The sequence below is a fragment of the Ruditapes philippinarum genome, unplaced genomic scaffold (genome assembly GCF_026571515.1).
Source record: "Ruditapes philippinarum isolate M1 unplaced genomic scaffold, ASM2657151v2 ctg1037_1_1_1_1, whole genome shotgun sequence".
Classification (NCBI taxonomy): domain Eukaryota; kingdom Metazoa; phylum Mollusca; class Bivalvia; order Venerida; family Veneridae; genus Ruditapes; species Ruditapes philippinarum.
In genome coordinates, this window is record NW_026867166.1 from 195,086 (window position 1) to 267,174 (window position 72,089).

The window sequence follows — 72,089 nt, forward strand, 5'->3', positions numbered from 1 at the left end:
CTTAACAAAATATTATATTTTTGAATAATATTATTACCGGGAATCATCCATATGCAGATAATAATATGTATATTTTCAAATAAGGTGTCCTATTCTCCATTGGAAATTTTATTGTAGTTTAAGAAAATAATTTTATGCACATTTAGAACAAACAAATATATAAAATTCCTGACGTCGTGTTATAAATCAAGAATTTCATGACATTACCATTTTCACATTCTCTCCATATTTTGCATTTCAATTTTCGTATAGCGTGTAATAGATCTTTGTTATGGATGTTCCCTGTGTAAGAATAGAACGAAAATGGTCCTTTTTCGTGTACAAACATCCCGCAGCAGAGGCAGTGAAGTGAGGTCATCTTAAAAGGTTCAAAAATTTTTGAAGAATAAAAAAGTGTGATGTTTTTCCTCGCAATAAGGTTCATAAGTGCTATTCTTGTATTGGAGTGGACGTTTTACGCGGTAATGCTGTGTTTTTTTATTTGGTTGTTTTTTGTTGTTGTTTTTTTTTCGTAAAAAGAATACGGTATGTAATACCTATAACGTGCAAGTACGATGTTATTGACGGTTATGTTCTTATTTATTAATTAAATTGCAGTCAGATTTTTTGTTGGCGCACTAAATCACACATAAAAATAAAACCTTTTAACAAATTGCACATGATTGCGTGATTGTTTCTATTACTGCACGTTTTTTCTCCTTTAATTATCACCTGCGGGCGTAGTTGTTATGCAGAAATGATAAATATTTCATGTTGCACAACGTTTTGTAAATCTTTAACTGAATTAATAAATAATTTCTGTTAAGCAGACCAGACATTTGAACGATCATGTCTCTGATACAATTGTTGTTTTGTTTAACTTATTTGCATCAGAGTCAAACATTTAGCCTATCGTTATTTCTAAAATGCTATATAAAACTTTTGAAATGATAATTATTAATCAAAAGCAGCATTTTACACGAGTATATCACATTGGTTTTTCAATATAATTTTGTAGTTTCTTAATTAAAGATTTTACAACTAAGAGAGTTTAGTTTAAACATATTTATTTCAATATTTTACATAATTATATTACATTTTATATGTATATAATTGTAACATAGAATTGAAAGGGATTTTTCCATTAAAATCCGTTGAAAATTTTTATTACCTAGAGTTTCCATTTTAGTCACATTCTATTACAAAGTAATTGCACAATATAATTACCTATTACAGCGTAATATGTAAAAAATAATGTCAGGTGCTTCTCGTGTTATAATGTTGCTTTTGTAGAAATGATGGTACAATTTACACAGAGATATAATGAAACGTAAAATTGCAATGAAAAAAACAACAAGTTTTCTAAACATTATCTCAATAACATAAAGAAATAGGAGAACTCAGAAACTTTTGAAACGGTTCAGTTTGATTGAGCTTACTCTTGAACGGAAGTGGTAATGGTAAGCTGCTGTACAAATAACCAGGTAACGAATTATTTCTGTTTTAGAAAATACAGAAATTTTGAAAAGTAGAAAATATTTTTAAAAAGTAAAACATAAATTTATGTTTACTTTGCAATGATACCACACCCCATAAAATGAAAACTATAGAATTAAACATTTTAATACTTTTTTTATGATATGCTATTTATTGAGAAGGATAAAGGCATTTTCCATGAATTGACTTAAGGTGTTTGCATTTAACTTGACATTTTTAGCTATAAATTTCAATTACATCGACTAATTATCTTGTGACATTGTTGTTCTCTCTTCTACGGTAAGTCTCTTCCCTTTTGCCACCCCCGTTCCCCGAATCTCCTGTTACAGGTGTTTGTTTTCATTGTCAGGAGATGTAGCTCAGTGGTAGAGCGCTCGCTTTGCATGTGAGAGGCCCCGGGTTCTATCCCCGGCATCTCCAAATTTTAAATAATTATTTTCTTTATAATGATAATTACATATTATGACTGATTGACTATATTTAAAGTCGTATGCTTTTTATTAAAACGTTGACGTTATATTTGAGATAGTCACAATAAAAATCTTCTAATGCTTCATCAATCAACAAATTTCAATACTTTTCGAAACGTGAAGTATGAAATAGGAATAACAATAATACTTGTCACAAATAAATGTGTATAAAGTTACACAATGGCCTCTGTTGAATTTAGTATAAGTTGACTTAATTCAGTTTTTCACTTACGTTGTCTTTATTTGCAAATTGCCAGAGAATTTAGACTTTGTTTCCTTATGCTTTATTACTCGTGTCGCAATTGTTTCAAAAGTATATTTATGTGCCTTTTTATCATTTTGTCAAGCTTTATTAAGACGCGAAACAAAATATAATTTATTTGTTATTAATTTAATTACCGGGAACTATTCCAATGCTTATAATTATATATTTAAATTCGTATGAGGTGTCCTCTTCAGAAAATAATACTTATTACATGTAAAACAAACAAATATATAAAATATCTGACATCGAGTTCTAAATCAAGAATTTCATGACAATTTCAATTTAACATTCCCTACATATTTTGCATATCAATTTCGGTTTGCGATTTGGGACATAGATCCTTTTTTTCAAGACATGTATTGGATATTCCAAGTGTAAGAATAAAATGAAAATTTTTTTTTCGTTTGTAACCATCACGCTGCAAAAGCACTTCATCGTTTTATAACGCCAAAATAAACAAGAGCTGTCACAGGAGACAGCGAAGCTCGACTGATAAAATACTGGACGCAGTACAAATGCAGAAAGGAAGACAAAACTATGAAAGAAAAATCAATCATGGATAATAATGTTTTAAGTTAAAGTAAAAAAAATAACATTGTTAACATGAATTCTAAGATCAAGGGGAATAATTCTAGAAATAGTCACGATAGTGTTATGAACCTTTTCACACAACATGTGTATAATGGTAAGAAATATATATTTGAAGTTTGAAGTAGACACCTTAAAAAGTAAAGAAGTTATATTTTTTCTTAATGAAAATCCTAAGTTCAAAGAGAGATAAATCTGTAAATATTACTTCAAGAGTTATGAACATTGTCACATAAAATGTAACTGATGATAAGGAATAAGTATTTGAAGTTTGAGGTAGATACCTTTAAAACTAAAACAGTAATTGTAAAAAATAACATTTTTCGGGTGAGAAAAAAATCTAAGATGTGGATGATGATAAGGTACATATATTTGAAGTATGAAGCTGATTCCTTAAGAAATAAAAAAGTAACAGTAAAAAATCGTGTTTTTTTTTGGAAAATTCTAAGTTCAAGGGGAGATAAATCTGAAAATATTAGTGTTCCAGTTATGAACCTTGTCACATAAGATGTGGTTGATGATATAAAGTTTGAAGTTGATACCTTAAGAAATGACAAAGTTATAGTGAAACATATTTTACTGCACCAAAACTTTAATCTGAAATCTGGACGCGGACGCCGACGCCGGGGCGAGTAGGGCAGCTCACCATATACTTTGTATAAAATTAATCGAGCTAAAAAAGATTTTTTTTTCTTTTTTTTTTCTTTACATTCGAGGAATATTGTAGATGTTATTTCTCGCAATAAGGTTCATCAGTGCTATTCTTGCATTAAAGTGTTGACGTCTTTTTTCGTAAAGTCGCATTTTGTTATTTGTTTTCCGTAAAAAGAAACTGGTATGTAATGCCTTCAACGTGCAAGTACGATGTTCTTCTACCGTTTTGTTCTAAATTGATAATGAAATTTCCCGGCCCGTCATTGCCGAATCAGATTTTTTCATGGCAACCTGAGTCACGCACAAAAATATAAAAAAGTGTAACAATTGTGGAGCCTTGCGTGGTTGAATCTCTTAACTCATGTTTTCTTCTCCTATAATGATGACCTGTGAGCGTAGTTGTTATGCATGAATGATGCATATTTCATGTTGCACGGCGTTTATTAAACCATGAAATGAATTAATCAAGCAGACCAGCCTTTGAACGATGTTTCTGATACAAATGTTGTTGTTCTCTTTCTTACTTTTTAAATTTGCATCAGATTCAAACATTAAGCTTTTTCTTTATGATTTATACTTTTGAAAAAGCTATAGATAAACGGTTTCAAATGAAAATTATTAATCAAAAGCAGCATTTTACACTGGTGTTTCTAGAATTAAAAAAAAATAATAATGAAGTTCGTAGTTGTTAAGTTAAAGATGTTACAACTAAGAGAGATTCAGAATTCAGCAACAAGTGATTAGCCAGCCTGGCGATGTGATTTACACATTTTGGGTAATGATAATTTTTCTGCTGTTTTTACTAAAGTCATTAAAGGTTATATTAAAAGAGGTTATGACCCTACTATTTTTAGACATACTACATGTTTAGTGTTTCACAGTTGGACATTACGATACTATCTGACGCACCAAGTTGTAGACTCTATAGGCTTTTGGGACTGAATTGTCCGAATGTTCGTCTTCTGCCATGCTTTCTCCGGCAATTGTAGGTGATTTTCTTTTGCTCTGTCTTCCTTACGGACATCGAGTACTTTTGTTATGGTCAATGGATTTTTTTTATGGTTATACATGATCATTGTGTTGTAATTATTTCATCTTTTGTAACCATAACAACTGTTAGAATTTCACTTGGAGAGGCTTCATATTATTTACATTGTCTCGTTTATAAGAACATAATGGGTTTGGTGCACCATTAACCGGTTTAAACTCCCCTGTAGTACTGATGCTGCTGTCCGTTCCAAGGCAGACCCCTCTGTGTTCCTCAGATGTATTTCTTGTTGTTTCATACTGTTTTGGTGACACTTTTGTTTTTGTCCCTTGTTGTTTTCGCTTCTACGATAAGTATCCTCTAATTTGCCCCCCTAACTTTATTTCTTTAATTTTGCCCCGCCCTCTCCGCTTCTTCCTCGAATCTCGTATCCCCTTACTATGTGCCCTTTACCTATTGGACCTATTAAACAATCATTTATTTGTTTTCTTTGATTTTCTTAACGGTGACTATTATTTCATATGTATCATTTTAGCGATTAGTATGTCCGTGCTCTGCCTTTTGCCCTGTCCTGTTTTTATTTGGAGTCCTTCTGGGTTCCTTGCCACTGTTCCTTCTTGCTGGGGCGTGGAGGTTGCGTGCATTGAATGTCGACCTTTCCTTACTGAATTTGTTTATCATATTTTATATAAACAGTATATAAATAGTATTTACAAGTTGGAAGTATATAAGCCTTGCTGTCTACAACATCAAAGAAATCTGCTACGATTATAAAACAATGCAAATTCATTGTAAAATGTAACCTTTTTTACGACAAATTCGAATACACTTAAGAACTTGATCATATATAAAATATTTTCAATTTAAATTCTGACACTAATGACTATATTTTATTTCAATAATCAATATAATAATGGTACAAACTTTGTTTTTGATAAATGTAAATTGAGTTTATGATACATTCCTTTTCCCCATTAGTATCAATTTAAATTTTGTTTTACGTTCAATTGCCTGAATTTCCATTTTAGTAACATTCTATTAAAAGGTAATTGCACACTGTAATAACGTCGTTTTTAAGCATGGTTTACATATGCCAAATACAATAAAGTTTGGTGCCTCTGAAATTTGAACGTACTTAACTATATACACTGAGAGACAATGAAACGTAAAATAATGCAAAGAATCAAATAAGATTTCTAAGCATTGTAAAATAGAAGAAAAGGGGTTCATTAAGGAACGTCTCAAACGGCAAAATTGAAACTGCTACACGTTCAGTTTGATTCAGTTTACTCTTGGACGGAAGTGGTAATGGCAAGCTACTGTTTTCAAATAACTAGGTAACTAGATTTTTATTTAGAAATAAGAAAATTCGGAAAATATTTTTAAAAGTACACAAAAATGTTTACTTTGATAAATTCCTTGATCATAATTATATGAAGATGAAAACTATGAAATTAAACATTAAGCATTATGTTTAATTTCATAGTTTTCATTCAGATGAAGATTTATTTTATGTTTTATGGTATCATTTCATGGTTTTTCTACCGTTGTAATTACAATAATATTATTTAGTCATGAAAGATTAAACACGATATCAAATAATTATTACAATTTCTTAAGCATCAAGTGATAACGATAATTTAGATCCATGCTTGTTCAACGCTTACCACTGGTCAAAGGAAATCTTCAAAATTGATGCTTATGCAATGCTTATTTAACGATGGAAGTAATTTTTAATTTTGACTGCCTTACATCTTATGGTTCTAAAATATCACAAACCGACACGTTTGTAGTATAACGACAAAACGTAATTTGTCTTTCATTTTCACATGATATACGTTTCTCAATAGCAGTCACAAGAAAAATATTTGCTTCACCGAGATTTAAGAATAAAAAACGTATTCAATAGTTAAAAGTCTGCCAATATTAAATTCGTGTTCTCATTTTTTTTATGTTACAGTACATCATTGCTTAAAAGTTTCTCATAAGATTTCCTAATTTCCAGACAGACATTATGTGTTTGTCATGAACGTACACGGAATAACCCATTTTTATCAAATCATTGATTGGCAAATAAGATATATAGGTATATGTGTTGTCTAAATTATGCAAATATATCAACTACTCTTTGATCAAAGTAACAGATATTATGCAATACATGATATAACTGAATATTTCCATAGATGCAATCGAATATATAATTATGTAATATGAAAAAAATGAGTTTGTTGGAGATCAAGTTTGAAACTTCCTTAAGCCTCAGATCACCAGAAAAATGATGTGTTATATGCCTTCTTTGAAAAGTATAATAACATGTTTACGTCTTAATATAATTATGATCAAGGAATTTATCAAAGTCAACAATTTTCGATTTTTCTATATTTCTAAATAAAAATCTAGTTACCTAGTTATTAGAAAATAATAGCTTCCCATTAACACTTCCGTCAAAGAGTAAGCTTTATCAAACTGAACCTGTAACAGTTTAAATTTTGCCGTTTGAGACGCTCCTTAAGGAACTCCTTTTCTTCCTTTTTAGTGAGACAATGCTTAGGTCTCTGCATTTTTACGTTTCATTGTCTCTTAGTGTAATACTATATAGTACGATCAAATTTCAGAGGCACCAAACTTTATTGTATTTGGCATTTGTAAACCATGCTTAAAAACCACGTTATTAAAGTCTGCAATTACGTTTTAATAGAATGTTACTAAAATGGAAATTCAGGCAAATGAACGTAAAACAAAATTTAAATTGATAGTAATGGGGAAAAAGGAATGTATCATATACCCAATTTACATTTATCAAAAACATAGTTTGTGCCGTAATTATATTGATTATTGAAATAAAATATAGTCATTAGTGTCAGAATTTAAATTGAAAATATTTTATATATGATCCTAGATATTATTTGTAAATTAATGTATTAATGTTCAAATGAAAAACCTTTGAAGTGATTGAAAATAGTTTTTATTTTATTAAGACAAAAGTAAAACAAAACTTTAAAATATAAGAGAAAAGACAGAAACAAATAATGTTTATATTTCTAGTTATGAAAGCTAGAGTCAATAATTCCTTAACCAAAAGTTATATAATCTACTTTATTTGAATTAATAATGATACATAATTATAGTAATTTATAAATAATATAAATCACTTTCTGTTATGAATCTAGTAACATAAGAAACTCTGGGCATTGTTCTCTCAAATACTATGTTTATTTAGCTTACCCAGACAACCTTAATTACTGCAGTAAGAGATATTTGCTTTAACAAAAATAAAGAAAATAAAAATCCGTAAAGAAAGCCCAACATGGCAAAATTGAAAATGTTGCAGACTCGGTTTGATTGAGCCTGTTCATGTAAATCTTATTTAAAGTAAACAGCTGGTTGTATATTCTTCTAACCGACAATGAAATGGAGTTACGTAACCGTCGTGTATCTCTTCAAATTGCAGTTGCGTGTAACACTTAATCAATTTACAATTCCTTTCTATTGTTCTTATAATTATACAGGTATATACAGTGATATATATATTTTTTCTCAACAAACGTTCAGTTCTTTAGTGTATTCAAATTTGTCGTATAACTGTATAGAAGGTTACATTAAACATTGAATTTGCATTGTTTTATAATCGTAGATGATTTCTCTGTTGTAGTAAACAGCAAGGCTTATATATTTCCAACTTGAAAATACTATTTATGCATGTATACTGTTTTAAATTAGATAAAATATGATAAACAAGATCAACAAGGAAAGGTGACGTTCACTGAACGCAACTATCACACGACGCAGCAAGAAGAACCAGTGGCAAGGAGCCCTGAATGACTCTAAACAAAAGTAGGACCGAGTGCAAGACAGAGCACGGGCAGGCTTATCGCTAAAATGATACATATGAAATAATAATAACCGTCAAGAAAATCAAAGAATACAAATAAATGATTGTTTAATAGGCCCACTAAGTAAAGGGCAAATAGTAAGGGGATACAAGATTCGGGGAAGAACGGGAGTGGGGAGGGCAAAATTATAGAGAAATAAAGCTAGGGGCAAAATGGTAGATACTTATCTTAAACACGAAAACAACAAAAGACACAAACAAAAGTGTCACCAAAACAGTATGAAACAACAAGAAATACATCTGAAGAACACAGAAGAGGCCGCATTAGAACGGACAGCAGCATACGTACTACTGGCGAGTTTAAACCGGTAAATGGTGCACCAAACCCATTATGCTCCAATAAACGAGACAATGTAAATAAAATGAAATTTTAACAGTTGTTATGATTACAAAAGGTGAAATAATTACAACACCAATATGATCATGTTGAAACATATAAAAGAATCCAATGACCATAACAAAAGTACTCGATGTCCGTAAGGAAGACATAGCAAATGAAAATTACCTACAATGGCCGGAGAAAGCAAGGCAGAAGACGGACATTCGGGTAATTCAGTCCCAAAGGACTTTAAGAACTTTCCATCATAGAGTATCCAACTTGGTACGTCAGATATAACGTAGTGTCCAACTGTTAAAGGGTTGAACAATTAAACATGCAGTATGTCTTAAAATAGTAGGGTGATAACCTCTTTTAATAAAACTTTTAATGACTTTAGTAAAAACAGCAGAAAAAATTACCATTACCCAAAATATAACGAAGTTTGTATATCACATCGCCAAAAAAAAACAGGCTGGCTAATTACTTGTCGCTTACATGTAGTTGTAACATCTTTAACTTAACGAAATTCTTTTCTTTTTAAATTCTATGGAAACACTATAATTGTGAAATGCTGCTTTTGATCAATAATATTCATTTTAAACCTTTCAAAATAATAAATCATAAAGAAAAAGCTTAATGTTTGATTCAGAGGCAAATTAAAAAAGTAAGAAAGAGAACAACAACATTTGTATCAGAAACATCGTTCAAAAGGCTGGTCTGCTTAATTAATTCATTTTAGAATTACAAAACGCCGTGCAACGTGAAATATGCATCATTCCTGCATAACAACTACGCTCACAGGTGATCATTATAGAAAAAGAAAACATGAGTTAAGAGATTCAACCACGCAAGCATCCACAATTGTTACACGTTTTTATTTGTGTGCGTGACTCATGTCGTCATGAAAAAATCTGATTTGGCAATGACGGGCCCGGCATTTTCATTATCAATTTAGAACATAACGGTAGAAAAGCATCGTACTTGCACGTTGAAGGCATTACATACCAGTTTCTTTTTACGGAAAAAAAACCTTGTATCTACAATATTCCTCGGATTTTTAAATGAAAAAAAAATAACAAAACAAAAAAAACTCATTTTTTTATTTTGTCTTTAAAAAACACTCAAGTTTCTCTGCAGCGTGATGGTTACAAACGAAACAAGAAACAACAATTTTCATTCTATTCCTTAAACTATCCATTACATGTCTTGAAAACAAAGATCTATTTCCCAAAACGCAAGCCGAAATGGATATGCAAAATATGTAGGGAATGTGAAATAGAAATTGTCATGAAATTCTTGATTTATAACACGATGTCAGACATTTTACATATTTGTTTGTTTAACATGTAATAAGAATTATTTTCTGAAGAGAACACCTCATATGAATTTAAAAATGATATTTGTTACGCGTCGTAATAAAGCTTTACAAAATGATAAAAAAGGCACATAGATATTATACTTTTGAAACAATTGCGACACGAGTAATAAAGCATTAGGAAACAAAACTAAACTTTGAAGTCTAACTTCTTAGGCAAATTGCAAATAAAGACAACATTAGTAAAGAACTAAATTTAGTCAACTTATACTAAATTCAACAGGCGTAATTGTGTAACTCTATACAACTTTATTTGTGCAGAATTATTGTAATCCTATTTCATACTTCACGTTTCGAAAAATATTGAAATTTGTTGAATGATAGCATTAAAACGTTTTTATTGTGACTATCTCAACGTTTTAATAAAAAATCATATGACGTTAAATGTAGTCAACCAGATACAATATGCAAATAACATATAATGAAAAGAATTATTTAAAATGTTGGAAATGCCGGGGATTGAACCCGGGGCCTCTCACATGCAAAGCGAGCGCTCTACCGATGAGCTACATCCCCTGACAATGAAAACATACAATTGTAACAGGAAATTCGGGGAACGGGTGTGTATGGGGGGGGGGGGGGCAAAGTTAAAGAGATAAACAAGAGACGAAAGGGAAGATACTTACCGTAGACGAGAAAACAAATGTCTCACAAGATAAGTAGTCGATGTAAATGAAATTTATAGCTAAAATGTCAAGTAAAATTTAAACATCTTTAATCATTTAATGAAAAATGCCTTTATCCTACTCAATAAATAGCATATAAAATAAAATCTAATATGTTTAATTGTTAAGTTTTTATTGAGATGATGATTCATATCATGATGTGTGGCATCATTTTAAAGTAGTAGACATTTATATTTTACTTTAAACTTTAGAAATATGTTCTACTTTTCAAAATTTCTATACTTTCTTAAACAATAACAAGTCGTTACCTGGTTATTTAAAAACAGCAGCTTACCATTTCCACTTCCGTCCAAGAGTAAGCTAAAACAAACTGACCCTTTTCAAAAGTTCCTGATTTCTCCTATTTGTTTATGTTATTGAGATAATGTTTAGAAAGCTTGTTGTTTTATTCATTGCAATTTTACGTTCCATAATATCTCTGTTTAAATTGTACGATCAAATTTTCTACAAAAGCAAAATTTTAACACGAGAAGCACCTGATATTATTTTTTTACATCTTTAAATCACGCTGAAATAGGTAATTATATTGTGCAATTACATTGTAATAGAAAGTTACTAAAATGGAAACACTGGAAATAGAACTTTTACATTTTTTAACGGATTTTAATTGAAAAAATAAAGATAACAAATATAACATTTCTTTAAAAAGTAGTTTGTACCACTATTACATTAATTATTAAAATAAAATATATACATTAGTGTCAGAATTTAAATTGAAAATATTTTATACATGATCAACTTGATATTATTTGTAATTTGTCTGAAATTGTAAACCATTTGAAGTGATTGTTTAAAACAGTTATTTTACGAGTATGTAAGATAAGAAAATTTAAAGACACAAAAAATAAGAGAACAGACAGAAATAGAAATGTTTACATTTTTGTTATGAAAACTAGCTTAAGTTATCCTGTTACCAAAAGTATACTTATTATAAGTAATTATAGATAATGACGTTGAAAAGTGTTATTAAAAGTGAACAGCTGTTGTATATTCTTCTAACCAGCAATGAAATGGAGTTACGTTACTGTCGTGTATCACTTCAAATTGCATTTGCGTTAATTCTTCATCAATTTACTATTCCTTTCTATTGTTCTTAATATATATAGGTACATAAAATAATACATTATATTTTCTCAACACACGTTCATAACTTCAGTATTCCAATTTCTTGTGGTACCTAAGGTTACATTTTACGATGATATTGTTCTGTTGAATCGTAGCAGATTTCGTTCTTGTAATAGACAGCAAGGTTATTGTATTTCCAGCTTGAAAATACTGTTTAGATAAAACCATTCTGAAACTTTCTAATATAAGTTTTCTTTCATTCTAATCCCTTTCAATTATATGTTACAATTATATACATATAAAATGTAATATAATTATGTAAAATATTGAAATAAATATGTTTAAACTAAACTCTCTTAGTTGTAAAATCTTTAATTAAGAAACTACAAAATTATATTGAAAAACAAATGTGTTATACTAGTGTAAAATGCTGCTTTTGATTAATAATTATCATTTCAAAAGTTTTATATAGCATTTTAGAAATAACGATAGACTAAATGTTTGACTCTGATGCAAATAAGTTAAACAAAACAACAATTGCATCAGAGACATGATAGTTCAAATGTCTGGTCTGCTTAACAGAAATTATTTATTAATTCAGTTAAAGATTTACAAAACGTTGCGCAACATGAAACATTCATCATTTCTGCATAACAACTACGCCCGCAGGTGATAATTAAAGGAGAAAAAAATGTGCATTAATAGAAACAATCACGCAATCATGTGCAATTTGTTACAAGGTTTTATTTTTATGCATGATTTAGGGCGCCAACAAAAAATCTGACTGCAATGATGAGCCCGGCAATTTAATTAATAAATAAGAACATAACGGTCAATAATATCGTACTTGCACGTTATAGGCATTACATACCTGTTTCTTTTTTACGAAAAAAAAAACAACAGCAAAAAACAAAACAACAACAACAACAACAACAACAAAAAACAACCAAATAACAAAACGCAGCATTACCGCGTAAGACGTCCACTCCAATACAAGAATAGCACTTATGAACCTTATTGCGAGAAAAAACATCACACTTTTTTTTATTCTGCAAATTTTTTCGAAACTTTTAAGATGACCTCGCTTCACTGCCTCTGCCGCGGGATGTTTGTACACGAAAAAAGGACCATTTTCGTTCTATTCTTACACATAAAATCATAACAATCATACATCCATAACAAAGATCTATTACACGCTAGACGAAAATTGAAATGCAAAATATGGAGAGAATGTGAAAATGGTAATGTCAAGAAATTCTTGATTTATAACACGATGTCTATGGAGGGCGTTCGTTGCCAAAATTCCAGACATGTAAAGTGTTCCTTTTTAAAATGACTTTTGAAAATTCGAACTTATATTCCTACCATTTTTTATTGTACCCTTGCATAGCACATAATATGTCTCTTAATTCAATCTTTTAATTGAAGGTTCCCGCCTTTATATAACAAGTTTACATATAGATCGTAACAACTGACCTAACATGGAAAACGACAACAAATTTACAAGTTCTTATCTTCCATTGCATGCAATACATATGCATGTTTGCACACTTATAGATCTGAAATATACAAATGAAATGCAAATCTTAAATACAGACAAAAAGAGTTTAAGAAAACGTGTTACCAGTTGTAAAACTACAACAGTACGTTAACACAGTAACATGTTTAAAATGACAAAAGTAGATTCACAAAGTTTAAACGATTTTAAGTCAAGCATAACGCCCCGCCCTTCTCTGAGTATTTACGAACTTCTATTGCGGACATGTATAAAACGGCGCCTCTCCCGTATTTCTAAATAAAACTTAAGGACAACATACGGCATTTTTCATAACAAACATGTATATTTGTAACATTTGTTACAAAAGTTTTGTCAATAGCAACATCACTTGAAAATTGCTGATTTTACCATTTATGATGAAGATAACTTATGCATTAACTTATTATTTAACATTGTGTTTTCCTGAGAAACATCGGCGATATGGACATTTTAGGGGAAACAATGACCAACTTCAAGTAATTTTATTGATAATCTAAAAACCATCCAATATTTTTATTGGTATCATTGAAAATTATATTGGCACAAATTTCATTTTCAACAGAAACTATGCAAGTATTTGCAAAAATAGGATTTTAAAGCGGCCATCGAGATTTCCTTTTCGAAATCCAGAAAATACTTATCCGTAGCACAAATGTACAATCTTTGATAAGTATGAATAAAAACTTTTTGCACTTGTTCATTATCCCTCATGTACAGACTCAATCAAACCGAGTCTGCAATTCTTATGTAGTTTTGTTTTGATTTATGCTTCCGAGGGATCACTTTGTTTCCAGATTTTTTATAATTCATAACAGCAGGTGTCAAGTGCCGTGTGGCAGCTGTAAAAAGTTGCCCCGTACCTCACTTCAGTGTTGTTATATTTTTCTGGTCCTTCGGGATCATTGATGCCAGCGCTATTAAGTGTTGAGTATTGAGTACCGCTCAAGCCGGTGCTAGGGGGCGTGAGGAATGTTGCACTTGTTCATTATCTCTCATGTACAGACTCAATCAAACCGAGTCTGAAATTCTTATGTAATTTTGTTGTGATCAATGCTTCCGAGGGATCACTTTATTTCCAGATTTTTAATGTACTTGTTCACTTTCTTTTTTTGAATAAAGTATTTTAAGGAAGCGACGTGATTTTCATGCCGAATATATGAGTGTGGTTAAATGTTGAATTCTGCTTAAGCCGGTGCTAGTGGGCGTGGACGGTAAATTGCACTTTCCAGTACCGTCCATGAACAGGCTCAATCAAACCGAGCCTGCAACATTTTCAATTTTGTTGTGTTAAACTTTCTTTAGGGATTCTGTTTTTCTCTATTTTAAGAGAGTAAAAATAAACAACGATAAGTTTGAAACAAAATTTTTGATACGTCTACGTATTTAAATTTCATCACTAGAAAGTTTATGAAAGATTCTTTTACTTGAGTATAAAATTATGAGAATTGACCAAAAAATACAATAAAAAGTTAGTAGTGGGCGACATGTTTCTCTTACTGAATTTAAGAGTGTGTCTTGTTTTTTTACTTGGGGACCATGTGCCGTTTTTCATGGAATCGCACTTACGTGTCACATTGAAGGTTCCATGATAATCGCCATATTAACACTTCTGCGGATGTTTCAAAATTCAAAATTGTATCAGTTCATGTGAAATGTTGAATTTTGCTTAAGCCGGTGCTAGGGGGCGTGGACGGTAACTTGCACTTTCCATTACAGTCCATGAACAGGCTCAACTGCAACATTCTCAATTTTGTCGTTTTGAGCGTTCTTTAGGGATTTTATTTACACTATTTTACAGAAAGCTACATGATAAACTTTAAAACGAAAAGTTAATTCATTTTGATTTAATTCATTTTTATTTTTAGGCGTTATATACTGTAATTATATATCATAAATCGTATGAAGCACACTTTTATTTCAATCCAAAATTAACAAAATTGATTACGAGATAAAAAGAAAGTTTGGAGGGAACGTCGTGTTTTTCTAACCAATTCGAAAGTGTCATTTTCAGAGGAAAAATAATAAATTTTAATACAAACATTTCAATACATCTATATAATTCATTTTTATTTCTGAGGCACTCATAGAAAGCTTATGGAGTAATCTTTCATTTGATACCAAAAATATTTGATAAAAAAGGTTAGAATGAACGCCGTGTTTTCCTTCACTTTATTGAGAAATTGGAGAGAGGCGACGGGTATTATACCTGTCCGTACATTTCCGTAATAGAAGATCGTAAATACTCAGAGAGGGGCGGAGCGTCATGCATGAGTTAAAATCGTTTAACTTTGTGAATCTACTTTTGTCATTTTAAACCTGTTACTGTGTAAACGTACTGTTGTAGTTCTACGACTGGAAACACATTTTTATTAAATTATATTTTCTGTTTTCGAGTTTTACATTTCATTTGTATTTTTCAGGTAGATATAGATATCTACAAGTGTGCAAAAATGCTTATGTGGAAGATACGAACTTGTAAATTTGTTGTTGTTCTCCATGTTAGGTCAGTTGTTAAAATTTACATGTAAGCTTGTTATTTAAAAGCGGGTGCCTTCAATTTAAAGACGGGATTAAGAGGCATATCATTTGCTGTTCACGAATATAATAAAAAAATGCTAGACATACCCGTTCACATTTTCAAAAGTAGTTTTCAAAAGGAACACATTACATGTCTGGAATTTTGGCAACGATCGCCCTCCACATATATCAGACATTTTATATATTTGTTTGTTCTAAATGTACATAAAATTATTTTCTGAAACTACAATAAAATTTCCAATGGAGAATAGGACACCTCATTTTAATATAAACATATTATTATCTGCATATGGATGATTCCCGGTAATAATATTATTCAAAAATATATAATATTTTGTTAAGCGTCGTAATATATCTTGAAAAACATGGAAAAAAAAGGCAAATAAATGTTGTACTGTTAGAACAATTGCGACATAAGGAATTAAGTATAAGCACACAGGTATAACTTTTCTGGCTATTGACAAATAAAGAGAACATTGGTACAAATCGAATTTTTTTTATCAAATAATACTTCAACAGGCGTCATTGTGTAACTTTATTAATTTCTTACATGTATTTTTGTAATTCTCGTTTTATACTTAACATTTCGTAAAGTATTTATTTGTTGAGTAATAGCATTTTGAATGTTTTTATTGTCACTATCTCAATTATATTTTCACCTGTTTTTTTTTTTGGTTAAAAAATGACGTTAAATGTAGTGAGTCAGGTACAATATGCAAATATCATTTAAAAGAATTCTTTAAAAAATGGAGATGCCGGGGATTGAACCCGGGGCCTCTCACATGCAAAGCGAGCGCTCTACCACTGAGCTACATCCCCTGACAATAATAACATACAACTGTAACTGTAAAGTTTTGTTAAGACATGCAACTTAATTAGCAGATTAAAGTAAAATATGTGTAAGTTACCGATCATTAATATTTTTAACTTTTTATCGATTTTGTTTTCCGTTACAAATAAATATGACATATATTCTTCTTGTAGGTGTATAGATAAAGCAACTTGACAGATTAATAAACAGGTTAAGAACATATTTGTAATTGTTTCATAAAGTTTGCCTAACATACGATAAACAAGATCAACAAGGAAAAGCGTCTTCAATGAACGCAACCCCACATGACCCCACAACAAAGAGGACACCTAACAAAAACAGGAGAGAGCGCAAGGCAGATCACGGACAGGCTACCTACCAAAATGAAACTTAAAGAAATACAATAGTTACAAGAACTCAAAGAACACCAAAAACGATTGATTAAAATGCCCACAAATGCAAAGGGCAAATGGTAAGGGGATAGCAGATTCGGGGAAGGGGGCAAATAAATGATACCAAAATGTTTGATTATTTTGGCTTTCACTTGTTTACTACTTTATATTTTTACCCTCGGATGGGTGAAATGTCATTTAATGAATTTATTCGTAATATTGCAAGAAAATTGTATCGAAATATTTAGAAGTGAACATATTCTTTTGATATTTTAAAAAGTTAGTAATATTTGCATAATTATATGATAATTTTGAATCAACTTTAAGCTTCTCTCCCACACAAAACGTGTCTAAAAGCATCAAGGTATTGTTTACAGTTATACAATTTGCTTGCAAGTAAAATATGAAGTTTCAACAAGATAATCGTGACCTAACGGTTGTTATGTTTCACACAGATATATACGCCCCTATTATCATTCCCGTTAACATTTAGCGAGTAGGACACCCTGGTGCAATATAAATGTTAGTTTTAAACCGGGCTATGGAGCTATTGTCTTCTCTTTTTTGTCTGATTTTATAGGCATAATTTTCTATGACATAATGTCAGCAGTCGATTTTATGATAAAGACTGACCAAGCGCAGAACTTTTCTATCCGCAATCAACGGAACCACTCGCAACAAGTCAAAGTGTTTATAATTTACAAATAAAACACGTTACAACGGTTTAAAATTACATCATGATAAGCTTTGTAACAACTTTAACTTACATCGGATAAGACATGTATTAATAAAAATGTACGAGTCTGTGGTGTTTCTTTTGATGTTTATTTTTTATTTCGAAATCACCAAAACGACAATGTGTGGGATAGTACTTTTAATATAGACATGTTTATTTCATTTTAAGTCTCTACAGCACAATAAGCCTAAAACAATTATGTTTTGCAATGTTTTGAAAATTATTTTAAAGCTCCTGCTACTATTCTTAAAAACACGCAGACAAAAGTGTGGATTGATATTTTGACTTACTTCAAATAAATTATTTTGTCGAAAAATGTGTTTTTAAACACCTATCCTTCCTTTTATTTTGAGCGTTATATAAAATTCAAGTGCATTAAATACAAATAAATTTCGTTTATTACAGTGCATGCAAATGAATCTTTTCTACATTTATCAACCATTGTCAACTCCTTTCATTTCAAGTCAACTAAATAATGTGCAGACGCAATTTAAGACAAAAAGCCATTTGTCTTCTCTCAAACTTGAATTTCACGTTATTTGTTCTATGCAAATTAGTAATAGGTTTTTGTACCATTACCATGGAAATTTTAATAGCGATTCTTTTGTTGGTGGGAAATTTGCCAAAATTACAAAAATTCAAAATATAAATTGAAAGTTGTAAACAACGTCATTTTTCTTGCTCTGTTTGTCGTCCATTTAATTCCTAGAAACTTATGTTTTAAGCATAATATTAATATGTACATAGTAATTTTGAAAAATGTGGAAATAAGGGTTAATGTATATGAACGTTGTTATTGTAACTGTCTAAAATAGAACGACGCCATTTTTGTCAATGTAATCGATCAATAATAAAATGTAATGTAAATGATAAAGAAAAAAAAATCTTTTAAAGAATGGAGATGCCGGGGATTGAACCCGGGGCCTCTCACATGCGAAGCGAGCGCTCTACCACTGAGCTACATCCCCCGTCGATGTCAACTTAAAAATATCAATTTGTGTTAAGGTATGAATCAAATTAATTATGCTTAGAAGTCTAAAGTTAAGCCCATGTCACACTAGACTGCTTTTTTACTGAGTTTTCAAGGTGTTGTTAAATTTAATAAAGCGCTGCGAGATCGCAAGAAAAATGTGATTTTTTTGATGACATGGAGACTTCATGGCATCCTCACGGCTCCAAAGCTAGCTCAGATGAGCTAAAAAAAACCAAAAAAACAAAACAAAAACCAAATAAAACAAAAACAAACAAACAAACAAAAAACTAGAAATGTGTCCATAGGACACGGGTGCCCCCATCGCGCCACTGTTCTGTCAATCTTTTTACTAAGTCAAGGGAAATTACTCTACAAATACTGGATATATCCACAAGCAAAACCCCAGGTGCAAATCTAAAATATATTGAGCAACCTGCCTATAAAGTTAAATGACTATGTCAAATCCTTTTTGAGAAACTTGCGACACAAGTTGAAAATTGCAAAAATTTTCTAAGTGAAGGGCAATAACTCTAAAAATACTAAATAAATCCAGATGAAAATACCTGGTGCACAACTGCACATGCTAATCAATATTCCTGTAAAGTTACATGACTCTAAGTCAAATACTTTTTGAGTTACCTGTGACACAAGTTGAAAATTGCAAAATTTTACTAAGTCAAGGGAAATTACTCTGAAAATACTAAATATATCCAGACGAAAATACCCAGGTGCACAACTACACATGCTGATCAACATTCCTGTAAAGTTTCATGACTCTAGGTCAAATACTTTTTGAGTTACATGCGACACAAGTTGAAAATTGCAAAATTTTACTAAGTCAAGGGCAATAACTCTGCAATTAAAGAAAATTTCCAAACGAAAATACCCAGGTGCACAACTACACATGCTGATCAACATTCCTGTAAAGTTTCATGACTCTAGGTCAAATACTTTTTGAGTTACATGCGACATAAGTTGAAAATTGCAAAATTTTACTAAGTCAAGGGCAATAACTCTGAAAATACTAAAAATATCCAGACGAAAATACCCAGGTGCACAACTACACATGCTGATCAACATTCCTGTAAAGTTTCATGACTCTAGGTCAAATACCTTTTGAGTTACATGCGACACAAGTTGAAAATTGCAAAATTTAACTAAGTCAAGGGCAATAACTCTGAAAATACTAAAAATATCCAGACGAAAATACCCAGATGCACAACTACACATGCTGATCAACATTCCTGTAAAGTTTCATGACTCTAGGTCAAATACTTTTTGAGTTACGTGCGACACAAAAGTGAACGGACGGACGGAAGGACGGACGGAAGGACGGACGGACAGACGGACGGACGGACGGACGGACAAGGGTAAATCTAAATGCCCGCCATTAATGTGGGGGCACAACAAAAACAAAAAAAACAACAATAAAGTTAAAGTAACAGAGATTAATAAGCATGTAAACACAATTAAACAATATCCTGACGGGGCCATGTTTTATTTATTTCCAATTAGAACTTAAACGGATTGAAACATCGTGCTAGGACTATATCACAAGAAATATAGAAATTGAAAATCATCTACTTAATATTGTGATATAAATGTACCAACTTGACAGAGGAACGTATATGATATGTAAGGTCAGTACAACTTAGATAAAATCGATTTCAAAACAAAGTGCCCTGAATACTATCTTACATATAGAACTGAATTACATAATAATAATCATTGCAAGTATGTGTTTGTTTATGAAAAAGAAGGTATTCTAAATATAAATGTAGGCATATTTTTAAAAAATCAAATGGAAATGTTAAGTACTTTCACCTATTTGTCTAACTTTTAGATGTACATGTGCAGTTTTCCTGATTTAAATATTAAGCATTGTTACTCAGTTTCATGATTGACATTAAATTACATTATCAATACATTAATATGATTTTCATTGGCTCTGTATTGTCTCAGTATTCGGCATCAACAAAACAGACGTCTCACAAAACTGCCATATTTGTCAAAATTGATTGACGTTTCTATAAAGTAAAACATCATGCATCAAAGAAGAAACATTGGTTTCATCCAAGAAGAAGGCGAAGATCTTACATTTAAATATAATAGCAGCATTTGTGTGTATAAGTAGATCTGCGCTATATGATTGCATCGAAGTTGAAGACAAGATTATAAAACAAACATCATTTTAGAATAAAAATAACAACTGAACATACAAGTGTTTAAACATATCTCAAACTTTGTGTACTTTTAATATTACTTTTATTTGCAATTGCAGTTGTCAACTTCTCAATCCAAAGAATTACATCCTATTTTAAGATTTAAACTTAAGTGAAATATCAATTTATTACTATATAATTATCGTATGTCAGTGTATTGCTACAACGAAAGAGAAGTAACACTAAAATGTCAAAATTGTCCGATTTAATTGACAGAAACATGAAGTAATTCCACAAATGTCAAATTATTATTGAGACAGAAGATAGGTACCGCAATAATTTATACAACGCCGTTCATATTCACTGTGTCTAAATATCAGGTAGATTAGTGACATGAAGCAATAGGTTATTTTGTTTGCAATTATTAAGATTTGATTATCCCGTGCTTTTGTCGTCGAACATTTGAATCAAGGTGTCAAAGAAACAATCATTTGTTGAATCATTTTTTGTAAATTATAATACTAGTAGTATAGTAAATTTATTCATACAAAATCCAAAACGAATACTAATACGCAAGTTATAATAAGACTAAATGTTTGAAATAATTTGATACCGCTCTCTAGCATAAATCAAAATTCTTAGGTAAATAGTTATATTACTATGAGTGATGTTAAGATTTAATTGATGCACTCCTTTATGATATGAATAAAGATAAATGTGATTTAATCACGTTAAATAAAGATATTTTTGTGACAATGAAGTGTTTGTTTTGTTACATGATTTGTATTTGTAATTGTGTGCAGAAAAAAGACACTCATTTCATGTTGATTTCATACTTATAGTGCACAATGATAATTCCTTTTGTAACAGAAACCTTAAGTTTATAACCTACCATTGATATTTGACCTTTATATCAGAAGCATATGTAATCTTACTGTACAAAACGTAGCCACGTTACATCTAGTTTTGTTAGCAGAAAGCCAGCAGTGTGATCACATTTCAAATTGCAATCAAAGAAATGAATGAAAAAAAAAAAACACTTTTATAGAATTAATGCAGTTTGAGCACTGCATTTATTATTCTAGACACCAATAACATTTAAAAAAAAGCTTTAAATAAATAAAATATCTGTCTTTATATGCTTATTGGGCATGTGATATGTGCGGTATTTTTTATTTTTAAAACAAAATCTTATTATCAATATTCTTCGACAAGGAAACAGATTTGTCTGCTGTCTTTATTAATACCATTATATGCTACAGTAGACGTTTTAAGTTTTATTTTACATAAAAATTTAAATAATTATCATGTTACGAGTCGTCTAAGACACAAATAATTGTCTGATGCTTCAAGAATAATAAATATATTAATTTCAGCGTAATGAACAAACTCTTGAAGTAATTTAACTAGACATGACCATATAGGAAGTGTAACCAGACGGTTGAATGTCTTACAAAATATTGTCATGACTTATTCTAAATGAATGTTACAGATTTCGTTCGCTGTTGGTTTTGGATGTTTCTTTTTCTCATGTAAGAGAAATTGTGGAGATTGTATTTCTAACTTAAAATGAAAGTGTAAAATTAAAGTGCATTGATGCAGGTGGCAACATGTATTTGGTTAAGCGTATAGTTATATAAGTTCGTAAATTGTTATTTATTTATTCCTTAGAAAGGCAAAAATATGTGTAAGGTGTCACCAAAATAAGTATATAGCAATAAACAAGACATACATCCGTGGAACAAGGAGTGTGCAATTTTGAACGGTAAATAGCATAAGCACTGCTGGTGAGTTTAAGCAGGTTAATGCACACAACCTCACTCATATCTCGAACATATTCCTTCTTTAAGATATTTTTTTTTAAATTAAAGGGATATTCAGGCAAAATAATGACAAACATATTAAAATGATCTTATGTACTCAAATCACGCTTAAATGACTTTTCTTGAAGTTTCAGCATGAGTTTCTGATTAAATTCTATATATTTGGGGTTTGAAGGGTAAATATATCTATATATGTTGAACAAAATTTAGACGCCAATAGAATCGAATCACCAAATAGTTTTAAAACACGTCAGGTTACTTGAACAAACCCTTAAAGTTACAGTAACAGATATTGTGGATATTGTATGTGATTATTCATTTGACATGTTTTTGTTAACGTTTCCAGATTCTCTTTGACAACTATTGTGAAATGCTAGCGCTTTATCTTGACCCACGTGGGTCAAGTTAGAAAACCACCATTTTATTCTTTAAATGGAGAAATGCTTTGTTCCAATGACTGTCTAATATATTAATTTTGAGGGCATTTACAAAATAATGAATTAAGAATTCAATACTAAGAAATGAAAATTTTGCCTTTGTCTCCCTTTAAATACATCCAAACCAAGCGAAATTCTTACAGTTTTTATTGTTACAAAAAGGTAAAATATATACACATACGAAATAAGTGACCATAACGCTAGTACATATTTTATTTATAGTTAGAAATTGTCGGTTCTCCTTATTTCAAGGTGCCGATTTATGGTAATAACCATAGCAAGCTACTTTTATGCTATTATTTTGCTAAAAATAAAACAATATTTAAAAAACATATGAAATCGATCAAATTTTCTGTAGATGTTGCTATTCAAAGTCCCCACATATATTACTGTTCAAATTCTTCCAAGAATCAAATAAATTGAAATGAAAACTGCAATGTTACATACGTATGGACTACAACTCTTGCTTTCTTGAAAACTCTTTGAAAACATTATCTTCTAGAGTCTTTCAGTCCTGCACTTCAGAGATTATATTTATATCCCCTTTTATCATATATTCTCATACTTTTGATTGCTAAAGATACAGAAATTCTTTCAATTTTTAACGACATTCTTCATTTGCATGATCAGTAGAGATACATCAGTAAACTTTCTTTGAAAGGCATTGTCATTCGCAAAGAAAGAAACCAGTTTATTTTCGTTAACAATGGTACAGTACAATTCGTACTTTAAAAAAAGCTGTCAGAATTTCTTAATTAAATTAAGTTACGGGAACTGATTGGTTACTATTGAATATATGGAAGGCGTCTGTACGACATATACTTTATGGAAACTGAATTCTTGAAATTATTGTGTAAACAGAACGCTAGACTATGACGTAGTTTGACTTATTAAAAACCTTGTGTTATAAGTGGTATCACTGACTTTCATATTGCAAACATCATTTTATCAGAACGATGTATCAATGACATTAACTTCATAAGGAAATAATAATGCAACAATTCAATCATAAGAAGTCGAGTATAAGAACAAAACTAATTAAAAACAGTTTAAAGACTACAACACATTTTTATATTGAACATAATATAGACACCAAATAGCATATTGTTAGTTTAAAATGAACTTTGAATGGAATTTCCCGATGTTTATTTATTTTTTTTTTTATTTTTTTAATTTACACGGATCTATAAAATTAAAGGGCCTCCTAAAAATACATAGACTTAACTAGTACACAGCAAAGTGTGTAAAGTTTTTACAAGTAGGAAAACCTACACTCCATCGGCGGGGATGAACAACGCAAACAAACCACCATATTTAGATAACAAGTCCTCGCATAGTCTTCATAAATATTGTTAGCGAATACATCATAATTTCTCTAAAGAACAAAATAAATATCATAGTAACCAATTTGCCGTTCATAAAACTGAATATACTTCTATAAAAATTTAAAAAAAAAAATTAAAAGATAATTATTTGTACATTTTTGCATTGTTTATAAATAACAAATACCATAATCAAAACTATTTATCGTCATTACAGTCAATAGATCAGAGAAATATGAAAGTGACAACTTCTGAATTTTTTAAACTAATGGTTCGAAAAACAACATTCTAATTATCCCAAAAAATTAAAGGGAAAGCAATGATCCACATATAAAGTTACCATATTATTGAGGTTATTTTAAAAACTTATTATTATCTTAATAGGCACAATTTTTTTGTATTAAATAACAGGGTCTGAAAAATATTGGGTAAAACTTTTATTGTATATTCGATTTATGAATTCCCAACGTTCGGATAAAATTATTCAAAGTTATCGGAATAAATATTTTCCAAGAAATGCGTTTAAAATCGTGCAGTTAATTATGGGAAACTGCCAACGAAAATGATACAAAAAAATGAAAGTTTTCATATGTCTAAGTTTGCAATATTAAATCAAATTAGCTCAATTGATATTGCTTTCAACTCCCAAAACGGCATGCAACAGCATAAATTTAACACATGAAGAAATCAGTTATGTAACAAACTAAACAAAGTAAATCACAAAAGCCGCCCTATTGTTAAACTAAATATATTCATTCACAATAGTCAAATAATTAATTTATTAAAGGAAGTCATTTAAGAAGTACCCAATAAATTTTAATTATAATAAGTTTATCATAATTCTAAATGTAATAAAAAAAGTTTCCACAAAACTCCTGCAAATCTTTAACATCTTCTGATGTTCTCGAAGTTAATTTACTTAGGGAACAAGAAATGTTATCATTACAATTTTTGAAAATTCATTTTTGAAAAACATACGACAATTTTTTCATTTTTTGGTAAAAGTTTTAAGAAAATTTCTTCTTTTAAATCATAATTTATAAAAAAAAACTTTTAAAACAAAATTCCCTTTTTTTACCTTTTAAAAACTAAAATACAAAAAGATAAACTTTTTTTTAATTAAAACATAATACAAAAACTGGGTTTATAAGAAAATAAAAAAAAGGGGAGTAATTTTGTCATACAAAAGAGTTTAAAAAGATCTGGTTTCAAAAACCCTTTTTTAATACATCAATCATGTCAAACCGTTTCTTTTTAAATCCACAAACATGTGCAAACCCATATTAAAAACAAAAAACCATTTTTCTTTCACAAAATTTGGGATTTTAATTGGCAAGCAAAATTTTTAATGGTTTTTTTCAATCATTTCCGTACGTTCTGAAATTATTTTTGGTTTTTGAGAAACTTCCTTTAAAAAAGCAGAAAAAAAACATTTTTTTAATGTTAAGAAAAATTTAAAAAAAAAGCTTTCCCTGTTTCGCATTTTTGTTTTTCTTTTTATCATTAAAAACCCAAAAAAGTAAGTTCCCCAAATTTTAATATGTTTAAAAAATTGGAACTGAGTGGTTTAATTTAATTCTTGATTTTAAATTTGGGAAAACAATTTTTCCAAATAAAACCTTTTTAAATTCCTAATTTTCAAAACAATTATTTCAACAGAATTGTGATTTCCGAATATCTAGAATTCCTGTAACAGTTATAATGTATTTAAGATGAATAGATACAATGGCAAACAAATATACTCGACATGTACAAACATGGGAAATAAAGCATAAGCAACTTAAGATCTAATGTTGTTTATAACATGTCTTCAAGGTGACACATATCGACAAAATATAGCTATTTAATAGAACACAATTAAACGGGCGTCATTCAGAACTTTTTTCGTTTCTCTGAATTAATTAATGACCTCTCATGTCGTTGTTGGTGCGTTGGTCCGTTTCTGATTTCGGCTTGCCATATAATTAAACAAAAGATTCAGGTCGTTTATCTGGGGTGGCAGGAGGAATGTAACTTATTTATGTAATAAATTAACTAATAACTTGTATAGGTTGTAATGGATGCACGTGTTTGTCTCCAAACTTTAATTAATATTTATATAAGTTGTATTTCGAATTCTCATTTCGTGGACGGACGCGGACGGTGTTGCAAATCTATACTTAACTTTTTTAGTTTTAAATGTTGTCTAGGCGTGTAGACTTATACTTTTAATTGTAAATATGTATATTACATAGTCTTAATATTTATATATTTTTACTTGTGGCCCTAGGAAGTGGCCGTGAAACGGAAGTTCAATGTGATATTATAAATTTTTAATCAAATTATCTTAATTGGGTCTACATGCCAGATATTGTTTTAAAATGTAAATCAATTGGTCGCACAAAATTTGGAAGGAAGGCTACTGTTACCTTTAATGTTGAAAGACTCCATATTGTGTAAATATCCTTACTCCCCCGCCCAGTGTTTATTTTTACTTCTTCTCTTTGTCCTGTATAAAAAACATAAAAGTGTATGTGTTCCCCCATATGGAGCATAAGTTATACGCATACACTCAAGTATGAAAGCCTTATATTTGTTAAAAAAGGTCACTTCATCACATTATGGGTAACAAAGATATTACTTATAGCCATATTTTGGGAATTTTCTAATCTAGATTAGACCATTGATTTAAAATAATTGTTATTTTACAAGTTTTTTTGTTGTTTTATCCTTATTTGTTAATAGTTGTACAGATACTATACAATGGAGTGTTAAGGGCACCTGCTAAATCTCTATCACGTTCGCGCGACAAACTTGTCGATAAAGGTCAATCCAAAAATTAAGAAAATTTGCAAAATATCACAATATCGGATTGACCTCCTTATTTTGTAAATAGAGAATTTTCGGCCAATGAGAACAAAGGAGGCAATCACTTTTAGACCAATAAGAATATCTTTAACTAAGCAGGTGTTCGGATGAAATATACTAGAAATTTAATAAAATCTATCATTTCCATACTAAAACAAACTTGTTTTTTTTAAATTTTGACACTCCTTTGTGTATGTATCTGATCAAATTAGACTTTTAATGACTAGCCACATTGAATTGGGGAAATGCGTTCCTGACATTGCTTTAAAGAGACTTTCTTTCTCTCATTTTAATCATAGTTTATTATAATAGTTGACCTGCTATAAGAGACGGTGCTTTTTAAAAACGTCTCGGCCCTATTAACCTTAAGTAATTTAAATATGCTGTTCATTTCTTAAATACACGTCATTTTAACTTAGTATGGGAGCAATCCCATCTTATTCCTATCATGAGTTACGTACTTTTATACGAACTTGTGGTAGGAATTATGGCACACACGTAAACACATGTACCGATAAAACTATAGACAAATTAAATTAGTTCCCATATAAATAAAGCAAGTTTTAAATGAAGTATGTGCTCGCCCATATGGTTCATTCCGGTGGCGAGGGTAAACAAACCAAACACACACACACACACACACACACACACACATTTAATACTTTATATCGCTTGACGTATTGCCATACTTACTGCAATACTCAAAATATCCAAAAAATGTTTAAATGTAATTCGCCAACTGAAAAAACTTCTCGTCGATTGTTCAGTGTTTAAGCTGTTTGTGTTAATAAACTTTACTGTTATATTTGTTATCAATTGTCCAAGGAAAAGTATAAAATTAAAAGCAATGCCATTTGTTTCTGTCACAGTTATAAATTCATCAATTTATAGCAGATTATGACATATAGTGTAACGATAAAACACAAAATTTAAATACAGTTAAAAATGGAATATTTTCGATTACAAAATTGGAGATGCCGGGGATTGAACCCGGGGCCTCTCACATGCGAAGCGAGCGCTCTACCACTGAGCTACATCCCCTGCCTGTAATGTTTGAAATGGTTAGGTATCTAAAGATATTCAAGTAGTTGGGTAGGTTTTAGCAGACTTAAGTTAATATTTGATATATCGCTTGCAACCGGTGTCGCGTAATTACCACGCGTGTGATTATTACGCAGGGTCGTAATTATCACACGGTTTGGGGTAGTGCCGTGATAATCGCACGGACGGTATTATATTTACACTTAATATTCTTCAATTATATATCATTTTTTTCCTAAATGATTTCCGCGTCTAATGGTGTAATTTTTATTAAAAAGCTATGATTTTCCACCGCATAGGGGTATCTTAAAGTGGTAAAAGGGTAAAATACATATTTCAGGGGGCGTCCCTGGCCGAGTGGTTAAAGTTGTTGACTTCAAATTACTTGCCCCCCACCGCTGTGGGTTCGAATCCTGACAGGGACTTTGGATTCTTTAATGTGAGGAAGCTATCCAGCTAGCTTACGGAATGTCGGTGGTTCTACTCAGGTGCCCATTCGTGCCTGATACATGAATGGAAGGGCACCTGATGTCTTCCTCCACCAGTAAAGCTGGAACGTCGCGATATGACCTATACTGTGTCAATGTGACATAAAACCCAAAACAAACAAGCAAACATATTTCAGTGTGTACATGTATTTGGTATCGTTGGCCTAGTGGTTAAGGTGTCTGCCTTCAATTTGTGAGGTTGAAGGTTCAAGCCCCCACAGGGAAGGTAAATGAAGTATGAATGTTTATCTTGGGACTCGTTCCTAAAAAGCCGCTTCTTGAGCTGCTAGGTAGTTAAAATGAATGGTTACCAATTTCTCTCTGCCTTGTGTCTGGCATAGTGGTAGGAGTTGGGAGGTACAATTGGTATGCAAGCAATTTATAGGTGTCTCATAAGTCAGAAATGGCTGGCCATTACAGTAGTGGTGACACTATAATAAACAAGACCTATCCTCAATTCCTTTTGGTATTTTACTTGTTTACAAAAAGGCAAGTCCTTGATGTAATTACTATATTTATTGTGTCATGGTTCAGGGAAGAAAATGTGTAAGCCCCTGTATAGCTCAGTTGGTAAGAGCTGTGGTATGGTATTCCAAGGGTCCTAGGTACGAGTCCCGGTCGGGCTGCACATTCTTCTCACCCTGTGACATTTGGTACCCAATTTGAAGCTGTGACTGAATATAGCCCAGAGTTAAATTCACATTGCTTTGTAACCTGAGAAATTTGAGGATGCATTTAAATATAGCAGGAAAGTATGTCAATAGCTTTTAGGGGAGAAAATGTATATGAGGCCGGAAAGCTCATTCGGTAGAGCCGTGGTATATATGTTCGAGGGTCTTAGGTTTGAGTCCCGATCAGGCTGCACAATATTTTTTTTGTTTTGTTGCTTTCTTCACTACACTTTCTTCGCCCCCTTGACTGCAACAGAACAAAATAATGAAAAAAGATAGAGTGTCATCGATTGGCCACGCACAGGTGACAGTATGATTAAACGCCAAATTTAAGGCGATTCTACGCTAAATATTGGGCAACAAAATGATTTTTTATAGTCACGGTTCAGAACTGTTCACTATTTAGGGGAGATGATGTGTAAGTGGCTTGATAACTCAGGTGGTAGAGATGCTGTACACTATTCCGTGGGTCCTAGGTTTGAGTTCCGGTCAGGCTGCACATTTTTCTCACCCTGTGACACTTGGCGCCAAACGGGGGACCGTGACTAAATATAGCTCAGAGTTTAATTAACATTTCTCTGTAACTCAGTAAATTTGAGGATGAACTTAAATATTGCAGGGGAGTATGTCACGGTTCAGAACTGTTCACTATTTAGGAGAGATGATTTGAAAGCGGCCGGATAGCTTATATGACTAAGAGCCGCAGTACAGTATTCCGAGGGTCCCGGGTTCAAGTTCCGGTCAGGCTGCACATTTTTCTCATCCTGTGTCACTTGGCACCCAACAGGGGACCATGACTGAATATTGCTCAGAGTTTAATTTACATTAAATTTTGAGCCACATCACGACAAAACCAACATAATGGGTTTGCGACCAACATGAATCCAGACCAGCCTGAGCATCTGCGCAGACTGATCAGTATCCATGCTGTACTCTATCAGTTTCTGTACTTGTTATTCTGGGTTTGCAAGAGAACAGCATGGATCTTGATCAGACTGCGCGGATGCACAGGCTGGTCTGGATCCATGCTGGTCGCAAAACCATTATGTTGGTTTTGTCGTGACGTGGCTCAATTCTCTGTAACTCTGTGAAATTGGAGGATGAATTTCAATATAACAGGGGAGTATGTCATGGTTCAGAACTGTTCACTATTTAACGGAGATGATGTGTAAGGGGCCGGATAGCTAAGTCGATAGAGCCATGGTACAGTATTCTGAGGGTCCCGGGTTTGAGTTCCATTCAGGCTGCAGATTTTTCTCGGTGCCCCTATGACACTTGGTGCCAAACGGGGGACCGTGACTGAATATAGCTCAGTGTTTAATTAACATTTCTCTGCAACTCAGTAAATTTGAGGATGAACTTAAATATAGCAGGGGAGTATGTCACTGTTCAAAGCTGTTCACTATTTAGGAGAGATGATTTGAAAGTGGCCGGATAGCTAAAATGACTAAGAGCTGCAGTACAGTATTCCGAGGGTCCCGGGTTCAAGTTCCGGTCAGGCTGCACATTTTTCTCACCCTGTGACACTTGGCACCCAACAGGGGACCATGACTGAATATTGCTCAGAGTTTAATTTACATTTGAGCCACGTCACGACAAAACCAACTTAATGGGTTTGCGACCAGCATGAATCCAGACCAGCCTGCGCATTGGCGCAGTCTGATCAGGATCCATGCTGTTCGCTATCAGTTTCTGTACTTGGTATAGGGTTTGCAAGGGAACATCATGGATCCTGATCAGACTGCGCGGATGCGCAGGCTGATCTGGATCCATGCTGGTCGCAAAGCCATAATGTTGGTTTTGTCGTGACGAGGCTCAAGTCTCTGAAACTCTGTGAAATTGCAGGATGAATTTCAATATAGCAGGGGAGTATGTCATGGTTCAGAACTGTTCACTATTTAACGGAGATGATGTGTAAGCGGCCGGATAGCTTAGTCGATAGAGCCATGGTACAGTATTCTGAGGGTCCCGGGTTTGAGTTCCATTCAGGCTGCAGATTTTTCTCAGTGACCCTGTGACACTTGGCGCTAAACGGGGGACCGTGACTGAATATAGCTCAGAGTTTAATTTTCACTTGAGCCACGTCACGAAAAAAACAACTTAATGGGTTTGGGACCAACATGAATCCAGACCAGCCTGCGCATCCGCGCAGTCTGATCAGGATCCATGCTGTTCGCTATCAGTTTCTGTACTTGTTATGTATTACATCTTAACAACTTCATGTAAAGAATACAGTCAGTAGGGAATATAGTTATATAAGTTCGTAAATGACTCAATGTCTGCTGTGTCAAAAGTGAATATCATGGGAAAATACTTTTTTATTGCTTTTTACTCTGAAAGACATAAAATGTGTTAAAGTTAAAAGTGGATCATTTTATTTATTTTCCTTGATTATTTAAAGGCCTATTTTGTCACAGGAATACCTTCATATCAATTCTCTTTGTACATTTCATTTCTTATTGCAAAACATGCTACTAATAGGTCAATTTCCTGATCAATGTATTGCATCTGCTTGCGTTTTTGTAGTTATTAGTACAGCTTTAGTACTTAACTACTTTGTTTGTATTTGGCTACAAAATTGACAAAATATTTTACATTCAGATCTTATTTCTTCAAGGATCTCACATTGTCTTAAACTTTTATTTAAACGTTAAAGAACGCATGTTTAGCCCGTCCAGAGAAAAGGAAAATAGATGCTGCGACATACTGTGCTGTTATTAAGAAACAAATTTAACTTTTTTGTATACTATTTTGGTTTTTAGTTTTAATATTTTTGATGAACTTTGAAACTTTGTTTGTTTCGCCAGCAAAGACGTCATAAACAAAATGACTCAAGACTGAAGACGTGTTATTTTGTGTATAAAATGTGTTCGTTTTTTGCAATAATTCTATTATATAGTATGCCCAAAATGTAGTGTGCATGATTATAGGTCCTTCGTTATAGACTAAGAATTAGTTGTGACTGTGTTTTGCTCATGTAAATATCATTTTAAAATCGCGATGATACAATCGCAATACTATTTGACAGAAAAAACTTTAAATATATCTTTTGAAATCACTTTGCTCTAAGAAGTTATTTTACAAAGAAAAAAAAGACCCTTCTGTCACAGTAGTAAATATACTGTCATGTTTTAATCACGCTATCATTTCTTACACCTTCCTTATTAGTTGTAAATTGCAATATATGATATTTTTTTAATTTTTGCAGTTTTATATTTTAACGTTCTATGTTTCATTAACAAAATTATCAATGCCGTGAGAAAATTGCATTTATTTCATATCTATCATGTAAATTAAAGAATTCAAAATATATTCCTTTTTTTCGATTGAGAAATTCATTTCACTGCAAATTATTTGTAGACTTTGTTTGGTGCCTTCTGTGTGTCATACTTGGGTGTGTCTGGGGGAAGCGTCCTGTGAACGTTGCCTTTGCCTTGATGATCTTTATTCTTGTTATTTTTAATTTAAATATTAGGTTGTTTGTTTTTTCCTCAATATAACATTTAACATACTATTCTTTCAAGTAGATTGGTCCATAAAGGCGATTGCAGAACTAATAAGTCGCAAATAACAGAATGCAGAGCAAATAAAATCGGCATTAAATGTGACGAGTCTTCGATACTAAATCCAACAGTAAAGTAATTCATGACTAATTATTGGATACGAAACATTTTATATTTGTCAAATATTCTGATGACTATTTCACGATTCTAAACAATATACAAAATGGGTTATAATTTGTATATTGACTCGTTATTTGAAAATAAAATACGTAGTTGACATAATATTTTCGAATGCTGATTTCTATAATTGAGGCTTAAGACAACAAATGTTATGAAAAATTGTGAAAAAGGCAAAATATTTTGTAATTTGTTTTATTTTCCCAATATTTAGCCCGCTTATAGATATATAAGTAAGAATTTTCTTTTCAGTATTTAATCTTTGGAGCATTCGTAAATGGGATTTGTCAATTACGTGTATTGAATTTATTGCAGTGCAGACGTGTAATTGATATATTGCCTATACCACTGTCTTATCACATTCAATAACGGATACCTTATCTTGCCGTCTTCTGTTGACACATTTTAAGTTCTATCTTACATGTCTTAACAATACAATAATATTTACTTGCTGGAATAAATGGAAGAATGATGTTTTTTCAGGAATTGACGAGTTAAGCTTGTTGTGATTTACTACATGGATAAGAATTATGTTTGATAGCCCATTGTCTGAAATAAATCTTATATCTCCTTCAATTTCCTACATTGTATCAAAGAATGAAATCAATTGAAGTCTAGAATCTTTGACTGAATGTAGAAAAAAATACTGAAACGGTTTAAAGTTTGTTCTTAAGATGTTTTCACGCCCAAAGTGTTAGAATCCTCTTCTTGTTGAAAGTGGTATACATTTAAAGTGAACAGACATTCATATTTTACTTAATTGTTTGGTATTGAAATTGTTTATATATGAAGTGCTTCTTATCTGCTAAACTTACACTTATTCATAGTTTTGTTTCAAGAGTATGGTTCTAGTAATAACGTGAGCTAGGTTATAATAAAACATCCGTGACAAAGACAAATGTTGTGTCTTTAAAATGTCATACGAATTTGTCGTTTTTAAGGTATTTTGTGCCGCACAATTTTTCTCAAAATTTTCTACAAGGGCAAAAAATAGTAAATAACAAGAACATTTGTTTTCGTAAGATAAAATGACCTTCTTTATTTACGTAATGATTTTTAATGTTTAATTTTGTTCATTACATGTTACCTATATTTGTATATAAAGTTACATTAAAATTTCATAAAAAAACTAAATAGCGACATTTCATTAATAAATTGGGTTTTATATCGACTCCATGTCTTATTTTAGTGTCCAAACAACCAAAATGAGTTTTATTAGCATAAAACTAGGTAACATGGGAAGTAAAACTTCTGTTTGCATGAGAAACTCCGCCTTCGGATCATCCGTACATCAGTATTAAAACAACAAACATGACTAAGTGGCAGTCCTAATTTAACGGTATATTTCTGCATTGTAACGGATGTTTTCATACAAATTTAATCTTTTTACGAGATGATTACTTTTACTGAACCCCATGTTTAGTGTACCGTGAAGCTTAAACGGTTAAAGTGTGTTTGCACAAGAAAATATCACATTTGCTGTGTTACAGATAGCAACTATAAAACTGTGACGTAGCGCATACACGAGGTCATTATAGTCTTCATTTGCATGTTAAAATTCGTATACGAACTTTAGTGTTACCATGGGGTCTCCCGTTTAAAATCCTAATTTATGAACAATATTTAATGAGATTTACAACAAAACTATTAAACAGGTTAATGAAACTGTAGAATGTTTGATTTTTAGGCCGACGGCAAACTTTTTTACATATTTCAGGCTGTCCAGCGTCCCTAAAATTCCTAAAAAATCCTAATTTTTTTCAGTTTGGCTAAAATTCCATAAAAAATGAAAAATTCAAAGGGAATTCCTAAAAAAGCCCTAATTTTTCACTTAAATTCCTATTATTTTTTATCTTGTGATAAACATATCGCGAAACAACCATGTTTCAATCACAACTTAAATTCGCACACAGTCAGTGGAGCTGATGTCATGTCTGACTAAATTTTATAAAGTCACATGTTGTATTCACTTCAACTCCTGCAGAAATGCCAAACTTGATTAATTACCAGATGTTATCAGAAAAATAATAAGAAACTGTTTGTTTTAAATTTGTTTTAAATGGAACAATGAAAATTGTCTGACTTTGACTATATCACAATAGTCACCTGTTTAAAATTGTGATTAAAAAATTTCCAAGGAAGTTACATTTTTATTGGCTACAGAGTTTTACCATTTACTTCAGTCTTAGGTGTATTTAAAGAAACTATTTACATGATGAACCACTAAATTTCATCAAACTTTATGTAGGGGTCCTTATTAATAAAATCTTAATTTGTAATAAAGTTATTTTCAAGTGATGACTGTAGAACAGATCTTTTGTAAGTGATACCAGCTGGCAGATCTAGACAAGATTCCATTGCTAATTATAAAGAGGGTAAGGTAAACTGGCAGTAATGATTGGATGCTTTAACCATTTTGCTACCCAATTAGGGTACTAAGAAGTGACACTTTCAGCTGCCCTTTTTGTACACATTAACATGTTCTGAACATATGTTATAACATATAGTGTAAGTTTTTTAAAATCTGGAAAATAAACCTGTTGAAATCATTGAAAAAACTGACATTATTGTGAAATTTCTACAATTTTTAGTAGCCTGATTTATCTTGAACAAATTCTTCAAAGCTATATACTCTGCTGTTTGAAATTAAGTTTTAATATTCCTGGGAATGACTTGAGTTGGTCATATTGTTTTTATTGTTTTTTAAGAAAGATCAAGACTTGTTGAAAATGTACTAACCTTAGAATGAATAAATGTTGATAATAAATGCATTTATAGCTAAAATAAATCTTAAGCATAATTTCCCCTTTCATTTATTATTGGCTAATCAAAGCTTAACTAATTGAATATTGGTTGTTCTGGGATACTTATAACTTTGACCAACAGCAGGTGTCAAGTGCTGTGTGGCAGCTGTAAAAAGTTGCCCCGTACTTCACTTCAGTGTTGTTATATTTTTCTGGTCCTTCGGGATCATTGATGCCAGCACTATTAAGTGTTGAGAATTGAGTACCGCTCAAGCCGGTGCTGGCGGGCGTGAGGGATGTTGCATGTATTCATTATCCCTCATGTACAGACTCAATTAAACCAAGTCTGCAATTCTCCTGTAATTTTGTTGTGATTAATGCTTCCTAGGGATCACTTTATTTCCAGATTTGAAAATGTTTTTATTCTAGTTATGTTTTAATGTAGTTTTTCAGCTCTTTTTAAAGGCAGTTGACCAGTGAATCCATTTTTTCACTGGTGACTATGGAACACTGGAAACACCTTTGCTATAACCGAACTAGAGCATTATTTGTGAGTTACTTTTGTGTCAAATATGCAAAGTTGAGCCCATATCATGGTCTTTTGAGGCAATAATTTAGTTATGAAAATCCAAATTTTAGCCCTAAAATTTCTTTTATTTATCCTAAAATTCCTAATTTAGCCCTAATTTTTTTTAAAAATTGCCCTAAAATTTGCCCTAATTTTTTGTCAGAAGGTGCTGGACAGCATGATATTTATTTATTGTAACTTTAAGGAACACCCCTTCAAATCACTCCGAAATGTTGATAAATTAATTTCAAGTAAAATCTATAATATTCAAAGCATTATTTAAAACGTGACTATAAATGAAATGATTATAGAACCTCAAATAACAACTTAAAATACGTTCTTTTGTTAGCCAGGAATGATGGACACTGTTCCTTCCATGGTTTTTGTTTAACCGGAAATACGTTTCTCACTTCTCCCTGATGTATATAGTCACATACATTTGTCATATTTCCTTACAATATTATTTAAATCAATGTCTGTGTCTGGTAATATGGCAGAATGTTGGGAAAATCGTTTTTCTTTTCTTTTATGACAGATACATTTCCTGAATGAAGTTTCTCATATTACCTCATACGTTATAGAGAATTGCAAATTGATTTTGAAGAGAAGTGGTCCATCTTATATTTGTAAGCCTTACACATCTCAAATATGCGTTTTCGTTTCAATGTTTTTTATTGCAGAAGACTCACTTTAACTAAGCCACACCAAATAAACACGTTTAATTAAAAATACAATGACTGTAGCTTTGTTGTGTTGAATTGAAAGTATCAATCCAATTACTTGTAAGGGTTAATTCTTTCGAAAATAAATCAATTATTGAATTGCAACACATATCTAAAGGAATATACAAGAGTAACAATGTAGCTATTTTGATTCATATGCGCTGATGTGTTTTAAAAATATCTTAAGAATTACTATTTTAGAAGAAAAATATTTGAACGACCTTGAGAAATTAATTGATTGAAAGCAATGTTTATCAATGTGTTGATCAATTTCTCTGTATCCATTTTTAAGAAGAATCTTTCAATTACTGAAAAGTTTGAGTTTCTATAGAATAACAGAAATTTGACATTTTTAATATAAGAAATACCATTCATTCTATGACACAGAGTGTTTTTATGTGATACAAGAAGCATATTACGATATAAGAGCAAGTTGCTAAGTTGACTAAAACATTTCAATGTCACTGATATCTTATTTACTATCTATAATTTTGTCTCATATCATGTAGTTCATCCTACTTTAAGATTGACCTTATTTCTGAACATATGTCAATTTATTCTTTGGTCTAGATATAACAACATATACGCACAATAAAAACACACAGAATAGTGGTTTTGTTTTTTATTGCTAGACTAGTCGCCATAAGATCGAATAATGTATGATATCAACAATGATTTTGACAGAATAATTTCCAAACATATAACCTAAATACATGTTTATTTGAATACATAAAACGTCTTTATATTGACTGATTCTATTTCTAGGAATGTTATTTGTGAAATGCAAATCAAAATATTCGTTTATTCATTAAAATCACAAGTGTATCCAGACATTTGCTCCTATAAAAATAGGTTATATACTTTGCAAATGTTATTGAAACGAATGAAATGTAATGGTACACACTTATAAAATCAAAAGCGATTGACGCTTTATGTTTTCCTAATTTCGCAACATAATTTAAATTACTAGACGAAAATGAAAGCTTTCTCTTTCGAAACAGATTAACTTGCAAACAGTCTTTCACACATAGCCTAATTTATTCCGCTTTAAAAAAATGAATTATGTAAAAAAAATGCAAAAAGAAAATAGTATCATATTATAACGATGATTTTTCTGTTAAATTCATAATAAAACATATTGTAATAATTAATTGACATAAACAAATTGAATAAATGAAATAATGCGCATAAATACTTTGTAAAAAAAGCTCGTCTCTGACCAATTTTGACCTAACGTCAGTGGTATCCCTAATTTTCCTTACACATTTACCTTGCATAATTATGTCAAATGGATACGGAAATATATAATTTAAATGTGTGATGTCACATTGAAAAAAATGAAAGAAAAATGCAATTATAAAACGTAAAGTATACAAACTACACAAATAAGGCGCATGAAGGAAAATACAATTATTAAAAATGTAGTATAAGAAACAACACCCATAAGGCGCATTGAGTAAAATGCAATAATTCAAACGTGGAGTATAGAAACAACACCTATAAGGCGCACGGAGTAAAATGCAATTATTTCACGTGGAGTATAGAAACAACACCAATAACTCGCATGAAGTAAACTGCAATTATTAAACGTGAAGTATGCAAAAAACACCAATATGGCACTTGAAGTAAAATGCAATTATTGAACGAGGAGTATGCAAACAACACCTATAAGACACATGAAGTAAAATGCAATATTTAAACGTGGAGTATAGGAACAACACCTATAAGGCGCATGAAGTAAATGCAATTATAAAACAAGGAGTATAGAAACAACACCCATAAGGCGCATTGAGTAAAATGCAATTATTAAACGAGATGCATGCAAACAACACCTATAAGACACATGAAGTAAAATGCAATATTTAAACGAGGCGTATAGAAACATCACCTATAAGGCGTATGAAGTAAATGCAATAACTAAACGAGGAGTATCGAAACAACACTCATAAGGCGCATTGAGTATAATGCAATTATTAAACGTGGAGCATAGAAATAACACCGATAAGGCACATGAAGTAAAATGCAATTATTAAACGAAGAGTATAAAAAACAACAGCTAAAAGGCGCATGGAGTAAAATGCAATTACTGAAAGTGGAGTTTGTAAACAACACCCATATGGCGCATGAAGTAAAATGCAATTATTAAACGACGAGTATAGAAACAACACCTATAAGGCGCATGAAGTAAAATAAAATTATTAAACGTGGAGTATAGAAACAACATCTATAAGGCGCATGAAGTAAAATGCAATTATTAAACGAGGTGTATGCAAACAACACCTATAAGGCACATGAAGTAATGTAATTATTAAATGTGAAGTATAGAAATAACACCTATAAGGCAGTTGAAGTAAAATGCAATTATTAAACGAGGAGTATGCAAACATCACCTATAAGGCACATGAAGGAAAATGCAATTATTAAATGTGGAGTATAGAAACAACACATATAACACCTATAAGTCGCTTGAAGTTAAATACAAGTATCATAACACCACAAATTAGGTGCAACGTATCAAGACGGCCACACAACAAACGTTTAGAATATCTAAAGTCATAACAATTTCTTTACATGTAATGTATACATTATTCTTTCATATTTCAAAATAGTGATCGTTACATTCGGAATTCTAAGAAGAAAGTCTAGTATTATACTCATGTAATATCCAAACACAATAACTTACATACAATTTAATATGAGGGCTATAGGAAAAGAGGAACAAATGAAACTTACACGGTTTATTTCTTCTAATAAGTCATAGTAAAGGCAAAATGTTTAAATATGATTCGTTTCATGTACTTACTTTGTTTACATACGATTAACATAAGAAATGAAAGAGAGGTAAGTTCTGTTAATTATTTAACCGCAACAGGAATTAAAGCAAAAAATGTTTGATTTGTATGTAAATTTACGGTTCACCAACACAATTCAGATCATATGACGCCTAATCAGAAAAAGACGATTTTGGCTAACCTAGGATGTTACAGACTTAGATAAACACCAAAGGTCCAAACCTTACCTACTGGAAAAAAGAGATATTCCAGTAATTCGAAACCATTTACTCGCCTCTTACGATCGAGCAGTAGGACACGGTGGCTACTTTTCTGAGGCATCAAGTCTGAAATGCAACAAAAGTGGATGGGGCAAAACTTTATTTTCTTAAAAAAAAACGAAGAGAAATATCAAAGGTATACTTGTACTTCTTACTAAGTAAGACACAATTTTGTTTTCTTTTGCACAAATCACACAATCTCACAAATAAGGAAGTCCTTTAATGCTCGCACAGCATAAAGCAAATACTATTCTAAGCTTAATGATAAACTAGTCAGCATGAATGTATATGCCATTAATAGAGTTTTAAGAAATGTTTCTATTTGCCCGTGTCTGTCTGTCTTTCGGTAATTTTCACAAAAAATATTTTCTTAAATCACACAAAAATAATAATAATGCAAACTGCAATAAGCTATATTTTCAAATTAGTTTACAGGATCTCGCAGAAAGTACTTGAAAAGTTTTTTATTTTGTTGAAAATCAAATAAAATTCTAGTGAATGTTGTAATTATTATTATATATAAATTTACATTTTTGTAATTATATACGTAAGCTTATAAATTGTTTACACATTTATTGTTTTTTTCCCCGAAATGCATGTTGCCACCCGATGAAATTTCCTGCTGATATCGTCAACGATCTGAGCGACATTGATGGTGTCACCGTGCTTGTAAGTAATATGTTGTATTTAAGCTTCATTTGATAAATCAATTATTAATTCATAATAGTGTAACATCTTCCTGTTAAAAGCTATACGGATCATATTTCGTGTGATAATCGATATTTTTTAAATGACAGAATTTGCTGTGCAAGCAAAATACGTAATTCCTAAATCAACTTACATACACAATACGACCAATTTTCTTGTTTTCAACAATGACAGATACGATAATGAAAATTGAAATCTACGACAAGAGTATTAGCGTTAAAACTTTTCGTACACATTTTACTTCTTACAAAATCAATTCCCTTTCCTGTATTTTGTCTTTAACCAAGACGAAGATTGTCTAATTGGACGTTATGCGTACTGTTACTTAGAAACAATATTAACCTGAATCTATCATGTCACTACGTATAAAACATGTACTTTTAACAATGTCAAATTTCCTTGGTTTCATGTCATACTATTACAGAAAACGGTCTTTATTAACTCCAAAGTGGTCATGATTTACAACAAACAACTTTATTATGATAATCTTAAACCTTTAAAAAAATCGAGCATGGCAATCAGGTACATGTAAAAGTTAAAAGATAATTATAGATAAATAAAATAATGATCATAATTATGATCATGTTGACTTTAATATGATACCTATGGGTACCTCGTTTGAATCATGGGAATTATAAAAAAGTCTGCTTTCTATTATTATTTCTGCATTTGAAATTTCTATGAATTTCAATAAATTTACCTGGACAAAAAAAACAAACAAAAACAATAGTTCTGGTATTGCGATAATACCATCAAACAATAACTATTTATTGATTATTTTTATCAAAATAAAAGTTATACAATGCATGTATATTACTTATGACAAATGTGAGCATAATATATCTTTTTTAATGTCAGTCATCGTTCTTTTCTACTCAATAAATAAAAAACTCAACAAAGAATTACATTTGTAAGCTGAAATTTATATTATGTTTATTGTTTGAGAAAAATAAATATAATAATAAAATGTATTGAAATGTAGAGTTTCTTACTACATATGTATAATCAGTTCAATGAAAACAAACGCCTTTCTTTAGCTTCAGACGTTTAGTCTTATCAAGACACATATTTTTTTACTTTTATGAAATAGCACATGACAAATGAAGCAACGTCCGTTTAAACAATACGCTAAACAGAAAGTAACGTTAACGTGGAAATAAAAAACGTTGTCAAATAAATACAAAATCTTTCATGAACATAAATACAGCAATACACAATAAATAACACATATAATATGGATCTGCACATGTATGTGATATAATAAATAATAAAAAAACCTTGATATGTGAAAAAAACATACTAAATGTATATTTATACCGGCTCAACACTATGCTTGAAAAATGACAAAAAATCTGGAAACAAAATGATCCCTCGGAAGAATTTATCACAACAAAACTACATTTTACAAAACGTTTGCATTCATACCATTAGAATATAATGTGTTAAGCTTATGAATTCAGTATGAGTCTAAAGTGTGTAGCGACATTGGTAGAAAATAACGGATTTGAAATGATTGTTGATGTTATTCATGCGTTTTTCTTTTACGATAATATGTATTCATACATTGATTACCTTTAGTAAAAAAGAACAACATTAGGAAAGTCTTTGTTGTTTATGAATAATACAAAACACCATAATAATTTGATTTGAGACCCATATTTCCTTACGATTAATATGTCAATTACAAACTTTAACTCACTGATAATACCTTAAAACTCACCGAGATTAAGTTAAATCTTATGTGTAACAAGATTTGAAATATTATTATTTATTTTTTTCCGTTTCAAATACATATATCAAAGGCAATGGAAATGTGTTCAAATTACTCGAAACTATAAACTGGAAAACATCATCTGCGTAGGAATAACATCTCGAAAGACAGCTATAAAACACAAAGCAATTTCGCTTTTCATTTGTTGCCAATTAATGCAAATTGTTCATTTCAGAATCAATATAATGTTTCAACTATTATTCAAAGTGCTCCTGTTTAAAAAGAGGTTTATATGACCTGCCAATATTTTTTGTCTCTTTTTAGTATTGTAACATTGAGAAAATAAATGTGCAAGCCAAAGCGAGCTCAGACAAGCAATTAAATATGTTTATCTATGTCATGTTTGTCTTTACATTTGGCACTGAAATGGCTCTTTATTTATCTATCACATTCTGAATCATGAGGCTGAATTGCAATAAAAAAAGCCCTTTACTGCTTTCTTTTCTCAGATAATATATTACTTTATTTCTTTTCTTTCATTGTAACAAAATATACCTCAGATGTAACAAAGGCATTTCAAAGACAAAGCATGCGAGGTTAGAAAACATAAAGATTTGTTTTACATTAAAACTAACTGAGGGAATGTTTTAGTGGTTGATGCAAACAATCAAGCCACCGTTTATCCCCCTTAAAAAACTTTAAAATGGTTTTAACTTACTGGGGTCTTTGTATCTCAAAGCTTCATCAAGGGAGGTTGTTTTGACATCTGGTGTGCTTCTTTGCAGTAGTGTCTGAGGTAAGCAAAAATCATTGTTCATGTTCCGGCGCCATGTGACCTTTACTGTGTTGATGTTGTGAAAAACCAAACAAACATCTCCAAAAACATCTTAGAATTTTTAAAATATACTTACAGGAGAATAAACGAAAATCAAATTGACGGCTTTGATTTTTATCATGCAGTCATATATAGTATTTCTGAAGGATTGGCATAGCATTGAACGAAGGAGTCGTTACTGACGTTATTTTCAGAAACTTTGCGGATATTATACTGTCAAACTTATGTAAATTATACATTAAACCATAGTGCGGAATACAATCAAGGCAGCTTTTAAAATTCAATCAAGACAATATTACCGACAAGGATCAAGCAGAGACCCGAACATAAAAAGGAGAGCGCACAAGGACAAATCAAGGAGTCGTTAATGTTGAAAATTAAATTGAGAATTAAGGCAAAAATACACAGAAGAATGCATTCAAACAAAGGCTTACTGGGACAAAGGTGATGTGGGAAATGTATGATGAGGGTAGACAAGGCGGACAGGGAGTGAGTGAGTATGAGGTGAATAATAAACTTATACATTTACACCTTTAAGTATCTAATTTGACTGTTGTAATTTTACATAATACAAACTGATGTTGCATCACACAACAATTGAAAGTAAATTATTTTTAATAATACATGTTATTATATTGTCAACGTATTATGTTGCAGATACGTATTTTCTTTAAGATTCAAACTATACATAATGTGATAAAAACTTAGAGTTGGATCAAGTCTAATACATTTGATATTATTTTTATTGCTTTACCTGGAACAGATATAAAGCAAAATACTTGCCACTATATACTTTCCTTTATTTACACTGACATCATGCTTATTATGCTAAAAATATAATAACCTGGTTTATCAACTTGATAACAAAGGAAACATACTGAATGTAGTAAATGGATCTCGGTTTTACTTTTTTCTTATTAAAAATGTGTAAAAATAGATGAAAATAAGAAATTTGTATAAGATCTATAATAATTATAATTAACACCTTACCTTCCGTTACTTTAACCGAATAAAACCCCACTTTATGAGTAATACAGTATACTATAGTATACTATAGATACATATTATAAATTTTTGATGCCAATTAGAAACAGTATTTGTTAACAAAATGATACATTTCACAATCTTTTGTTTTGATTTTGAATTTTTATATATTCTAATTTTATTCTAACTGTTAATTTTAGAAAATGAGCAATGTAATTTTTTTTATAAACAATTAGAATAATAAATACAAAGTCTCTTCCATTGGTAATGCAATAAGACTGTTTCCTCTAAGTGCAATAATAAGTAATAGAAAAGAAATGAATACTTGTGTTTTACCTGTGTGTAAGTATAATTCTAAACAGTTTTCTCTTAAAAGTCACTACTTTACGTTAATGTTTAATATATCAATGTTAAGTAAAACTAACTTAAAATACTGCTAAACCATGTACAGGAAAAAAACCCATTAAAACAGAGCCAAAAAGATGTTTGTCTATTTTCCAAATTGCTTGATTGCTATTGTTGCAGTCTTTTTATAATCATTATGCTAAAATGTTCATAAATCAATTGTTTATGAATAGATTGCTTATGATTACAACATATCATTCTAAAGATCATTGCTTCAATAATTATGTTTTGAGTTTATTGTTTTGTATCATTATTTTTTATGTCGTAGAAAATAAAAGGTTTGCTCCATACAGATTTGACCCTTACACATCTATTTCTTTTTTTTTGTAAAAAATGATAAATTGTAACTTATTAATAAGCTGAATACTTTTATTTTCACGAGTTGTTATTGTACCGATAGAGCTTCTATTAATTATTTACGCTACATTCAACCAGTGAAGGCTAAAAAAACAATATTTTCGTGATATATAAGATGATTCGGATTATTTTATTTCCGTTCACATTATTTCAGTACAGGAATTTCCGATAAGATGACAAATGGCTGAACTAACATATCAATGTTAATGAAATAAAACACATTTTCTTTTCTTTCGAATGCTTGTTTTGTTTCGAATGAATATCCTAAGTTTTGAAATATTTTATAATTATTTAATCACGATAATGCCAACAACAAAACATTTTTTTTCTAATTTAATATAAATGTTTACTTTTGATGAACCCCATCCAACCGGGACATATTGCCTTGACACATTACTTGATTTACTCTAAAAGAAAGTATTTTGAAAAAAAAAGAAACATTCACACACGCATATATATGATTGGCACATCTTATACATTGGGGGCAGCTTTGTGTGTGATTTCTAGTTCATATTCTTCTAAAAATACCCAACCTGTGTTCTGTTTCACAATAGATTATATTATCATTTTCCTTTTACTAAAATCTGGTCTTGTCATTTGTTATCAATGTTCTTGTGAAACTATTTTGTTTAATTAGCTAATATATAAATACAATAACAAAGAAAATAGGAATCAAAATCAGTGAGTGTATATAATTCAGTTCACACGGTACATTGTGTATATATTTTCATACATCTGCACAGCCATTTTGGAGGGTCGTCTGCATTTATGATTTTATCAATATGCGTTTCATATAACGTTACCGTAAGCATTTATCTTAAACATTATACATTAATTTTAGGGTTTTATGTTTTCTCCGAGAAGCATGTTAGGTAAATTTAAATATCTGAATTCCCACAGGTCACAGGTCTTTCAGTCAACTAGTTTTTTTATATCTTTTAAATGCCAATGTAGGGCATATCATCAACAACCGGGATATACAAAATTGAATATTGTTTCATTTATAAAGTCTAGCCGTTGTTTGCATCATCACTAATTTTACCTTGAGTTCACAAAAAAAGGGAGGAAACTATCTCTAGGCTTTTATTTCTCTAAGAAAATTGATAAAATATGTTATTTTTCTTCATTTAACAAGCACTAATGAAATAATAAATTGCAATCAAAGGAATAACTTGATAGACACACGACATCGGGTTTGTTGATAAAAAACACGAAAAATATCATTGAGTATCATTATTTAATTCATTGTCACATCGTTACCCACCAACTGTTGATAATTTCCCGGAGGCAAAATACGTCTTCAATAGTTATTTTTTATCAAACTATTACATGTGCTGATATTGTTTGTTTGTAGCTGCATTCATAGTAAGTAAGTTAAAGTCAATTTACACTGATACAACCAATTTTTATCATTGTAAACACATTTGTTGATATATTATCGAAAATAAATGGATTTCTGAGTTAATGAGCAGATTTCAGAAAGAAAAGTACATTGGAACCTAGGAAACATTTAAATTCTGAAATACCGGCTTTGATATAGAAAATGACAACGATATTCATAAAATGAATATAAAGATCCTCGTAAAGTACAAGGAATGGTCATAAAAAACAGATAAAAGATACATAAATACTTGTTACAGGAGAGGATATCTATTCACAAAAAGCCAGGTAAATTGTAAAACATAAATATATTATATTCATTAAATAAAAAGGTTAACCAGTGATTTTCTCTATACAGATGCTTTAAATGTCACCTTTTAGACAATATCTCAGCAATGCATTGTTCGAACTGTTTTACTTGTTTTACAATATGGCATGTCTGTAAGTGAAATTAACACAATTTGCAGAATTCAAAGATAAATAGAGATTTCTATCAGGACCAAGCACACTTCTAACCAGGCCGTATAATGTTATAAGCACTGTTATTGGAATACCTTAAATATCAGCAGGTTATGGGTTTATAGAAGATATACCAAAAGGGGTCAGCGGTGGCTTAGTGGTTAGGATGTCTGACTCTCAACGCAAAGTCCCTAATCAAGTCAAGACTATGTTTCGTCATATGACAGAGAAACCGGTTGTTTCCAGGAAGTGAAAATCAAAAGTGATTGATAAAAAGTTGCAATATCTTGTTTCACAATCGAGCTTAAATATAATACCAATACCAAAAATTGTAAAATCTCAGTAAAAAAATGTTTATAAAGCTAGTTATTCTTTAGTTCAATGGCGGCTGTCTATTTTAAGCACAGTGTAGTATCGAAAACTACTTTGCAAGTTTCATGCGTCTAATGGGCGTTTTATAAAATTTCTCTTGTCATGCAGGTAGGTTTTGTTGTATTGGTATAATATCATGCATTATTACTTATTATCTAAATTTGATAACAAAGTCTTATGAAATAAACTTTTTTAGGTACAGTCCAATAGCTTTTGTATGGTAGCTGGAAAAGATTGCCCTGTACCTCACTTCAGTGTTGTTATATTTTTCTGGCTTTCGGGATCATTGAATCCAACATTTATTAGTTATACGTGTTGAAAATTATGTACTGCTCATACCGGTGCTTGGGGCGTGAGAGATGTTGCATTTTTTATTATGCCTTATGTAAAGACTCAATCAAACCGAGTCTGCAATTTTCATGTAATTTTGTTGTGAGTAATGCTTCCGAGGGATCATATTTTATCCAGATTTCTATTGACCATTACATTATACACTGATATAATTGTAAAATATCTATTCCTGACACTCAACACTTCAAATATATTGAAAAAAATATGACAGGAAATGTCATTTTCTTACATGTTTGAACATAACTCATAATCCATCATGCACAGTTATCTTAAGTATTGACAGTTGCTCCATTTATATTTTGGACAAATTAGCTTTGTTTCGGAATAATGACAATATATGTCAGGTTGAATGATAAGTTCCTGTTTTTTTCATGCTAATATGGGACATTTGGTATCCAAATTTGAAACACCGATTCTTTTTTAGAACAGACTTTAGATGCTGTAACTGTTTTATTCAATATAGGGCAAACCAAGTTAAAATATACTCTTCAATAAAATGAAACTTTGTTGACGATCATGTCATAACATGTACATACCCTGTTTTATTTCATATTTGATTTTTGTTACATAAAAATGTCTTATATTCTCTCTTCTAAAAATAATATTGTTACACTGAATCTAAACATTTAACCATCATATTGAAACTTAATACTTACATTTGACTGTTGCAAGCAGTAACCAATATTTTTAAATTTGGTATGAATGTTTGGTATGATAGATTTGAGTTCAGTTGTAAGTGTTAACAGAGTCATATATATTCGGAGGGTACATATGAAAAGGTAAATTTACCTCGATTGTCGAAATATTATATTCGTGGTGTTGATTCATTTTTAAAGTTATTGAACTCGTTGAATTATAATAATATAATTCTCGCCAGAGACTCGCCTACTATTATTCCAGATCAGAATTGAACATAAGCTCATTCATTATCCTCCATTAATGAACATCATTTCAATGTTTTTGCTGTGGAAAATTGAATGTGCGGCAAACATCTACAGTAAAACTCTTTGCTAAGTAGTTTCTTTTAGTTTAAATAAACTTAACTTTAACAATGCATTTCCCAAATATCAACCCTTGCATGCATTGTTCAATATTTTTCTGTAAAGTTAGAGAAAGAAATCATTCATTTGGCGTCTCAAAAAGGATGGATGCTATTCGTTGCCAAAATTCCAGCCTTTGAAACTTGACAATGCATATTTCGGTTCTACTTAACAAATCAGTAAACAATCTAATTGTCGATCCGAGAGTTACATACTGCACTGTATTAAGCATTTTGAATATCTCGATTTGATAAAATGGAAGCTGTAAACATGCAACTTAGATAAATTGCAAACTGTATTTATAAATGTATAACTTCAAGTTTGCGACATGTAGAAATGTGCACGACAGAACGTACACAACACGTTTAATGCTGTGCATCATGATGTCGTTGAGAATGTGATTGCATCAAATTGACACACTCAGGTTTACAACCCCACACTTTCCTTTCGCATTCTAACGCGATTAACATTTGTAAACGATTTTGCAACTTCCACATATGGAATTGTCACGGAAATAGACGAAAATTAATAGGCGGAGCCATTTTTAACGAAAGCAGGATATAAAAAGAGGTAACTCTTGCTGGTACAAAAATATTTCAAATTATATAAAAACTTTTATAAATTTCACATACATCGACTGCATTACAGTTGACTTTGAACATCCTCTGATTTTGTTAAAACGTATTCTAGTACAGGATATTCAAGTAATGCAAAATTGGTTAAGATACAATGTAACAATGTAATAACGTTTATACTGATAATGAGCATAATAATATGCAAAAACTAAAGTTGGTGAATTAACATAAGGGAATCTTTCCCGTATATAACGACACTTGCCACCAGATATTAATATAAACGATATGGTTTGTGTGCCTACGGTAATACTCATTCCATAACTTTTACATTCAGCAAATAGTACTAGAATGCGATACATGGAAGTCACTTTTGGCAACACGAATAAAGAGATCTGAACACTTAGCCTGTGCCTTCTTTCTTTAAAGGACTATGTTGGGTTGTAGAAAAACCCATATTTTTGACCAAGTGTATAACCAAAATCTTGTGAATCTGTCCCATTTTAATGTTTAAATAAATGTTCAGTAGTTTACCTCCATTGGGACGTATTTTGAGTCATAGGATGTGATTTAGCCATTTATTATTAAATATATGTAAGCTGACGTAGGTTAAGGTCTTTTTATGCATTGTACTGAATCAATAGCAACTCTAAAATCTGTGTATACATGCCGTCTATAGCTGTTACCTAGACTTGCTGTCTATCTCATCAAAAGCAGAGAACTATTTTTATGTACATGAAACACTGCACAGACTATTTATAAGTTTTGTAAGTGATGGCTTTCTAAGAGATAAAATAAACAAGGTATACATAAATTGATAATTAACATACATACCTTTTGACTCATTTAAATATTATTATTGAAAAACAAAATGGGAAAATAAATCTATACAGTGTAGTAAAAATAAAAGTTATGTACGAAAGCGTTCATACAACTTTGGTTATAATTTTGCTATTGTTAAAAGTTTTTTCTTGTCAAGTCATACGCTAGAATGAAGGTTAATGAATGTAATAGTAAATGCTACTACTAGGAAAGACAACAGCCAGAATTAGGTCTGTATTAGTAATTAGTCGTATCAAAATCCCTATCAGATGTTGACTTGAAAATTTGAAAGTGGTAAGGTAGCAGCTTAACTATTCCTATGCAAATTTGAATACCCTCAGTATAAATTTATTTGTCGTTGAATATAGTCTTTTCAATAGTTTTTACTTCCTTGAAAAAATATTTAACCTCAGGCAGTAAGTAGCCTGGTGATTTAAAAAAAAAATTAGTTTCATTTTCTAGGAAATGTGATATCTACAACGTTTTAAAACTTATATGCCTATAATCCTTTAAAGTCCGCTGATGTTGATTGTATAAAGGCATAGAATGGCAATCATGCAAGTGAATTATGTTTGAAGAGTAACTAAACACCTAAAAGTTGTGGTAAACGGAAACTTCGCCACTTCTTGTCGCCGATGGTAAATACCGAAAATGAGCGGATAAATACGTTTATATACGATTATGTAGTGAGCGGGAAAATGGGTGGAGCTTGTTTTATCTCCTATTGAAAAACGTGTAAAGCTAGATTATGCTGATCCGAATCACGATGGTTCGACAATGTAAAGTATACACGAGCAATGAGTATTCGAACACTTGAAATTGCTACTATCAGCAAAACAGTAAATGTTTTGTCGTTTAACAAAATATATTTTGTTGAAATGCATGTTTACAATTTTTAATCGGCAAACTCAATCCAAGAGTGCAATATTGGAGTTTACATACAAAGAAATACAATTGTATTTTGTCTTTTAACAAACTGTTCAACTCAGATCAACAAGGCTGGATTTTTGGCAACGAATAGCCTCCATACAAAAGGGATGAATTTCTTGTTAAAGAAGGTTTTATTGGGAAGCGAATGTTTGAACAATACATGAAAAAATGTGGCTCCTCCTACATTCAAATAAACCATATATTTACAAAATTTGGCAAATGATCAAATGATTTATCAGCGATTGATTGTGTATCAAAATGTGTTGAAGTAACACATCACAAGATTATTGGAATCTTTAATTCATAAATAAAATATGCCTGAAATACAAACTTTAAAAGTATAAATGCAAAGCATTCTGCAATATCAGGTGATTGATATTTAATGTATATATTTTTTTATTTTGTCTATAATATAATTTACTGTAATCGTGATATGACGTTTCATTATTAAATTTTTAGTTGTAGTTAGTTTAGCTGATAAGCCTGTTTATAAAACTCAGGAACATTTCATTGATGTAGCATGTCACAATAAAGCTGTATCGTAATAAAAGAAACAGTATCTCGTCCGTAAACTTTTTGTCAATAACATGTCATTTAATAGGCAATTACATACTAATTACTTAATTGTTTAAGCCTTAGAATATTGCTGTCTATCAATTGACTCAAACCAAAAGTAAAATCCAAATGTACGTCCATGCCAAAAATTTAATTGTATCCTGCGCAGTTTTCATAAAAAAATTCAGTCTTGTGTCTACGTCTTCCTATAATGTTGAGACATTCATACAATGTCAACAACATATTGAAATAAGCTATGAAAACGCGTTTCACAATGCTTCATTAAAAATACATCTAAGACTTTATCATATATTTAGCATTAAAATGCAGATCACAGACACATAATACACAGTTGCATTACTTGTTAAAGTAATAGATGTCAAAAAAGGAGTGTTTCCTCGAACCTTTTTTTATTATCATTTTGCTTTCTCATATCTGAAAACACGTATAAGTTAGTAAAGTCAATAAACATACATATTTTGTATTGCTGAAATGAAAAACTTTGTCCCTATTTTTCATAATTTTACAACATACATAAAATATAAATACATATGTTTCCCTAGTATATTGGAAAGATAGTATCTTACAAAGAATAGAATTAGACAAAACAAGGCAAAGTTGAAGCTTTAAAAAAGCTTTTTAATTGTAACGATTTAGACACAGAACGAGGTAGCTGCACCCGACTTTTACAAAACATAAGATTTATAATAAAACTAACAATTTTCTAACGATAAGCCTTTGAAATAATGATTTTAGCGGAAACATTTATTTCTGCAAAATGATCACAATAAATTACAAGCAAATGATTTGTGTTTGTTAATATTTTGTAACTGCTGCGTTTTGTAAAAATGTTTTCTGCTTCGAACCTTACAAGTTTTTCCCCTCTACCGGAATGCAAATTTGTAATCTTCCTGTCAAGTTTTCAAAAACCTAAAAAAAATCTTTTTTCTGAAAATGTTGAAGACAATAATCAACTGTGCTGCCACGAGAACTCCTGTCATTTTTGTAAAACACGATTTCATTTTCGGTTGTAAAAATGCAAACACGCACACGCACAGACACACACACACACACGCGCGCACGCGCGCGCGCACACACACACACACACTCACATATGTACGCGTACACACACGCACGCACAAACACAAACATTGAAAAAAAACGACAAACAAAAAACAAACAACAAAAACAAACAATTTCGCTACACCTGGCAAACCCCACCTTAGACTCCCGTTATTCTTGTTATTGTATATAAGATATAATATATATAAACAAAAATTATAATTGTATCACGTAAAATGCGGTATTCTGTTCATGCAAGTTATAAAGTTTTGATTTTTAAATTATTAAATTAATGAAGAGAATGTTTCCCGTCTGTACATTTCATATTGATAAACGTTTTTGTTAATATTTCTTGCTTTTATTCTTTTCAGTGAACACAAGAGTCCCTGGGCACGCACGTTTTGTCTATGTATATTTTTGAATGTATATATGTTGACCAACACAATAAAAATACATAGTTGTTCTCCTGCTCTTTACAGTTGACTCTGAAAAACTTAAATTCAAATCATATTTATACTTGGGAATATTTTAGAAATGCAAATGTTCTGTTGTTAAATATATCAATATCAAGAAAATCTACGATACTTCTAAGCCACGTGCATAAGAAATATATTAAAATTCTGATCATTCCTGGCAAAAATAATTTTTTGTATGTCTTTGCAAATTGCTTGATTTCTTTTTTATGCAAATCACTTGAAATAGATCCTGCATTATTCGCAAAGTTTTGAAATTATTCATAAATCATTTCTTTGTGGAAAAATAATTTGCCTTTTGTTTTGCAAAGCATACGATTTATATGAAATAAGAAGAATTCCATAAGCCTCTTTTGAACATTCATGTTTGTCATTTTAATAAATTGTATCATTATTTTAAATGCCTTTAAAAATAAATTTTGTTCTGTACAGATTTGACCCTTACATATTGCATATTCTTATCTTACCCTTGCTTTGTAAAAGATCCATGGTATCTTAGACTTTTAGTTGAGCTTGGTTATAATTATATTATTAATATCGCCCGTCTTACCATTCATGTACCAAATGTATATACGCAGTCCTCAACAAGTGAGAGCACCAAATAACAACATCTTTTTGTGATATATAAGATGATTCGGATTACATCATTACATCCCATTGTTTTAATATACCTCATATTTATGAAATATGATATTCTCCTGTATAAATTATACGTTTGAAATAATAATATATCTTGTATCGTCTAAGAACTTCGACAAAACTGAGTTTGAATTATTTTCAATTGTTAATGATAAATATGATATCAGACTCATTTGAATTTTAAAACCATCTATCCAAGACAGATTTCCTCGACGCATTACTTAGTCGAGATGCTTTTAAGTAAATGACAGTTCTCAAATATCTATAAACATCCATATGACGCATGACACATTTTATACTTAACAGACAACTGTCTTTTTTATGTCAAATTCTTCTGACAACTTGATACTGAGAGTTATCTACCATTATTTTGTTTCACAAAACATCTTATTATCCTTTATCATACAACAAGATCTGCACTTGTTACTTTATTTATTGCCAGTGTTCTGTTCTGTTGACATGATCATGAATAAAGAGATAATAATGTTAGACAGATAGATGACATTGGTTTCTCTTGTCAATTTATAGACAATGTTCTCCGTATAATAATAATAATAATAATAATAATAATAATAATAATAATAATAATAATAATAATAATAATAATATTAATAAAAGCAACAAAAAATAGTATAATAATTATAATTGTTTCATATTGTGGGGTCCTTTCTGTTGAAAATATGTCTGAGTTAAATCGTATTCATATACAAATCAGATAGCCTTCTGTTTAGATGCTCTTTCTATTAGTTTAAACATATTTATATCTCAGAATGTATATACATATTACAATTTACAATAGAGAGTGCAATTCAAATATTCTTAAAAAAAACAGGATTAGAACGAAAGATATCATGTCTTATGAAATTCTTCTCCTCTTTCTAGTACTAATACAACTAATACATAATAATAATAATAATAATAATAATAATAATAATAATAATAATAATAATAATAATGATAATAATAATAATCAAAAAAGTAGCACGTGTTTTTCCAATGAATGTTAAAACACAGTGAAAAATGAAATAATTGCTTAATGACAGAAACCATTTAAATTGTTAAACATGATATATATTATATTTATTCATTTAGTGGTAAACTTGACATTTAATACGAACAGATGCTTAATAAATATCACGTTTTAGACAGTCAATATTAAAAATAATATTTTCTAAATATTCCCACTGGAAGTTTTGCAATATGTCATATCCGTTACCTTTACTTACACATATTAAATGTAATCATATGCATTCATTTCTTATTGAAAAATTTGACTTTATAGAAAATATTTGTAAACCCCCCTTTATTAACATGCATGTTAAATTTGGTAATTTCTTTATAAATAATGCTTTTTGGAACTTACAAAATTGACATTTTTTTTTGAGCATCAAAGCTATGATATAAAACCATAAAATAAAATTGTGTTTCATGTTCTCAAGAGAGTCTTAACTATCAACAACCGTTCACTATATAGAGGTTTCCTGTACATTTGTATTTCTTTCTTTTTACGTCATTGCTTTGAACAGACGACACATGACGTAAAGTATAAATCATGGGAAGGATTGTATATGTAATTTGATCAGACATTTTGCTTGTACTCTACTTTAGACCGGCTAAAGCGTGACATTTATGAGAATATGTTAAACAACATGTCTAGGTTACAACTATGGGGAATAATATAATTATGCTTATATTGGTCAGTCTATTTGGCAGTAAATAACTGATATTTCTAGCTCTGTGTAACCAAATGGAGAACTTAATTGATTGCGTGCAACATATGGTCTCTATTTGACAGACAGCAAATCTTAAACTATTATACTATAAATTTAATTTAGTTTATATTCACGGATATATAGTTCCACGATTTTTGAGGGTCCGCACTTTCGCGGGATGCTTGTCATTAAAATAAAGCGCTTAATATGAAATACTTTTTCATAGAGATAGCAAAATGATAACAAAGTGGTGTTTCCATTCCATACAAAATAATTAAACCAAAAGACATATTGGCATCGTTGCAAGTGCAAAACTTTTAGGAAACTTCACGTGTCAGCAAAAAAATAAAGAATTTCAAACTAAAAAATTTAAATTAGAAAAATATTGATTAAATAATGTTAATAGGATTAATAAACATTGAACTCAGTTTCTTTACAGACAATTTTTGTTTTTCTTGTTTACATATTATGTGACTAACAATTTACTATGATACTGCTGATTGTAAATGCATTAATCCTGCTATGAATTAAATTTAATATAGGCCTTTAAAAATTGAAGGGATTTAAATAATTACTTACGGTTCAGGTGCTGATTAGAAAACACTAACTTTCATGATGGTTAAGCCATGTTGGATTTCAGCAGTATTAAGTACAAATATTTGCAGTACATATTTTACATATTCATCGATATTTGAAATTCATTTATTAGCATAATTACATACCTATATGTAATTTCACTTTATAATGGTATACAACCTCAATTACAGCATACAGGATCTTTCAGTATTTATGAAACATTTATCATTGCAAATTTTATTTCAAATCTTAATTCTTATTTACAATGTATGTAATATTTTTTTTGACATACTTTACAGATTAATTTCTTGGAATAAATGCTATGACTTCACCATTTGGTTTGTTTCCATACACAGCCTTACTTAATCATGTTTTATTTGGGAAATATTAATTTAATAAGCATTTTAAAAATGTATAATATTTGATGACCAGTTATGAATATCTTGAAAAAAAATCGCTCGGAAGAATTAGAACAGCAAATTTACACGCAAATTACAGACTCAGTTTGATTGAGACTGTACTTCTTTATCTAAAGCTAATTATAATAAATATGTATATTGAACGAAAATATCAATATTATGTATATAACTATAATGTCATTTTGATACATATATTCATGTACACACCATTTATGCCTGGAAAAGCTTTATAAATTGGAATCGGGACTGTTAAAATACAAATGATTATAACTATAATACATGTTATATACACGCAATTAAGAGTAAGTAGTTGTTATATCAGTCATAATTTACCACGTTGCTTCAATTTCGTTGATAATTAAATAACAAACATAAAATTAATTATATGGTAATCTTTCTTTTTTGTTTCCATGCTATTTTGAAATTGGCATCACGTATTATATTTACAACAACAAAATTGTCAAACTATTTTATTCTCTACAATCGTTTTGAACGCTTTATTTAAGTCATGTCTCGACGGACATGTACTAGGCAAACTAAATATTCTGAAAATAAATGACAAAACAGAAGAGAAATATCCTACATCACTGAATATAAATGCTTTTGTTTATGATGTAAAAACAAAGTGAACACAACTTATACAAAATGAAAGTGTTTTTTCAAAGCACGAGATCATCAATAGTATGTTGTTTCTTTACCTGATTTGTATAAGTATTGCAAACACATATCTGAAAACTCGTTGACGAGGGAAGTTTTGAGTAATGGTTGATAGTGCTTTGTACAATTTGTGAATTAATATGAAACTTTTTTTGTGTAATTTTGGATGTATATCAATATGAAGCAGTTTTGTTTAATCTTATATAATTTGTTTGTTTTTGTTTTTTAAGAAGTTTGAAACAAAGATTGTTAAGCAACATTCTTAAAAGAGCAGTTTCAATGTTGGGGTTCAGAATATTCTTTAAATTTAATCGTTTGGTTACTGAATGATAACAGGTTGGCTATTAACTAATCAATATCAATACTTAATATTAAAGAATGTAACAACCATGATATTATTTTTTTCTGATTTAGACTGAAACACGATTTCAACGTGCATACATTAATTGTTTAAGAGGAAACCGCAAAGCAAATGCATATCACTTTTGTACTGGCTGTAAACGATTATGTAATGAATAAAACTAAAAATCACCAATTTAATTATGCATACTGCTAATACACATTTAATTTCTGATATTTTATCCATTAACTCATCAATTAAAAACGTAGTTGTCAGGGAACCTAAAATAAATGTGCGTTTATACACTGTTTTAGGTCTTGTATGTAGGAATAATTTGTGTTGGTTTATTTTTAGAATAAATATTAAGTAAAATAAAAGATCACATTAAATAAGTAATGCGTCTCAATCACCTAGTATATCCATTTAGGACCCGGTAGATGAATCATGTCCTTATAATATTAACTTCAAAAATTATGCGTTTTATAATCCATTTATTAGAATATATTGTTAAACAACGTCAATACCACGTAAATGCTAAATGTATCAATGTCAACTTAAGCCTACAGACTTCGTCCGAACGTATTAACATTCTGAAAGGTTTATGACAAAAGCAAAATGTTTCTCTCTCTTTCTCATTGGAAATTTGCAGTACGGTTTCTTTGAGATAATGATGCTTATATTAAGATACTTTGTATTATTCTTACTACACATGTGTGAAATTAATATGATTTGTGCATGAAATGTCATTTTACATTATTCCACCTTGGCTGTTTCCATGTTACAATTGTAAACGGTAATTTAACCTTTGTAATTGGTATATTGGCATGATTTATCTTTAGATTACTCACTTTACACAGTTTGAGCAACATTGTCAAAAATTTGATACGAATTTTCTCAAGACTAAGGAAAGAATCCTTAGAGAATTATTACTTTAGTATAGCTAAGTAATTTTTTACTCAATTAGTGTCGTGAAGTTTTGCTAATAAATCTTTCTGAATCTGAGTTTCTCTCATTCATACAATTATCAGGTTAAGGAGGCGCCACACTACTGAAGTATTCTTGTTATTCATGACAATTTTGATTACATAATATCCGTTCACATTCCACCAATACAGGAAGGTGCGATACGATGATTGACAGATATGCTATTCAATTTATAATTTTGATGGAGATGTTGTATTAGTTTACAAAATTACTTCCTCTATGTGATGATAAATTATGTTTTATTTTGATTGATAATATTTTCCTTAAAAATGTCAATTTAACATTGTTCAATGATTATATTAAGAAACAACGTGTAATTTAAAAATAAAAGCACATTTAAACACATGAGTCACGAGTAAGTAATGAAAAGAACGTTAAATTGAATATGTTGTCTTTTATAAAGTATCACTATGAAGTTATGAACAATTAGTAACATTCAATTTTACAAATAGTCAAGAATAAAAAAAATATAAACTATAATCCTTAGAATCCCAAACCTTAAACAGATTATTATATTAACCCTTAAAAGAAAAAAAAGAGAATTATCTAAACAAATGTTCCTTTATTATTTTTTTACTATAGGCATCATCAGTGTGTCACTTGTCGCCTGCAATGACAGTAAATAATACGTTGACACTTTTAGAACATGATAAATGGTATACCTCATGCTTTCAACATTTTTATCTTACAACAGGTCATGGGTTCTTTTCTATAAATGAGACTTGATGTAATGATAAACACCTTGAATTCTGTGCATGCACATTATTGAAATTTGTTATAAATCTCTGTAAATCAATGGTAAACGTCATAACTTTCATGCAGGCAAATATTTTTCATTCGGAAATAATTTATAAAGGAGGTTAGTCAATGTGACAGAGAACGGAATAAAGATCACCATTTGTCTAAAACCATTTACACATTACAGTGATTAAGTTGATTGAAGTAATATACCAAATATCGTTTTTCACTAAACGACTCATCTCTAACTTTTTCAGAATTTTTAAACAAACAGATAGCAATCCATGTAAAATTCAAGTATTTTTTCTGATGATGTCCATATTTCATATTTTAGAATTTGTTTTGCTAATCATTGCGCATTTAACTATATATTCTATGTATGCTTTCAGTCTTGTATTCATAATTATTTTGATTCGTATAATACAGCAATTTCATAAATGTAAGCAATATTTGTTCGTGTAAATTAATGCCGTAAAATATAATTTAGAATAAAACTATTATTTAAATAACAAAAACTAAAAAAGTCCTTTCGAAACAGACAAAGTAAAAAATATGTCAAACAAATGACCACTGAGATACGACAAAGATTTTTATCTTATCTTTGCTTCCTTTTAAAGAATTAATGACTAATTTATTTCATTCATATTTGAAGAAGAAACAAATTGAGTCCATAGATGGACTTATTCAATTTTATGAAATTTTTTGACATATTTGTTTTTAAACTATAACTAACATAGTCAGAGAAAATATATTTTAAAATCACACAACATATAATTATATTTCTAAATTTTAATTGTATTTCACATTTGTGTATCACATGAACAGGGTATTTTAATGCGACTAATCCACCTACAACGGAGATTTCATTGATATATTCATTTAAGTTATCGTTGGAAACTATTAAATGAAAAAGTCTTTGCTCTGACTGACAATTCCTTCCAATATCAATTATTAAATAATGTTATAATTCCCAATTTGGCCGCCAGCAGTGAACTTTTATAGCCCGTGTATTGCTAACTTGTTTCGCTAATAAATCTCCCTTGATTTTATTAGCATACATGTATATAGTTGTACTTAATGATACCATAAATATTACCGTAAGGTAGTGGAGGCGTGGAATTACCCAAGTTAAATTTGAAATAGTGTACTTTTATACCCCGTGTCTGGCTAATGTTCCGCTGATAAATCTCCTTTGATTTCATGGGCATAGTTGTACTCGATCATACTATTACTAGTACCGTTAGAATGCCAAATTACTCAATTACAAGTGATATTTACGATGATACTGAGTATATTATTTCCGTTCACATTCCTTTAAGTTCAGACATATTGATCAGATGAGAAGAAGATATTCACGAAACAGAATTATATTATTAAACTTTTATATAAATTGACCTGATATTTTTTCGTTATTATTTTAATTTTTACTGATGTGGTAAATACTCATTTGTATAATATATAATAGTGTAATAATTATAAAGCAGTAGGTAAAAAGTTTAATAAAAAAAAAACATTAGCAAACCACCATTTCAGAAATGACAAGTTATCTGGTACTATAATTTAATGCAAATAAAATAAACAATTTGTCAGAAATTCGAGAATAGATTACTCTTTTAGATAAATAAAGTTCAATTTTTAAGTTAGCTAAAAATAACAAGGTTCTTATTTTTTCACGTCCTGGTACAGTAAGAGGCAAACTATTTCCTAGATCAAATTCCAAGCAACGTTTTTGTGAATGTCATTCTTGATTTAATCATTTTTTTCTATTAATTCTACTATATTGTGGTTGCTTCTAGACTAACATTTTCTTTTAAAATGTATTTAAATAAAAAAGGCTTATATTGAATAGTTCTGTTACTTACTAATAAAAACCACCATCACCATCGTCCTTACACAATTGTTTCAATGCAAATCCAGACAACTGGTCAATATGCGCCATCAATATTTCAGGCAATCCTTAATCATGTGGACAGCATATATCATTACATTCCAAAAACAATGATGACAATAAGACAATTATCTTATTTGGAAATGTATGCTAATGCTTGGTTGTGACGCAAGTTTAGATAACACCTATTTGATCCACTTTTATATATGAAAGACATAAGAAAATGTATTTTAGAATAAATATTTTGACTTTTTTTACATCCTTCTGATACAAATGATTCGAATGAGGAATGCATAGACCACGAAAAGGAAATTAGAAGAAAAGACTTGTAATCTAAACAATTTGTTCTAGATCATGAGGGTATTTTTGAGGCGACTAACATACAAATAATTTTATCAACTCTTATTTCAATGCAATGTTACCTTTATCGGTTTATTGAGAATGCCTTCCACTTTGGTGATTTGGTTTGTTTCTACCTGTATCTTAAGTAAGCGGTTGAAATAATATAGTCAACATAAACTTAACATTAACTGGAATACATAAAGATACTCCTCGTTAGGAAAAAAGTGTCGGAAATAAATAACATACTGAATGAATGAGATCTCTATATACCTTAATGGCTCAATATGAAATGTGTTGTCGACAATATCGTACGGCAATGTGAAAGGCTCTGACTGTGGAACAAAGATAAATAAAATATTAGGCTGAAAAACATGTGAGAAACGTTGTGATATGAAAATTTTTTAGACGAATCTTTTGTAAGAAGGAAGATGTCAATCGAAATAATGTTATATATGAATAATAATACTGAGTTATAACACACTGTGAGAAGAGAAAATGAATAAAATAAAAGACGCTGAATAAATTATAAAGCAGTATAATTTAAAACATGCCACCCAAAGGTGGTAAATCAAACATTTTTATTAACGTTTGCCTCATAAATTTTACATCCTTGACAGTCGGGAATATGTCTTAGGATCTCAAAAACAAGCAAGCTAATGACAAGAGGGAAATATATTATGGTTTCTCGCTTTTAATTCTAACACAATGTCTCGTCTATTTCGGAAGTTCAAATACGTCCACAAATATATTTTTGATATGGCATTCAGTCACAAAGACATTTGATGAATGTCATATGCCGACTATCGAGCTTTTTTTGAAGACTAATACTTCAAGTGCCCTCCATGAATTATTTAAGATAGGAGCGTGCGTCTGAGTAGGAGCAAAGTGGTACAAATCCTAGAAAACCAAGCTATATGTTAACTATGTAAATTTCATTTGATATTTCATGCGATATTGTTAATGTACTTTGACCTCTATTATTATACAATCCCTCTGTTAAAATTTGTCAACAGAAATAAGAGGTCAAGACCAGTTATCTATTCTCCACCTCTTTCAAACATGTTTAAGCCTTCTTTATGCAACGCCTTCCTTGCGAGGGATTTTTTAGTAAAATATATCCTGCAAGTATTGACGGTCAATACATTACATTTTTTCATGCAGGGCAGGTGTTTAACTCGGGAGATCACCTTAAGAAATTTAATATTCTGTTTTAATTAAAGTTTGATCTGGCAATTACTTAATAAACCATATTTATGAATAAACATATACATGTATTTGAATTTGCCCATAAATTTATGTTTATATAACATTTAACAGTAAATGACGCCAACATGCGCAAATCAATATACCTTTCATACCAATTTTATTACAAAAAGAACATCTGAATTTGCATATCTCAAAACAATTTATTAATTGTCGGGTTAGCCTTTTAGTCTCTTATTTAAATTCATTTTTACATTTTTTTCAAAACTCGTTAGACCGAAGATTCACTTTCTTTGTTTTATGCGATTTTATAGCTACACTGTTTGAACTACGACTTATATATTGAAAAAATATCAATGTTTTAAGTTATCAAATTAAAATTAAGCGATAATATATAACAAACTTTAAAAATTATAATTAAAATGTGGTTCATTTTGTAAATTCTATTTTTATTGTTGTAATGTCTCTTTCTAATTTTAATAATCGATTATCTTCTATTTATTCAAGGCGATTCCTGTACACATAACGATATTATTTAATCACTGTTTTGTTTGTTGTAAAGTTGTTAACATATTTGGTACATCTAAGTTTTGTAACTTTGATAAAATTATATTATCCTATTCTCAACGACATACTAAACTCTTTATGAGCGACAAATTTTAATTGATTTTCATTGAATTACTTACTTTAGCATGAAACAAGCAGGAACAATAATAATGATACTTTTAAGAAATTATCAAAATAAAACAATCCTTCAAATGATAAATAAATGAATACATTTATTCTTAATTATCAAGCATACGAACTTAATTCTCTGTGACTTTTCTCAAAAAGTGGAATCGAATTATTTCACTATAAAACATGTTTTGATTAGTTCACGGCACACATTGTCTATCATGTAAATTAAGCATAACATGTCAAAAATCATTTGATAGATCGGGTTGTTTTCACTGAGAGCTTTGTGATATCACCGTTTGTATTAATCTTTCATCTAAGTTCATGTTAATCGATTATGAAAAAACTCATAAACATAAATAATAATAAAAACAAAAGATAAAAACGACAATAACATCAACAAAATAAAGAAGTATATAAAGTAAATCTAAGAAATCTGTGTAGAGTACATTTGACATTTACAAAAATTTAGCTGTCTTGTATTTGATAAAATAAAAACTAGAGACAATGATTTTTTTCATAAATATCAATTATTAGTACAAATTGTAATTGCTTATATTATTGTTTACTCCTCCGTGTACTATCTATCCAAAGTTAACAATATTATACATGAGTGAGACATTCAGTTTTATGCAGATTTATCATTTAGCATTATGAATAATTATGATGATAAGTTTATGAACTGTTTAAGATTGAACCTACCCTTTACGTCGGAAACCGTATGTATCGTGCAAAACTGTTCATGAGGTGTAAAATAAATTGTATTAATATCTAAATATAACAAACTGTTTCGGTACCTCTAATTCAAAATGTCAATGTAAGTGATTTTTTTCTCACAGGTCGACAATATACACTATATTAACGAAGGGAGACACGTGACATAGAAAGTAAACATTCCCAGAGCCCAGCGTTTACGTACATTTAAACTTCCTTAGAATTTCTTAGCAGCCAACAAAATTGGTGATTTACTGGCAAGAATTCTAATATAAGAACAGACACTACAAAAAGTTAATTATCATTCAACTTATACTTTAAATTGATTAATAGTACAATTTAACACATCAGAGTAATAAATGTGCAGCTGAAGCTAAAATTAAACAATTTTGTTAAATAATTAAAAGAGATTGTAGTGTAATAATAAGGAAAATTATATAAATACCCACTATATTATAGCATAACATTTTTATGTTGTATGGCCTGTTAAAGTTAAATATATATAGAAATTCATATGGTTGCTTTTAAAGATTCTGTAACACATTTTTTTCATGGTTTTATTTCATATGTATGATGCTCAAATTAAGATTTGTCAGTATTGCAAGTTCCAATAAGCATTATTTATAAAGATATTACCGAATTCAACATTTCATGTAAATAAAGGGAGGTAATAAGAAATTTATTTTCTATCAATTCTTAGTCAAATTTTCCAATAAGAAATGAATGCATATAATTTATTGATTAAATATAATATGCACAAATATTTGCAGTACACATTTTACATATTCTTCGATGTTTGAAAATTGATTTATTTGCATAATTATATACATATATAATTTTTTGCAAGTGTGGTATACAGACAGTAACAATATCAATCACAAAACATACAGGATCTTTAAATAAAATCATCTCATCCAATTACCTATACAAGGTTATTCACATTATCAAGATTTCTTAAGGGCATTTCCTAATATTTTTTATTATTGACTACAAAGTAGACAGGAGACATGCAGCATCTGCACTATATTTTAGTGTTTTCCTGAACGAAAGGGGAAATCTATATAAAAAAGTGTCATCCTTTTGTGTTGTCATCTGCTTGAGGGGATAGAGTGCATGCCGACACTCACGTTGACTGCAGTAGAACAAAATCTGCTTTAACAGAAACTTTTCTTATCTTTAACACTAACCTTAATCTGGAAAAGTTTAACATTGTGTTTTCAAGTATTGTTCTTTCTTTTCATCAGTCCGTTCACATAATACAGGTATATATAATATTTTTGTTGACAAAATGCTAAATTTACAATGAAAATTGAATTAATTAATCAACAAATGTTTGGCCTTCATATTTAAAGTTCACTATCAACCCCTTCAAATATTTAAATAAAGACCAATATCATTTTTCTCAAATTAATTTCTATGGGAAAATTTCCTTATAGGATGTTTTTTTTCTCAAAAATATATCTGATAAATTTAGAAAGCAACATCTGTAAGCCATATGATGAACAAATGTGCAAAACTTTACAAAGTAATGACAGCTTCCCTTGTCAGAAAGTTTCAAACATTCTATAAGTACTTCGAATTAGACTTGTGTGTCCTGTTCAAATAAAGATGGCTCTCTTCTTGCCTGACCAAAGCAGAGATGAACATGCATATGTCATCTCTGTCTCCGACGATGATAATTACTTTCTAACGTATATACCTGTGTACACAAACTGTGTAGGTTTGTAACCATCTGAGCATTTATTTTTTTTAAATATTAGTACATTTTTGGAAAATTTGTCAATACCATTTTTTAAAATAACCACAAAAACAATTTATCATTAAACCCGCCTTGCCTAACTTGTCATATTTTTATGTTAAATGCAAGATCTACCTTTTTAATGTGATATAACAGTGAATGTTGACAGATCTTTTTTGTGGAAAACTATGCATCAACATGATTTTTTTCCAAAATTGAGAAACATTCAGTATATGTTCTCTACATTCATAGCACCATAGAAGTGAAGAAGTACTTATCTCTTTGGAGTGTCTAAAATAGATAAATACAGAATCCCTAAAGAAAGCCCAACACGACAAAATTGAAAATGTTGCAGGCTTAGTTTGATTGAGCCTGTTCATGGACGGTACTGGAAAGTGCAAGTTTCCGTCCACGCCCCCTAGCATTGGCGTAAGCCGAATTCAACATTTAAACATGAAATAGTAAACTTTTGAATTTAGAAACATCCACAGATGTGTTTGTCGCAGCTCAAACGAAACAAAGGGGTCGTTGACTCTGCTGTGAGTTCTGGACCTGGGGTAGAGGGGTCTGTAAAAAGACAAGTATGCGCTACTCAAAATATTTATTCTTCTCTACAACAAAACCGTGGCCTGCGCCAACAATTTCTCAATTCAAGTGCAAAATATGAAAATCACAATAATCGATGAATGGCAAAATATATATAAATAATTATAGCAAAAGTCTATTTACCTGTAAAAAGACAAGTATGCGCTACTCAAAATATTTATTCTTCCCTACAACAAAACCGTGGCCTGCGCCAACAATGTCTCAATTTAAGTGCGCATGCGTTGTGCAGATTAGCGGGGAAATTGAAATATTAGCGAGAAAAGTAAATCGAAGATATTGAAAAGGTTATAAAGTACTATTATGTATAGGTAACGGCTATTGGATATGAGATATGAGCTATGAGTATATGCATTAAAGAAATAACAACGGAAAACAATAAAGGACATGGACATTAACATATAAATATACAGAGACAGGCATGGACACGAACAGATTAAAATATACAGCATTTAGCAATACGGACAATGTATACTTGACCCTTTGACATGTTCATACGGCGGTTATCATGGAACCTTCAATGTGAAACTTCGTGCCATTCCATGAAAAGCGGCGTATGGTCCCCAAGTAATAAAAAGCGGGAATTTTTAACATTATATCTATATCGACTTAGATTATTGACAACTCAGTCTGATATTTTTCTAAAACGTTGTAAGTTTCAACAACATTTAATTTAATAAACATTCAAACACGTTTGAAGGGAAGTTACTCAAGAGTGTCATAATTTTCGTAACAACTCGCACTTGGTAGCCACTTTTGTATTTTTCTGTTCTTTCTACGTAGTTTAAAAGAAATAGGCAGTAATTATAAATAGGTCAAATTTATGGCCAGCATAGCTCGGTTAATTGAGTCATCGATCACCATTTTATTATATTTTAGATCGTTAATCTTGACAACGAACGTCTTTGTGTATCTTTAATGATCAATAACATGATTATATAAAAGTGAAATAATGTGTTAATATTGGTTTGACATTCTTGATTCATCGCATTTGTACATTCAATTATTTTTCCAGTAAAACTGTATTTTTTTTTCTAAATGAGTGTAATATAATTTGCCCATTGAAATTGTTGAGTACTTCACGTTACTCAAACACTGGTTACGCGAAGTTTTTCTTGCAAAAGGACGGTCCCAAAAAGCAGATCAGTTGATCCAGCAGTTTTAATGAGGTAAGTATACTTGGTTCATCCCACATGCATAAGGTACACAGATGTAAGGTAATTTCACAATATTTATTGTAATTCTACATTTCTAGTATACAGCCAGACAACAAAAGATGCCCATGACAACAACTCTAATGAAGAATATTGCCAATTCAAATTAAATTATAATGTAAATACTTCAGCCAGGTATAATTCATTCTGAATTCATCATCTATTTTTCTTTATGTCACTTAACAAGAAATCTAGTTCACACCCCGAGTATAACATTTGTTAGTTCAAAAACTATATTTTGATAACGAGGAGATTAACTAAAGTCTAAGATTAACCAACTGTTAATTCAGCATTAGTTTTGGATAGAAGCGACGCCTTTTTTACAAATCAATGGATGCTATACTGGTTAACACTGCATTGGGAAATCAAGTTGTCATTATGGAACCACCAGTCTTATTCTTATTGCCTGCGCGATTAATTCATAAAGGTATACGTCTGAGACAATTACTATTGTCTCATTTCTAGAATTTCTAGAATGCACTGTAGCAGCATAAGTAGTATAGATATTTCAATAAGGATTTGTAAGCTGTCTGCAGTTTTATATATTTGGCATTTTCGTCAAGGCTAAACAAGGAAATGTTTTCAGAATTCGATACTTGATAGCGGAAATTTGTTATGAAAGTAATCCAGACATCCTTTTGAGATTAATCCTTATTTTATTCTATTGAAAATTTGCTGTTCGCTTCCTGAATTTGCAGCATTTTCTTTGTTCTATTTAATTTGCAACCAAATTATATGGAATTAAAGGCTTGTTCGCTTCCTGAATTTGCACTACTTGTATTTTATTTTTAATGTGATTTGCAACCAAATTGTATGGTATAAAAGACTTTGTAAAAAAATATGTATGGTACAGCTACAAAAATGCTGTTTGATATCCCATATTGTTTGGCAAATGACGTTTGATTGAAGTTGTGCCTCAATTCTTTGTTGATTAATGCAGTAGAATAAACCATATTTTTCATTCTGGTTCGACATCAAAATTTCATAAATTTTTTTTTTTATATTCAACCAGTAATGTTACGAACAAAAACTGCTTAAAACCTAGAATGTGCACATTTCTTAAAAAAAAATCGATGTCCTTCGCAAATTACAATCATTATAATGCAAATGAGATAGTGTGTTTAATCAGAGACATAGATATCTATGTCTCTGGTTAAATCAACTAGATCATTCATGTGAAAATATCATGCCTGAGTTGACATCGGAAATTGCATGCCTTGTGTAATCACATGACACACGGATAGAACAAAACTATAGCCTTCTCAAGAAATCTAGATTTGAATGTATGTTACTTGGACGTTGTTCAATTACTGACATTCATTAAGTCGCTGTCTTAAGTATCATGTATCGCGTGTTTAAGATCCAAACCTAAAAAATAAGTCACGACACTTGATAATGAACCTGACAGTTATCGGGATAAACGCCACGTGACAATTAAAACTGGAAAAAAGGTCAGTTTTTAACCATTGGTCGCGGCACTAACAGTTGACAAATACAAAATAATTAAATAATTAAAATGTTTATTTGTTTTAAAATTTTATTGTCTGTATCAAAATATTTTATATTGTACACTACTTTTCTGTTCGTAAAGTACCATGTAAGGCTCAATTGATTGTTAAAACACGCCTTGTCTTTAGTTGCAATAATTGCTTTGCAGTTTAACATCTAATTTATTGAAATATAATTATCTAAATATTTGGTTTTTTTTGCGAGCAGAGAATAATTATGAAAATCGTCAGGGTTATTTGGTTTTTATTGTAAAGTTTATATTTCACATTTCATGTTCTCTCATTCTATCCTTTCACATCAATAAAATAAATGATACAGTTGTAAGATTCCTGATTCCTATCCATCCTCAACCTACTTTTCAACTCCTTTTTTTTAGTTTTAACGGCTATCAGAATTATTACAAAAGGTGTAAAAAGAAACTTTAAATATAATAAATTTTAAAATCCATATTCAACCGCTTAAAAATATTATCGTTTGAGATAAAGACATTTTCACCACTAACCATAGTTTTAACTATAAATAAAAATATTTAATTTAAGTAACGATTTAAAAATGGTTTAAAAAATTAAAAAAATAAGTTTGGGTTTTTATTCAACGTTTTGTTTTTAATTTTTTTTAGGGGCTTTTTTTCAAAAAAATTTTAAAATTTGAATTTTTATTTTTCTAAAATTTACTTAAAAATTAACATACATTAATACATTTTAAACTTTGTTCCCTAAGAAAATTAATTTTTCTTTTTTTTCAAAAATGCATAGTAAAAACCAAGGCCAAAGAAAAATAATTTCTTTTCTTTGCAAAAAGGAACAGAAAATGCTTTAAATTCATCTTTTTTGATGTTTGGGGAACTTGCATATGTTTAAATTCCATTTTTGCTTGATGAAATTTGGAACTTGCTTTTTTGTTTGTTTCCACTTCTATACTTTGGGAACTTGCATTATGTTTAATTCATCTTCCCACATGACATTAGAACTTGCATTATGCTTGATTCCATCTTGCTTTATGATATTTAAACTTTGCATTATGCTGGTTTCCATTTTTCGTTATTTCATTCAAACATTTCGTAGTCACCAATTCTTTTCATTGAGTGATAACTAATAAACTGGAACAAGCCATTTGGAATACTAAAATGTTAACGTCATATACCTTTATGCATAAGCTACCTTTCATCATGCTATATACAAACCATTTACGGTTTAGTTTTTTTGTATTACTTTTATGTATAAGTCATTTAAAATTAACTATTTAATGTTCCCTGGTGGATTTTTTAAAATATGACTTATAGCTCGCATGGCGTGATTACTATTAGCTTTCGCTTATATCCATTATGCAGTGTTTATGCTTAATAAAGCTCGGTGTCTGAAGTTTTGTGGATAATGTTTGATCATCTTACATTATGATAAACAATTAAAACTATGTACTGTTAAGGGGCGAGAACTCTGTTATAGATGTCAACGGAATTTTTTCCACGATTCGCCAATCATCGAAATTTTCCGTATAGATACTGCATACATGTATATATAAATACGTACTAAGCGTTTAATACATACATTGCAGTTGAAAGAATATAAATACAAGTAGTAAAGGATTATGCAATATAAATTTATATATGTATACAGTCTAATGGAAAAAATATGCTCGTAAAAAGTGATGCAATGGGGCAGTTACACGTACAGTCAGTGGCGGTTTCAGGCCCTGGCTTAAGGGCTGCACCTACCCCCAAATATACGTGGAATATATACGTGTCAGTTTCATGCAATAGTCTTCTTAGTGTACTTCCTTACCAAAACATAGTATGCTGTCATCCAGTTGTCTAGCAACTGCCTAGGTACTGCGAAGGTCTTATCTAATGACTTGGACATTAAAAAGCAAAAATTATTGGCCTTTTAACTTATTAATAAATGTCTCAGAGTCACTAGTAGTGGCGAATAGGTATGAAACGCATTAAAATATACATGTATAATAAGGAAAGAAGGAAGTTGTTTATTTTTGTTACATGTGCATAGTCAATTACAAATGAGCCGCGTCACGACAAAACCAACTTAATGGGTTTGCGACAAGCATGGATTCAGACCAGCCTGCGCGTCCGCGCAGTCTGATCAGGATCCAGGCTGTTCGCTACCAGTTTCTCTGCTTGTAAAAGAGTTGGAAAGCGAACAGCATGGATCCTGATCAGACTGTGCGGACGCGCAGGCTGGTCTGGATCCATGTTGGTCGCAAACCCATTCTGTTGGTTTTGTCGTGACGCGGCTCAAATGTTGGGCATATGTGTGTCTGATTAAAGATCAGACATCCCGCACACACCACCACATTCACATACATTTGTGCTTAATGATATACTATGTACATCTTTCAGTTACATATTTTATCACAGAAATTTATTGAAATCTATAAAATTCTTACTAAATATGTTTTATTTAAATAATCAAAGGGCTGCATGCTCTGTGGTAATTTCTGATCTTTCCTGTATAAGTTTATTTTTATATACTATTGTTCATCTTACGCAGGGACTGCGTTTAACATGCAGTTTGTGATTGATACATATGGAATTTTGCATGCTTAGAGTTGCATCAAAAATCATTTTTCATTTTTTATTACAGCCACACTTTATCCTTGCATATCGTGGCAACTTCCTTAAAAAAGCCACATCAAAAAAATGTTGCCTCGACAAGGATTTTAACCTCAGGCCTCTCACACCCTAAACGAGCGCGCTACCTCTGCACCACAGTGAAGTAATACGTATGTAGCGTAAATAAAAACAAATATATTGTAATTCTCAAATTGAGAATTTTCATTTCGTATT

General features: G+C 30.5%; 5 non-coding genes across 5 annotated transcripts; 1 reads left to right on the forward strand and 4 right to left on the reverse strand.

The window, feature by feature from the left end:
* The first annotated feature begins 1,824 nt into the window (after positions 1–1,824).
* Trnaa-ugc (transfer RNA alanine (anticodon UGC)) lies at positions 1,825–1,896 on the forward strand. Its single transcript has one exon. It is a non-coding gene; the product is annotated as a tRNA-Ala (tRNA).
* Positions 1,897–10,471: 8,575 nt separating this feature from the next.
* On the reverse strand, positions 10,472–10,543 carry Trnaa-ugc (transfer RNA alanine (anticodon UGC)). Its single transcript has one exon. It is a non-coding gene; the product is annotated as a tRNA-Ala (tRNA).
* Positions 10,544–16,600: 6,057 nt separating this feature from the next.
* On the reverse strand, positions 16,601–16,672 carry Trnaa-ugc (transfer RNA alanine (anticodon UGC)). The gene has a single exon. It is a non-coding gene; the product is annotated as a tRNA-Ala (tRNA).
* A 2,016-nt stretch (positions 16,673–18,688) lies between these two features.
* Trnaa-cgc (transfer RNA alanine (anticodon CGC)) lies at positions 18,689–18,760 on the reverse strand. Its single transcript has one exon. It is a non-coding gene; the product is annotated as a tRNA-Ala (tRNA).
* Positions 18,761–28,325: 9,565 nt separating this feature from the next.
* Trnaa-cgc (transfer RNA alanine (anticodon CGC)) lies at positions 28,326–28,397 on the reverse strand. Its single transcript has one exon. It is a non-coding gene; the product is annotated as a tRNA-Ala (tRNA).
* Positions 28,398–72,089: the final 43,692 nt, after the last annotated feature.